The following is a 72,089-nucleotide window of genomic DNA, read 5'->3' on the forward strand; positions in this document are numbered from 1 at the left end:
AGTACTATGTTGAGTAACAGTGGTGATAGTGGATATCCCTGCTGTGTTCCTGACATTAGGGGAAAAACTCTCAGAAAAACTGAGAGTTTTCCCCCTTGAGACTGATATTTGCAGTGGGTTTTTCATAGATGGCTTTGATGATATTGAGATATGTATCCTCTATCCCTACACTTTGAAGAGTTTTGATTAAGAAAGGATGCTGTACTTCATCAAATGCTTTTTCAGCATCTACTGAGAGTATCATATGGTTCTTGTTCTTTCTTTTATTAATGTATTGTATCACATTGATTGATTTGTGGATGTTGAACCAACCTTGCAGCCCTGGAATAAATCCCACTTGGTCATGGTGAATAATCCTTTTAATGTACTGTTGGATCCTATTGGCTAGTATTTTGGTGAGAATTTTCGCATCTGTGTTCATCAAGGATATTGGTCTGCAATTCTCCTTTTTGATGGGGTCTTTGTCTGGTTTTGGGATCAAGATAATGCTGGCCTCATAAATGAGTTTGGAAGTTTTCCTTCTATTTTTTGGAACAGTTTCAGAAGAATAGGTATTAATTCTTCTTTAAATGTTTGGTAGAATTCCCCTGGGAAGCTCTCTGGCCCTGGGCTCTTGTTTTTTGGGAGATTTTTTGATGACTGCTTCAATATCCTTACTGGTTATGGGTCTGTTCAGGTTTTCTGTCTTCCTAGTTCAGTTTAGGTAGTTTATACATCTCTATGAGTGCATCCATTTCTTCCAGGTTGTCAAATTTGCTGGTGTATAGTTGCTCATAATATGTTCTTATGATTGTTTGTATTTCTTTGGTGTTGGTTGTGATCTCTCCTCTTTCATTCATGATTGTATTAATTTGGGTCCTTTCTCTTTTCTTTTTGATAAGTCTGGCCAGGGGTTTATCAACCTGATTAATTCTTTCAAAGAAACAGCCCCTAGTTTTGTTGATTTGTTCTACCATTCTTTTGGTTTCTATTTCATTGGTTTCTGCTCTGATCTTTATTATTCTCTTCTCCTGCTGGTTTTAGGGTTTCTTGCTGTTCTTTCTCCAGAAGCTTTAGGTATAGGGTTAGGTTGTGTACTTGAGACCTTCCTTGTTTCTTGAGAAAGGCTTGTATCGCTATATACTTTCTTCTCAGGAGCACTTTTGCTTTGTCCCACAGATTTTGAACAGTTGTATTTTCATTTTCATTTGTTTCCATGAATTTTTTCAATTCTTCTTTAATTTCCTGGTTGACCCATTCATTCTTTAGCAGGATGCTCTTTAGCCTCCATGTATTTGAGTTCTTTCCAACTTTCCTCTTGTGATTGAGTTCTAACTTCAGAGCATTGTGGTCTGAAAATATCCAGGGAATGATCCCAATCTTTTGGTACCAGTTGAGACCTGATTTGAGACTCAGGATGTGATCTATTCTGGACAATGTTCCACGTACACTAGAGAAGAATGTGTATTCAGTTGCTTAGGGATGGAATGTTCTGAATATATCTGTGATGTCCATCTTGTCCAGTGTGTTATTTAAAGCCTTTATTTCCTTGTTGATCTTTTGCTTGGATGATCTTTCCATTTCGGTGAAGGGGGTGTCAAAGTCCCCTATTATTATTATTGAATTATTGTTAATGTGTTTCTTTAATTTTGGTATTAATTGGTTTGTATAGTTGGCTGCTCCTATGTTAGGGGCATAAATATTTAAAATTGTTAGATCTTCTTGTGGGACAGACCCTTTGAGTATGATATAGTGTCCTTCCTCATCTCTCATTATAGTCTTTGGCTTACAATCTCATTTATCTGATATAAGGATGGCCACCCCAGCTTTCTTTTGATGGCCATTAGCATGGTAGATTGTTTTCCACCCTCTCACTTTAAATCTGGAGGTGTCTTTGGGTCTAAAATGAGTTTCTTGTATACAGCATGTGTTTTGTTTGTTTGTTTGTTTGTTTTTGTTTTTAATCCATTCTGATACCCTGTGTCTTTTGATTGGGACATTTAGCTCATTTACATTCAGGGTAACTAACTATGGAGAGAAATGAATTTAGTGCCACTGTATTGCCTGTAAGGTGACTGTTACTGTATATTGTCTCTGTTACTTTCTGGTCTACTACTTCCAGACTCTCTCTTTGCTTAGAGGACCCCTTTCAATATTTTCTGTAGGGCTGGTTTGGTCTTCGCAAATTCTTTTAATTTTTGTTTGTCCTGGAAGCTTTTTATCTCTCCTTCTATTTTCAATGATAGCCTAGCTGGGTAGAGTATTCTTGGCTGCATATTTTTCTCATTTAGTGCTCTGAATAGATCATGCCCATTATCTCTGGCCTGCCAGGTCTCTGTGGATAAGTCTGCTGCCAGTCTAATATTTTTACCATTGTATGTTACAGACCTCTTGTCCTGAGCTGCTTTCAGGATTTTTTGTTTGTCACTAAGACTTGTAAGTTTTACTATTAGATGATGGGGTGTGGACTTATTTTTGCTGATTTTGAGGGGAGTTCTCTGTGCCTCCTGGATTTTGATGTTTGTTCCCTTTGCCATATTAGGAAAATTCTCTACTATAATTTGCTACAAAATACCTTCTGTCCCCCTCTCTCTTTCTTCTTCTTCTGGAATCCCAAATATTCTAATATTGTTTCATCTTATGGTATCACTTATCTCGCGAATTCTCCCTTCATGGTCTAGTAGTTGTCTCTCTTTTGCTCAGCTTCTTTATTGTCCATCATTTGGTCTTCTGTCACTAATTCTCTCTTCTGCTTCATTTATCCTAGCAATAAGAGCCTCCATTTTTGTTTGCCCCTCATTAATAGCTTTTTAAAATTTCAGCTTGTTTAGATTTTAGTTCTTTTATTTCTCCAAAAAGGGCTTTTATAGCTCCCGAGAGGGTTTCTCTAATATCTTCCATGCCTTTTTTGACCCCAGCTAGCACCTTGAGAATCGTCATTACGGACTCTAGTTCTGACATATTAGCAATGTCTGTATTGATTAGGTCCCTAGCCATCGGTACTGCATCTTGTTCTTTTTTTTGTGGTGAGCTTTTCTGCCTTGTCATTTTATCCAGATAAGAATATATGAATGAGGGGTGCCCGGGTGACTCAGTGGGTTAAGCCTCTGCCTTTGGCTCAGGTCATTATCCCAGGGGCCTGGGATTGAGTCCCACATAGGGCTCTCTGCTCAGCAGGGAGCCTGCTTCTCCTCATCTCTCTCTGTCTGTCTCTCTGCCTACTTGTGATTTCTCTCTCTGTCAAATAAATAAATAAAATCTTAAAAAAAAAGAATATATGAATGAGAGAATAAAATACTAAAAGGGTGGCAAAGACCCCAGAAAAATGTATGCTAACCAAATCAGAAGAGATCTAAAACCAGAGGGAGAAGAAAGGGGGAAAAATAAATAAAAAGTAAAAATAAAAATTTATATGTATATATATATATATATATATATATATATATGCATATATATATATTAGAGAGGTGAATAGAACAGAACCCCCCACTTGATTTTGGATGTATTTTTGTCTCTTAGAAGAAACTACCTCCAAAGTTTTAAAGAAAGAAAATTTTATATATATACAAAAATAGGGGTAAACATGATGAAGGGATGGAATATGACTGTAATGATGAAAATTAAAAAAAAATTTCTAAAAAAGGAATTGATAAGTTGGTTAGAAACAGGAAAAAAAAAAAGAGGAGGGAATGTGCTCAGGCTGGAGACTAGAACAAAGCCATGTGCTAGATTAGGGTATATTTTGATCTATTAAAGAAATTGTTTGAAATTTTTGAAAAAAGGACACCTTTATGTATACAAAAAATAAGGTTAAATACAATGAAGGGATAAAATATGACTCTAACAAGGAAGGTTTAAAAGATCTTTTTTTTTTTTTTCCAGAAAGGTATTGTTAAGATAAACTAGTTAAAAAACATTAAAAGAGGAAAGAAGAAAAGTTAAAAAAGAATAAGAAAAAGAATAAAATAAGAAAAAAAATTAACTTTGCAAGACTAAAGGATCGTGGGGAAAAGGCCATGACTTCTATGCATTGCTTTGCCCTAGCTCTGGAGTTCTGCTGTTCTCCTTGATCAGTGAGCTTGGTCTTGACTGGAGGTTCTTGCTGATCTTCTGTTGAAGTAATCCTCAAATGTCTTTGCCTGAGGTGGAGTTGCATCACCCTTGCCAGGGACTGTGCTAAGTAATCTGCTCGGGTTTATTCTTGGAGCTTTTGTTCCCTGAACCATTTCTGTAGAGCTCTCGAGGATGGGAATGAAAATGGCGGCCTCCCAATCTCCAGCCTGGAGGAGCCAAGACCTCGGGGCCCCACTCAGTGTGCCTTCAGAGATAAGCAGTCAATGACTATTGTTTCCCTGGTCTCCGGTTGCACTCCGAGCTCACCTGGCCTGTGACTGAGTGTTTCTATCCCTGGTGCTCAGCTCTGTTTGGAGTCTCCAAACCCAGCAGATTCCTACCTCACTACTCCTCCCAGAGGAGGAAGGGGAGTCTCCCTAGATCTGCCACTTGTGGGGTCCCTGCTCCAAGAGTAGTGTTCCGACTGTGCCTTGGATCACAGTTTAAGGTAACTCCAAGCTGAGAGCCCCCACCTTGGCTCTGTCTCTGTAGCTGGCTTCCCTGCTCTGATACCTGGCAGCTCTGTCACACTCAGACACATCTTTCTGTGACCTCGCGGGACATGAGACTACACTGTCTCCCTGAGGGCTGCACCTCTGCTTAACCTCTGGAGTGATGTCCCTCAGTGGAGCAGACTTCTAAAAGTTCTGACTTTGTGCTCCACTGCTCTGCTGCTTGCCGGGAGCCAGCCCCTCTCCCCATGGTCTATCTTCCTGTTGCTTCGGATTCATTTCTCCGCACGTCCTACCTTTCAGAAAGTGGTCAATTTTCTGTTCCTAGAATTGCTGCTCTTCTATCTCCTGTTGAGTTTGTAGGTGTTTGGAATGGTTTGATACCTATCTAGATGAACTCCTGAGATCTGATGTCATTTCAGTCCACTACTCCTCGGCCATCTTGCTTCTCACTCTTACTTTGAACAATTTTGAGTGAAAGACACCACAGTTGCCTCTCAAACTCTTCTTAGAAGAGTAGACTAGAATTCTGTAAATTTATTCTGCTCTACTTGAAGTTGTATATTAAATGGTATGTGGTGGTAAAATAATGAATTGTTTTGAATTCTTAACAAAAGCCAGAGGTTATTTTTCTAGTCATTTGAAATTATCTTTCTTTCTCTAGGGCAACAGTAAGGATTTGTTTTTCATTTAATGGTCTTTTTCAAGGAACTTCGGAGAAATGGGTAACTCTTTTCTCCCAAGGTGAGGAAATCATTAAAAGGGACATTCATCAAAATTCAAGATAAACAGGTATATTTGTTCTATATTTGTAAGGTTATAGAACATTACATCAAAAACTAATGAAGTACACTATGGTGACTAAGATAACATAATAAAAAAATTAAAAAATAAATAAAACAACAATAGCAAGTATGAAAAAAGAAGTTATAGAAAGTTGAAATTTCTATCCTAAGGAATTTTTGATTACTTTAAATGGCAATTACATAGGGTGCCTGAGTGGCTCAGTGGGTTAAGCCTCTGCCTTCGGCTCAGGTCATGGTCTCAGGGTCCTGGGATTGAGCCCCGTGTCGGGCTCTCTGCTTAGGGGGGAGCCTGCTTCCCCCTCTCTCTCTGCCTGCCTCTCTGCCTACTTGTGATCTCTCTCTCTGTCAAATAAATTTTAAAAAATATTTAAAAAAATGGCAATTACAAAAGGAAAAAAAAAACAAAATATTTTGGAACAAGGGTCAGATAAAACTAGGTTTAAAAACATTTCAAGGAAAGTCTTTAAGAAGGAAAATTAATAATAAAAAGTGCATTTTGAGGACCCTGTGTGGAAAATGAGGAAGGGCAGCATGGCCCCCCTCCCCCTGCCCATTCTCTGTCTTCCTGAAGTGAGTGGTCAGATTGGCTGTCTTTTCCTGTACAACTGAGGAGTCTTCAAGGCATGGGATGATCTTGGTGAGGCTGCTTCTCCTCAGTTTTGAGGAACCACAGGATGCACTGATCACAAAAGGGAAAATCTGTTATTCTTACAGTAAGAAAATTGCAGTGATGGGACAGTTCAATTAGCCCTATGAATAGATGTCCTAATCTTTAATTTTAACTTTGATAAGGCTCTGTGACACTCATTGGTGCAACCATATATTTTATTGCAGCTTACTCATGAGAATAGTTTACATAATTTATGTATAGAACACCACCATAAATTTTATTAGTCTTAGCACTCTTACCTTTCTACTGCTCAGTGTTTATGCTAATAAACCGTTGCTAAAGAGATGAGTCAACTGTTGAATAGTAAATATAATAACTTCAACATTCTGCCAGCTACATTTAACCCAACACCCTTATTTTATAGATGATAAAACTGGAACTCTAGAGACATAAGGAATTTATTCAAAGTCACCCAGATAATTAGAGCCAGAATTAGCCTACAACCCAGACCTCTTACCTGAAGCTCTTCATATGGCCTTCATACTGCGATGGGGTCAATCTTCTGACAGATTAGTTCTTATCTTTAGTGGTGATGGAGGTTACTCTATGGAGATGGCAAGTTATTTTCATCTTATATATTACTACTAATAAGACTGGATCCTAGAATCAGGTGTATTACATCCATCTGGATGTGTTGTTTGTGGTCATTTTTTAAAAAAATGGTGGGTGGTTTTGAGGCATTTTATTTCCCTGGAGTGTTGGAGATATATGAAAATAGCAGCATGTAGTGGAAAGAAACTTGGATTAAAGTTCTGTCTTAATCATTGACCCTGGTAAAGGCACTTCACCTCATGGCATCTCAGTTTTTCAAGCTGTCAAATAAAGACCATAGTTCCTACTCACATGACAAAGGTGGGGAATTTTCAAAAAGATCCTCTAAACTCATGGTAAGATGTTTAAGCTGACTGAATGAAACACCTGTAAAGAGATCTTCATATCCTTTGCTTTGGGAATTGCTTACTGGCAGTCCTATACCATAGATGACTCTGAAGGCGTGGTGATGAAAATAAACATCCGATTTATCTGGTAATGCACTTGTGATGAAACACAACAGTGTGAGTCTTCAAGAGCACTGATGGCTGCTAGTTAACATTATGCCACATTTTATAACATCCCAAGGAAGGTTGGACGGAGCTGACTCATTCCCATTGCACATGGTGTACTCATTTAGCAAACACCTGAAAGTTGAGATGTAAATATTTTCTACTAATTTCAAGGAACTTGTATGTCGTGTGCATAGCTGTCCTGTCATATTCCTCATGTGGGAGGCAGAAATGACTTTAAAGTCCCTCAGTAATAGTAATAAAAAAAGGCTATAATTTATTAATTTCTTATTTTATGTCAGTCACTGTACAGGAGTTTTAGAGGTATTATTTCTAATTCTCAAAGTTATCCCATGAGAAGTATTATTATACTTGTTTTCTTAATAATATTTTTATAGAAAGAAAAGGAAATATAATTTGAATGTCTTTGTTCCCATTCCTACTACGGCAGGTATGCTTCTCATTTTTTCCTATGACTCTTGGCTAAGCAGAGGCAAGCATTATTAATTCCCACCAGCAGATAAACTAGGACAAGAGGGAGTTAAATAACTTGCTTGAATACTAGAGTCAGACCAGGCCCCTAATTTCTCCTGGGCTATTTTTTTCATTAGACCAGTGGTTTTTGAATTAATACTTTCGACAATTCAGTGTTGGCATTATGGTGGAATCTGGGGAGAGACAGCTCCTGCCCTATTTGAATGCGGATGAGTCAAAATCAGAACCCTCTAAATAGGCCTAACTTTGGGGCCTCATCTTTTCCCTTCTCTCTTCCTCACAATACATTTAGGCCACTTGACGCAGGTTTAAACAGTGAAAATTAACTCATCATCACTACCATTTATTGAGCACAGTCTAGAAGGGTTTAAAGCGCTCTACTTATATTATCTTCCTTAATCTCTTCAGTGCACTGGAGGAAGGATGATGCTGGTTTTTTATTTTGTTTTTGTTTTCTTTGCCAGGGAAGAAACACAGAGAGGAGGCCAAGCAAACGAGAGGCAGAGGTTGAACGTCAAGCCTGCCCTGAAGTCAGCTGTTCTGTCTCCCACCCCATAAGGCTTCTTGGTTAATGGACCTCAGTTTCTTGTAAGTAGCCACTGGTGAATCCACTTTCTGTCTTGCTCTACCTTCTGCAGGCTACAAGGGCAAGGAGAAGTGGAAGCTCAGGTGGTTTGGAGAAGGGAAAAAACCCAGGTCTTCTGGTTACACTGGGATTATTGCAGGAAAGTTATAAATAGGCTTGGACTTGGCAGGCTGGAGCTGTGGGCTCTATGGATGGGGAGATTGGACTTTTGAGACCACTCTATGAAGGAGCTTAGTTGTGATACTGAGAAGGCAAACACCAAACTTGGACTACATGGCAATAGGGAAAAGAAATGTTAAGGAAACTCTTGGAGAGATTACTGGAGGAAAAGATTCAAAGCACTTAGCTAGGATCTTCTCTGGTGTTCAGTGTGTGTGTATGTGTGTGTGTTTTAAAGGTAGTCTCTTACAGTTTTGTTTTTTGTTTGTTTGTTTTTGGTAAGATTTGTTTATTTTAGAGAGAGAGCAAGAGCATAGGGATGGAGAGGGACAGACAGAAAGGGAGAGACTTTTTTTTTAAGATTTTTGTTTATTCATTAGAGCACAAGATGGAGGGGTAGGTGGGAGAAGCAGGCTCCCCATTGAGCAGAGAGCCTGATGCAGGGCTCCATCCCAGGACCCCGGGATCATGATCTGAGCTGAAGATAGACGCTTCACTGACTGACCCCCCAGGTATCACCCAGTGTGTTTTTGTAACAAACTAATCTCTATTCCTGATCAACTTTAGCCTTGTCTATGCGATTTCTTTCACATCATTTCCTGCTAATGTCTTGTCTTTAATCCTATATCCCCAGGTCTACACTGCGCCGTGTTTGTGAGGCAAGGGGATCTTGGCACTGCTTGCTGAGTGCAGCTCCACGTCTGGCATGGGCCCCCTTTGCATGCAAGAGCTTCAAAAATATGTGAATAGTGAGTAAAAGTAAAGATAAAAAAAGATTTTTTGGACACAATCATTATTTTCAACTTGATAGGATAAATCGCTTCACCTTGCTGATTATAGAACTCCAAGTAAATTCTAAAGAAGTGTGCTCCATCAATCCTATTTTATTACACAAATAACTCTCTCTGCTTTGTGTCCGGAACAACTGATATCAGTCAGCTCCTTATTTCTAGCAAGCGGCTTATTTTCTTCATACATTGATCTAATTTGCCTATTGAATCACTAATAACCAGTTTCTGATCCCTGCTTCTCCACCTCAAGAATAATTTAACAGATAGATGGTACTTTGTTTCAAATCCGTTAGAAGATCAGAAGAATGCTTCATTGTTAATGACTGAAAGCATGTGATAAAATAAAATTTAACTATATAATTAATCATTGGCAGAGAAGTAGATAATTTGGTTTTACCCTTACTCTAATCATACCTCTATTCTCTGTTTTTTAAATAGATAAACTGTTTATCTTTATTTGATAGTCTACTAGCCACTTGAAACATATTAATGGACTACTATAATTTTGTCCTAAAATTCATTTAAAATTTTGAGTCTTATAAATACTTTTTGTTTTATTGATTCACTTATATATTAAAAATGTATTAGAAGAATGCTATTTGTCAATCTTGGGCTACATTATTTAGAGGTTTAAAAATACATTTAGAATCAGGCTCCAGGGAATTATGATATAAAATTTTATAGTGCATTATTTATAGATTACCTTGGTTATTTTATCTCTCAATATGCAAGGCAGTATTGAACATGTTTGTGTGCCTTACAAATGTTTAAAGGTCATGTGGGGTGTTAATAAATGACTACCTTCTGGTTCACTCTATTGGCAAGCTATTCAGAAAAAAATTACTATATTTGAAAACAAAACTAATGGTATACTTTTTCTTGGATCAAGAAAGTGGAAAAGCGCTCAGGAAAAAAAAAACTAAAGCTAAAACCAGACATTTCTCAGTGTTTAAACTTTCTTTTATTGATTAATATAGTTGAGTTCCTTTAATAATTTTAAATGAAGTAACTTCATTCTATAAACTGACCAAACCTGGTGATTAGTTGTGTAAGCTGAAGTTTTCTCACACTCTTAAATTCCCCTTACCTTCTCCAAATTCCCCACCTACCCTTAAGCTATAATGAGTTTAAATGACTTTCAAAGAGATTTATAAAGCCCTGAAGTCCAACCATACCCCCGCTTCATTTGATTAGGTTCTAGGCCATGATATCCCCACCCCCATCCCCCAAGGGATCCCATGTGCAGATGAAAGTGAGAACCGGGGGTAGAAACCATCTCTTAGTTCTCAGGGGAGATAATTTTCAGGCATCTTCTGAGATTCTCCTCTGCTCAGCTTTCTTTCACAACCAATTCCCTTGAAGAGTCATTATTGTCTAAAGTCAATTTAGCCCATTTGCTTTAAGATATCTGTGAATGTAGGGTATGTGCTATGGTGAGTGCTGTGAAGTGTGTAAACCTGGAGATTCACAGACCTGTACCCCTTGGGGGGAAAAAATATATGTTTATAAAAAATAAAATTAAAAAAAAATGATTAAAAAAAATAAATAAATACCCATGGGAAAAAAGTGGGTGGAAAAATAAATTTAAAAGTAAATAAACAATATTTATGTATCAAGTGGAAAAAAAAAAGATATCTGTGAATGGGGTCACCTGGGTGGCTCAGTGGGTTAAAGCCTCTGCCTTCGGCTCAGGTCATGATCCCAGGGTCCTGGGATAGAGCCCCGCATCGGGCTCTCTGCTCAGCGGAGAGCCTGCTTCCTCCTGTCTCTCTCTCTCTCTCTGCTTGCCTGTCTGCCTACTTGTGATCTCTGTCTGTCAAAATAAATAAATAAAATCTTAAAAAAAAAAAAAGATATCTGTGAATGTATCTGCTTGTTATTTCCTAAAGGGGAAAAAAAAAAATCTTGCTCTATTTTGTTGCGTTAGCTTGGGTTTTTCCATGTTCTCTTTTTTGTGGTCTCTACTCCATAAATGACAATTGACTTCTTAGAGCAACCATAATTCTAAAATGTGTGCAAAAACTTGTGAGTTAGTAATATTTCATACAAGCTACAAATTCTACATTAACAATATTACATTAAGCTCAAACTGTCTATGAGATAAGTTTTAACATCCTGGTTCATAGCTCCATAAATTTATAATCTCTCATCTCTACAGCATTAAAAGGCTATTTGATTACAAATTTCAAAATTCTCCAACATTTTCCATGATTTTGGAAAATCAAGTTTATTTGATAGGTATGAATCATAATGTAGACCTTAATTGTAATTGCATTCATTACAATTTTTTTTTTTTAAAGATTTTATTTATTTATTTGAGAGAGAGACAGTGAGAGAGAGCATAAGCGAGGAGGTCAGAGAGAGAAGCAGATTGCCCGTGGCGCTGGGAGCCCGATGCAGGACTTGATCCTGGGACTCTGGGATCATGACCTGAGCCGAAGACAGTCATCCAACCGAGCCACCCAGGCGTCCCTCATTTACAATTCTTAAATAGACAGTTTGAATGGGTTAACTACTAAAAGACACTAGGCTTGTAAACAACTTTTATGTTATGACACTTTCAACTGGAGCTCCCCATGAAGCTCAGTTCAGGACCACTTTATCTTAAACTGAACTGTTAAAGAAAGCAATGTTGGGTCATAAACCATTTAGATACAAGTTCTCTCACAAGAAGAAACCTGGATAGGTTGATTTGTTTGGTTTGACTTGGCATTTATCTTTACCTCTCAAGGATTTTTGTTTTTGTTTTTCTCCTCTCTAGTTTTCAATCAGAAGTCACTGCTCCTCTTCCATCGTCCATGATTTTCTTCTCTAACCTTTTTTTCCACAAGTTGCTCACTTGGGCAACAATCATCCACTTCCATGTACATCATCATTTCTACTTGTGTTAGCCCTCCATAAACCCCCCTCTTTGTATTTACTCTTGTGATGGATTTACTCTATAAAATACTTTTGCTTATTTGGGGATAGAAGTGGTGCTAGGATGCTCTGATGAGATTCTGATGGGACAGAAAACCAGGCAGAGCCCTCAGTGGCTGCTCTGGAACTTGTCCTCTACTTTGAAGGTCAGAGACACACTCCTGTTGGAGTCCAGGTCTAAACAGATCCTGGGAGAATGGATAGCAACAACTAAAATCCAATCAAGACTTAGACCCCGGACTGCCAATTTAATAATTTTCTGTAAAAAATAACCATTAGGAAAATGGAGAAACTACAACCTGTGTGGTTAGGTTGTGCTCTTGTTATAGTCAGCTTACGTGGGAAATAGCGTTTCTTTGAAGAGGTTAAAATCGAAATAAAAAAGATTTGCATCAGTTTAGGAAAACACCTTCTATAATAGTCAGAAAAATAAATGCTGGGTTAAGTAATATAAATGAGTCAAATCACCCAGGAGGGGGAATCTAAAAATTAGAGAAGGCAGACATGCTTAGATTTTGTTCAGCTACCCTGATTCATGGAATTATTGCTGTACTTTCCCCCAGAGCACTGATATCCCAGTAAAAGCCAGAAATCCGAATTTTTAAAGAATCCTTCGTTTGTGGCTAAATCTGTCTCAATTTGAACATCAAAATAAATAACAATAGCAAAAAGTTAGAATCCATTGTATATACATCATGACCTATTGTACGAGTTACTAGTACTATCATACTAGTGCTAAATAAATGCTATGTTAAAAAAAAATCACAGGGAAAGTTCTTCCTAAGCCACCTGATAAATGATGATGGAATGATGGAATAATTAACATTACTTATTATTCTAAAAGGAAAAATGATAACTTTGCAGTGGAGAAACCTCGCAGAAAATACCTTAATGCAGTGATTAAAGTTAATATCTCCAATAACAGGGCAAATTCATAAGTGCCTCCTGATACAATCACTAAGAAGATAAAAATATCACTGTGCTGTTCCTGCCAAAAATGCATAAAGTTAATCTAATCATAAGGGAACATCAGACTAACCCAAATTGAGGTGCATTTTATTAAATAAGTGATGTATTCTACTTAAATGTCACTGTCATGAAAGACTGAGGCTCATTTCCAGATAAGAGGAAGCTAAAGTGATGTGGCAACAAAACTGATGCTTGATTTGTGATTTTTGTGGTTGTTTTACAGGACTTTACTGGGATGAGATAATTGGGTAAAATCTGAATAAGGTCTATAGGACAGGTGATAATATTGAACCAATATTCATTTCCTGATTTTGAGAACTGTACCACAGCTAGATAAGAAATACACATGTATCATGGATTTAGGGGCAAATGGGCATTATGTCTGCAACCTATAATCAAATAATTCACAAAAAAATTCACAGAGACACAAAGAGAGGGGATGGAGAGAAAGAAAGAGAGAGAGGATAAAGCAAAAAGAATCGTAACATAGGGGGTGCCTGGGTGGCTCAGTGAGTTAAAGCTTCTGCCTTTGGCTCAGGGGCTCAGGTCATGATCTCAGGGTCCTGGGACCGAGCCCCGCATCAGGCTCTTTGCTAAGCGGGGAGCCTGCTTCCTCCTCTCTCCCTGCCTGGCCCTCTGACTACTTGTGATCTCTGTCAGATAAATAAATAAAATCTTTGAAAAAAAAAAAAAAGAATCCTAACATAGCATGTGAGTAAAAATATACAGGAATTCTTTGGGGTATTTTTATGGATTTTCAGTCAATCGGATGTTATAGCAAAACATAAATTTAAAGTCAGTCACCAGTTTGAATCGATGATCTATCGAGAGAGTTTGCAGCTGGAAGCCGGAGGCTTGAATTTCTTTCTTTCTTTTTTTTTTTTTTTACACTATTTTTTTAAATTTATTTTCAGCATAACAGTATTCATTGTTTTTGGATGAGCCTTGGCAGTCAGAGTGTGGCAGGATGAACAAGGACTCAATACGTCTATCGTCTCCTCTTTTCTTATTCTTTTCTTTGGATCGAGGGGCACAGTTATCAATGCCACAGTGGTCGGTGCTGTGAGAGTCCCAAGCAGGTCTCCCCCTTGTTCGTGTAATTAGAGAATCTTCAGCCTCCTCCTTACACGCTGTTATTTAGGAGTGTTGTGGTGCTACCTTTTGGAAAAACTTCCACTTTTAAGGGTTAATTAACCTTACGGTGTACATGTTTTCAGGGGGCAAGCCTTCATTTCAACTTTTGGGGTATCATTTATAAAAATTTGCCATATCTTTACTCTCCCTTTCTCCAGGTGGACTGAATACATAGCAGCCCCAGCCCTAATTAAGCTGATTTAATATCAGAGACTCAGAGAGTTCCCTACAGGTCTTAATTTTTTTTTTTTTTTTTTAAATTTCCAGATCTCTTTGTTCTGGGTCTCGTTCTGGACACAGGCAAGGCTTCTCCTTCAATAGCATTTATTATAGTCACGTTACCCTAGAAGTGAACACTCTGAGTGAACAAACTAGTACAATTCAGCAAGTGCTCTTGAATGATAATGAACATTTCCATTTTAATGAGATCCGATTAAAGCGCAGCAGTCCCTGTAAATTATCTAAAATGACACAGTACTTGTATTAGAAATTCAGTCATGCCTATGTTAGGGATCAACAGAGGAGAGCTTATTTCCACCCTCATTTCTCTTCCATAAAAGGAAAGAATGGCTGCATCAGCCACTTTAATAGCGGAGGAAGCAGCAAATTGATTTTTTGACAGGATCGCTGTGGAGAATGATGGGGAGTGGGCGGACCGGACTGAGCAAAACGAGAGATGAGAGATAGGAGCCCGGGATGCGCCGGGAGTCCTGCGAGGGAGGGCTGGGTGTAAACCGGAAGATAAAAATGTCATTCCTGACATTGTTTGGAGGGAGGGAAACCATATTTATGTGGAGTTGCAAGCGGAATTCAGTCGAGCAGTTAGAATTTTAATTTAAAGCTTTTCTGTGACCGCAATAGAAACCACTCTGGAAAAGAGTGTGGCATCTGCCATCCCTTGGGACTCAGGACCCTGACTGAGGCCTGTGGTAAGGAGGGTACTTCTTGACTAGAAAGGGTAGAGAAGGCGGGTAGCAAAGAGAAGGGATGAAAACAGGGGTAAGACAAAAGATTGGATGGCTTGGCAGGAACGGTGAGGACCAGGCAAGAAAAAGAGTACAGAAAGGAGGAGAGAACTAAGACAGAAAGGTCAAGGGAGGGAAGACGGCTCTGTGACTGGTCTTTTGGAAAGGTTGTTGTCCGACACAGTTTTTCGGTTTGATATGAGCAACAGTCACTGGTATGAGGTTGAAAGCCAGAATCGTCAAATACTTAGATGTTGAATGATTCACAGGATGGAGGTAAGAAAAAGTGACCCCAATGGAACAGATCCTACTCCCACTCTCAGCAGGAGAGGAATCTGCCTGTTTGACATTTTGCTCAGAATGAGGAAAGTCATTTTTCTCCTTTTGGCCCTTCACTAAAATATCTGAGCCATGATCCTGTTAGGAGAGATACAGGCAGGATGTCCCTAGCAAGGCAGAGTGTGGCTGCAACCTTGCTCAGAACCGAAAGCAGTTTTTTTTTTTTTTTTAAATTTTATTTATTTATTTATTTATTTGACAGACAGAGATCACAAGTAGGTAGCGAGGCAGGCAGAGAGAGTGAGACAGGCTCCCCACTGAGCAGAGAGCCCAATGTGGGGCTTGATCCCAGGACCCTAGGATCATGACCTGAGCTGAAGGCAGAGGCTTTAACCCACTGAGGCACCCAGGTGCCCCCTGCAAGCAGTTTTTAAAAGAGGCTCTTTTGTCAATGGCTTTAGTGTTGATAGGCCTGGGCTCAGGCTTTGGCTTTGTTTTCAATCAGCAAATGTCTTCGTTCCCATCATCAAATTAACAAACCAGCCCACACTTGGACTTGTTTTCTACTTCCCCTTATAATGAAGAGGTAGTGTCCCTCTTAAATTAATGGCTATCATCGCCATTTGGAGTATGGTGCCCATTTTCCCTTGCTTTCTCCAGGAATTCTCACACTGTTCTCCTCTGAATATTATCTATGATACTCCTCTCTACAGGATCATTTCTATCAGCATACTAATAGACTTTTGTGACTCTTCTTAAATTAATCTTTTTCTCATCCCTTCTCTTCTCTGCCTCTCTCACTCCCCTATACTCCCCCTAGGTAATTTCATCCATACCCATAACTTTATTTTATTTTATTTTAAAGATTTTATTTATTTATTTATTTGACAGACAGAGATCACAAGTAGGCAGAGAGGCAGGCAGAGAGAGGGGAAGGGAAGCAGGCTCCCTGCTGAGCAGAGAGCCCCAAGTGGGGCTTGATCCCAGGACTCTGGGATCACGACCTGAGCTGAAGACAGAGGCTTTATCCCACTGAGCCACCTAGACGCCCCCATACCTGTAACTTTAAATATCATCTTCACACTATTGTCTCCCCAGTTTGTGTATAGCCCAGAGTTCTCCACTCAACCCCAACATTCAGTAGTCTAATATTTCTAGCAGAATTTACCCAAAAGACATTTCTTGATTCTTCCCAAACATGTCCCCTGCCCTAGCCCTTAAGTTTCCCCATCTCAACCAATGGAAACCCAGTAAGTCTCACCATCTACCCAGCTGCTTAAGCCAAAGACCCAGGAGTCATTCCTCCTCCTCATCGCATCCATCTCATCACTGAGTTCTATAAATGCCATCACCGAGCTGTTTCCCAGATCCTGCTACTTTCCTCCATGTCCATTCTTCACCATTCTCTCGCTTCTGGGTCACTACTACCCAGTCTGCCAACCGGTCTCCCTGCTTCCACAGCTGCACCTCGTCCCTCCTCACCAGTATTTCTCATTCATCTGCTACATGGCACAAGAGTTACACTTAAATATAGATCTGGTATGTCCTCTCCTGCTTAAAAAGTTTCAGTGACCTCTCAAACTTAGAATGCAATTTAAACTCCTATTTTGGGCCTTCAAGACCCTGCGTAATCAGAGAATCAGAGCCCGTCCATTCATTTCAAGTTACTCTTACATTCTTCCATTTTGCTCCAGTCACATTGATTTTATTTTGGTTCCTTGAGTGTGTAAAAACTTCCCTGCCTCAGGGCCTTTGCCCTCGTGACTTGTCCCTCAAACTAGAAGATTCTCTGCACCCTCATCCAGTATTTCTTATCCCTGCAGTTTCAGCTGAAATGTGACTTCCTGGGTGAGCAGCTTTTCCTGGCAACTCCTTTTTATAGATTTTTTCCAACCCCGTTACTCCGTTATTCTCTGATCCAGTACCCCATTTTCTTGTAGCGGGCACATTGCAATTCTTTTTGTATTGTTTTTTCTTTCTTCCCATAATTTTTGTCTAGTTTAGTAATGCACATGTAAAGGAGCATCGAGTATAGCATGGGGCAGGGAACATGCCGGTGGCATCGCGCAGTCACACAGTCTGAGTATGCATGGCAGATGTGTTCTCTTAGAGGTTATTTAATGTCTAAACTTCAGTCTATTCAATGTGGACAATAATACCAACCTCCGACTGTTGGTGAGAGAAGTAAATGAGATGATAGATGGAGTTATTAGCAAAAAGCTTGGTATATCATGAATAGGTCACAACTGTTACCTGATGATTTTATTGTTCACTTTTTATTCTCCAACAGCTAGTGTAATGCTTGGAAGCAGTGTCTTATTAAATATTTGTTCAATGATTAAGTAAATGAATACATTGTGGGGTCAATTTCATAGAGCTGTTTTGAGGATGAGACACAGCATATGTCAAGTGATTAAAACAGTGCTGGTACACTGTAAATACTCAATAAAACTTTATCATCAGTACTCAAAGAGCTGGCTAATTTGATCAATTAATACAATTACGAACTACACCCAGGCTTCTTATCTAAAGCTATTACCATCTTTAATTGCCCACTGGGTCTCACCCCTCCCATACTCTAAAGGACACAGCTCCTACAATTGTCTCACTTTCTAACCCCCCCCCATTGGATCCCTACCAAGAAAAAAAAATTGCTGGAACAATTTTCAGTTTAGTAAACCCTTTGTTGAATCCCCATATCATCCTCCAATTAAATCATCTCATTTCTCCTCAGCTTTTGTCAGTTAAACTCTAACAGGAGTTGTTCACAATCTCTGTCTCTGATTCTTCTCCTCCAATTCTCCTTGACCTATTCTAATCATATTTTCTCCACCTCTCTGCAGAAACTTCCTTTTTCAAGTTTATTAATAATGTACCGGACAAATCAAACCTTACATTCTTGGTTCTCAACTTCCTGACCAGTCAGCAGGATTGACAGCTGCTCCTTCCTTTTTTGAAATACTTTATTTGGCTTCCAGGATACCATGCAATCTTGTTTATCCTTCTGCTTGACTAGCCCACCGTTTCTTAGTTTTCCTTTGTCGGTTCCTCCTTCTGTCCCAAACTCTTGATCTTGTCTCAGGATGAGAACCTCACCTCTGTATACATTTTCCATGTTAACCTTATCCAATCCCGTAGCTTTACATATCACCAGGTAACTGATGATTTCCAAGTTTATATGTTCATCTTTGACCTCCCTCTGGAACCCCGTACATGCAACTGGCTCCTTGATTTTTCCATTCTGGTGTTTAACAGGCATCTCAAATGTGACTTGTTCAAAACTGCTCTTAATTCCACCCTTCTCTCACGATCCCAACACTATCTGCTCCCAGGTTTTCCCACGGGACTGGCAGCTCGTTTCAGTTGCTCAGACAAAAAAAAACTGCATTCATCCTTGATTTTTCCACACTCCCTAAACAAATCTATGTGACTATTTGGAAAATATATCCTAAATACAACTGTTTATCACCTCAACTGCTCTCTCTTTACTCCAAAGCCAGGATCATGCCTCCCTTTGACTATTGTTATGTCCCTTCAGTCACCTGCTTCCGCCCACTCCATCTCTTTGCCACACAGCTGCCATAGTGACAATTTTAAAAAGGCATTGCATTCCTCTGCTCAAACCATTGAATGGCTTTCCATTGCAGGTAAATGCTAAAATACTTTTTGTGGCCTTAAAAGTTCTTTTTTTTTTTTTTTCCTCTTAAAGATTTATTTATTTATTTATTTGACAGACAGAGATCCCAAGTAGGCAGATAGGCAGGCAGGGAGAGAAAGGAGGAAGCAGGCTCCCTGCTGAGCAGAGCCCGATGCCGGGCTTGATCCCAGGACCCTGGGATCATGACCTGAGCCGAAGGCAGAGGCTTTAACCCATTGAGCCACCCAGGTGCCCCAAGGCCTTAAAAGTTCTATATCATCTTTCTGATCTCCCTCTAGACCTCCCAACACCTTTATGATCCATCTTTCCCCCTCTACTCCCCATGCCCAGTGCCTCCACACCAAGCAACTTACTGTATATAGAACATGCCAAGCACTGTCCTGCCTTGCGGGCTTGGCCTTTGTTGTCCCCTTGTCTGGATAGCTCTCTCCCCAGATGTGTTTGTATGCCTCACTCCCTCACCTCCTTCAGATCTCCAAGGTTCCCTTTTCTGAGAGGCCCTCCTTAACCAGGCAATATAAAATGAGGTTCTCCCTCATAGCCACCATGATCACACTTATTCTATTTGTTTTTTTTTTCACTTATGCATATCAACCACTGACATTTGTTATACTTGATTGTTGTCTCTTGCCTCAATAGTATAGAAGTTCCATGAGAGCAGGGACTTTATTCTCCTCTTTACTCCCTGAACCTAGAATGGTGTGCATTAAAAATATTTGGCAATTCAATAAATGGATTAATAAATGTTTTAGGAGTCTAAGGACTTCTCTGTTTTTCTATTTAACTGAAGCTTCTGCTTATTAGTAATAAGCTGGTGAAAATATGAAAGCTCCCTTTGCAGGTGTGATCTGTATTGTAGAGAGGAGTTAGTGGAATTTTTTGGTGTTTCTCAAGGGGATTAAGTAGATGACTGTTCCCTTCTTCTATACATACAGCTAGCTCTATCTAGGGCCAAAAACCAAACTTTATTTCTGAGAAATTTGTGCTCAACTTTCAATCATTCTGCACATTGCAAGGGACCCAAGTCACCATGGGGTGAGTCATTATGCAGCTCCCAGCGCTCCCAGCTCCTCCCAGTCACTTATTAATTGACTACTTAAAATGGTCACGAAGAAGAAAATCTTGTTTCAAAGCAGGACTTCTCTGTGATTCAGAGGTGATAAATGTGCCTTTTGGCTCCTTGTCCTCCTGGAGACACCGGGTAGCTTGTTTAATCTCCTAGTTGGTTGGTGAGTAAGTACAGTCTATTTTCCATCTGGAGCTCAGTTGTGCTTATGATGCGGTGATTAGGGTATCTGCTGAAGAACCACGGCATCCTCCCTAGGAATAGAATTACTATAAAACACCAGACCTCTCAGGTATCTTTTAGTCTGAAGCCAAACTTACAGATGAAACTTATTCATACAATTGATGATGAACAACAGCAATAAAAACCCACTTTAACCTCAAATATTTCTTCTTTTTTGTCGACTTTCTCCTCATGAACCAGATATCTGGCACCAAATTATCATGTTTGCAATGTTTTCCATGTCTCCTTGCATGTTAGATTCAGCCTAAATTCCCATTGGAATGTTTTTAAAACAGTTTCAGCATTTTATGATGAATCAACTGTAATCATTTAAAATTTAAAAGTTCCTTCCACAGAAAGCTTGAAAGTAGTTTTTCTTCTCTTCTTCCAGGAGAATCTTGTCATTGGGAGCCAGTGAGTATATTCCCTCACACTTTCTAAATTGAGTAGGAATGTTTGGCTGCAACTTAGATGCTACTTCAGATAATAATACAAGCATCATAATTACAAGTTTTGTTTAGTACAACTTGTGTTCACATAGTCATGTGGTAGGTTAATTAATATGTGAACATATTTGTGAATGCCATCTTTAACTACCATCTTCCCTTCAAAAATAAACCTGTAAGATGTGCTTAACTTCTACCAAAAACAAATTTAAAGTAGGTCTAACGTTCCTAATTCATAAGTGGTCTCCATATGATCAGCCTTTCCTTTATCTGGACCATCTAGCTTAGCTATGTAAATGTTTTTAAGAAATTGTTTTCTCATGTCAAGGCATCTGGGTGGCTCAGTTGCTTATGCATCTGACTTAGGCTCAGGTCGTGATATCGGGGTCCCGGGACTGAGCCCAGTGTGAGGCTCCTAGCTCAGTGGGGAGTCTGCTTCTCCCTTTCCCTCTGCCCTACCTCTCTGCTCATGCTGTCTCTCTCAAATAAATAAATAAGTAAAATAAAATAAATTTTTTTTTCTCATGTCTTGTCACTATTATAAGACTTTGCTTATATTTCCAATGGAAGCCAACTCAGTTGTACACGGACATACACACACACACACACACACACACACACACACAGTATCTACTCTATAAGAGGTGGCAGGCTAGGCTAGCAGGGAAGTACAAAAATAAATAAACAATCACACTGTAGAGTGGATTCTTTTTGCACTTGTCTTCAGAAGACAGCTAATCCACTCTACTGGTTGAAAAGTTTTATTATCCTTACCCTCCTCTAATTTCAGAAATATATTCTACTTTTATTCCAAGCTATTGACTAGAGAGAACATTATCCTAAAAATGACTTGTGCATATTTATTGGTAAGAAACACCATCTTTTACAAGAAGTGAACTTAAGTCTTTAAAAAAGCTAATAACTTGGGGGCGCCTGGGTGGCTCAGTGGGTTAAAGCCTCTGCCTTCGGCTCAGGTCATGATCCCAGGGTCCTGGGATCGAGCCCCGCATTGGGCTCTCCGCTCAGCGGGGAGTCTGCTTCCTCCTCTCTCCCTGCCTGCCTCTCGGCCTACTTGTGATCTCTGTCTGTCAAACAAATAAATAAAATCCTTAAAAAAAAAAAAGCTAATAACTTGGTTTGCATCCTTGCTTCTTAATAGTTATTGGGATTAAATACCATGCTTTGTAAAAAAAAAAACAAAAAAACAAAACAAACAAACAAACACGAGCCAAGACTTATAATCTCTAAAGATGGGTAATAATAAGTTCAAACATGTGACTCTAACAATCAATGAAAATAGTTGCAAAGTTGAGGGATGAGAGTAACTCTCATCGGTGTTAAAACTAGTTGGTCGTTCTAGTAATGTTCAATAGTTGATCAGTTTCTTTCTCTAGCAACAGTATTTATCACATCAAAAGAAATCTCTGCTCTTTAATACAGGAGGAAAAATTATTGATTGCTTTGTTTCAGTTGGATATTGTGTTATATCTAAAGCCAGTTTTAGAATAACTGAGTCTGAAACTCCTTCTAAATATGGGTGATTGGCAAATGAAACAAAATAAATAAAATTAATCTTTGAGGAGTTGAAGTAAAAGAAAATTTCCTCTAAATATAAATAAATAAGACAGAAATGTGCACATTAAATAAAAATAAATAACTGGCCACAATTGTTCAAAGCTAACTGGAGTATTTCATTTCATGTTGCTGTAGGATTTATATTCTTTTGTATGTATAAGGTATTTAAGAGTATAAGTAGGGGTGCCTGGGTGGCTCAGTGGGTTAAAGCCTCTGCTTTCGGCTCAGGTCATGATCCCAGGATCCTGGGATCGAGCCCCACATCGGGCTCTCTGCTTAGCAGGGAGCCTGCTTCCCTCTCTCTCTCTCTCTCTCTCTGCCTGCCTCTCTGCCTACTTGTGATCTCTGTCTGTCAAATAAATAAATAAAATCTTTAAAAAAAAGAGTATAAGTAATGAAATCTTGTGGAAATAGGTACTGGTAATAAATCAAGAGGCCCTTCCTATAAATGTTGTACTGGTATTAACTGGTCAAACATATAGAACTACAATTAACAAATGGTGTCTCCTTGAGATTATTTGACCAAAAGAAGGAATCATTCATATGAAGAGATCTGAAAAAAATATGAGATGATGATGCCAAAATAATCTTGATATTAGTTGTCATTATTCAGCTGTCACTGTAAAACATCTTACCGAACTTTTAATTTTATCTTCATGAATATCTTATTGCATTAAATAGCTCATAATCTCATTGAAAGCTTTCTAAAATTTTACTTCTTTGTATTTCTCTTATGTATAGACAAGCAATTTGTATGAGTTCTTTGCTTAATAGATAGGTTTTGGATTTTTGATTGAGAAAGGAGATGTGTGGTTAAAAATATGACTTCTATACTACTTGAATTAGCAATTTATAGAGAATAAGAACATAATTAGGTTCACTTTAAGTCAATTTGAATATCGTCCAGTGGATACCTAGTGCCTAATCTAGGATGGTACAGAGTGATATCACTTTATTTTCTAAATGCAAAAGTACTGGCTAACAAAAGGCTCTAATTAACAGTGTGGCAAATAATAGGATTGATTTTATCATGTACATAAATTGATGACTAATACATAGGAATTTGTTATATAGTCACATTCTTCACAGTTCAAGATGTGATAATCACATAAACATTAAATTAGGCAAGCATGTAGTAAACAAGTTAGAAAAAAGCATATCAATAAAGTCATCTATAAAGTTTTTTGTAAAAACAAGGTGATTTTAGTTACGATTTAATGATTTTTATGAATTTTTCTAGTCTACAAGTTTTTGAAAAGACATCATTGTAGTGGGACGCCTGGGTGGCTCAGTGGGTTAAAGCCTCTGCCTTCAGCTCAGGTCATGATCCCAGGGTTCTCGGACCGAGCCCCGCATCGGGCTCTCTGCTTAGCGGGGAGCCTGCATCCTCCTCTCTCTCTGCCTTCCTCTCTGCCTGCTTGTGATCTCTGTCAAAAAAAAAAAAAAAAAAAAAAAAGTCAGCATTGTAGTAAGAAGAGGTTAAAGAAAATATCCTATTTTCAAAAAACTAAGGAACGAGTCCAATTCCGTGGCTGTTTCTATCTTAGAGCACATTTAAATTATGGGAAACAAGAAGCTTTGAATGATGCGTGTGATAATCTGTTGCCGCACACTTAATAATTTAACACTGATAAACTATTTAGAAAGCAACAACTATATTTCTAAGACCCATAGAAGGAATAAAAATTAACTGAAAATCCCCACTAGTATAAATTTATCAATTGACCAATAATGAAGATGGTGACTTATCAATTACTATCAATACATACAGGCATCGTTCACTGTACTTGTAGTATATGTCATATGACTCTCCACTGATGAATTAGAAGGAAAAAATGTAAGGAACTGAATAAGACATACTTAAGTTTCTCTTTTCTTAAATGCCATATGCCTTATTTCATATCCCCCCTTTATTCTGAATTTGCCAAAAGTTTATAATAAGAATAGTGTGTGTGTGTGTGTGTGTGTGTGTGTGTATGTGTGTGTATAAACCTATAAACTGAAAAATTTTTTAGAGACCTCAGAACCCTCTCGGCAAAACTCTTTCCCACAAAAGCAATTAACCCCAACCTGCTTCACATAACCCCTCAGCTGTTTCTTGTACATTTGGAGCAGCAAGCTTGGTATTTTACAGATGATTCTTAATTTTGGGGAAAAAATCCTATGTTTGGGCAAACTATGTGCAATCCCACAACTGGTCTTCATTCTGCCTTGTAGGTTGCCCTTGGAAATCTATCTCCCTCCCCACTTTCCTTTCTCTTGTTAAATTTACTTTTTTTCTAAAAAAAAAAAAAAAAACCTCACATGTGTTTTTCAGGTCTTTCATCATCCTAGTTGTTTTATATCTGTTCAGCTTATCAAGAATATCCTTCTTACGGCTCAAGGGGATACACTCTTGGGTGGTATAAGCAACACACAGTCTCATATATTTCTTCTTCTGAACATTAATTTTCTGATAACACCACCAAGCAGGATATTTACTTTTAGCAGCTCCAAAACACTAAGCTTACATAAGTATCAAAATTAATTAACTGTCATAGATTTATTTCTTATGAACTATCAATTCAGTTCTTTTTTTTAAAATAAAGATTTTATTTATTCATTTGACAGAGAGAGATCACAAGTAGGCAGAGCAGCAGGCAGAGAGAGAGGAAAGGAAGTAGGCTCCCTGCTGAGCAAGGAGCCTGCTGCGGGGCTCGATCCCAGGACCCTGGGACCATGACCTGAGCCAAAGGCAGAGGCTTTAACCCACTGAGCCACCCAGGTGCCCCTATTAATTCAATTCTTATGCAACCTGAACTTACAAAGTGTATATTCTGAAACTTAAATATATATGGCTTTATCACCATGTTTGCTTAGGTTTCATCTTGTTGATTTTTTCCTTCATATTCTAGATCTAGCCTCAGCAACTCTTCTCTCCAGTGCATCCTTAGGTACTGCTACCAGAGTGCAAACTCCTGTTGTGTTTATTTAAAGCTTCTGCCTGAAAAACCAATCTTGCAGACATTGCAACCTGACATTCAAAGTCCTGTGTCTCCCAAGTGCCTACGGAAAGAGCATGGCCTTGTGGAAGGAATATTGGCCAGTCAACAAGTCTACTTTCTAGTCTGACTCTGGTATTTGTTGGTTGGTAATGTAGGAGTCACTCAGACTTAGTTCCTTTGTTGGTATTAAAGTGGGGACAAATTAGGCCATCTACCTTCTTTAAAGGTTTGGGGGACTTCATTTTTATTATTTTATAAAAATTTTTAAATTTATTTATTTAAGTAGGTGCCATGCCCAATGTGGGGCTTGAACTCACAACACTGAGATCAAGACCTGAGCTGAGATCAAGAGTTGGATGCTCAACCGACTGAGCCACCCAAGCACCCTAAAGATTTGGGGAGGACTTTAATTTAAAAAGATGATGGATGTGGAAATGAAGGCCTATAAAAATGTAAGTTCTTGATAATACAGAGAATTATCAAGCCACTTTGTTTTGCAGTCAAATGCTCTACCACTGAGCTATACCCCCACCACTTTGTTTTGCTGTTGGAAGTCCTTTAATATCTGACCCTGACCTGCCTTCCAGTCTTGTTTTCTGCTACTGGCCACTGACTTCTTTCCTGAACATCTAAGCATATTTTATTTCTCATTAGTCCCTAAATGTTCAGATATTCATCTTTTGTCTTTGCTAAAACTGCCTGGAATATTCTCCCCCACCCTCAGCTCACTCAATCTCTTTTTCTCTCCCCCTCACTTCCTACCTCAAACTCAAGACCAAACACAACTGCCATTTCCTTTCCTTTCCTTTCCTTTCCCTTCCTTCCTTCCTCCTTTCCCCCTATTCCTTCCTTCCTTCCTTCCTTCCTTCCTTCCTTCCTTCCTTCTTTAGAGAGACAGGGAGGAAGGGGCAGGGGGAGAGAGAGAGAGAGAGGAGAGAGAGAGAGAGAATATTTTTTAAAAAAATTTTAATAACATATAATGTATTTTTAGCCCCAGGGGTACAGGTCTGTGAATCACCAGGTTTACACACTTCACAGCATACCCCCCCACCAATGTTCATCACCCCCCCACCCTCTCCCGACTCCCCTCCCCCCAGCAACCCTGTTTGTTCTGCGAGATTAAGAGTCTCTTATGGTTTGTCTCCCTCCTGATCCCATCTTGTTTCATTTATTCTTTTCCTACCCCCCAAGCCCCCCACGTTGCATCTCTACTTCCTCATATCAGGGAGATCATTTGATAGTTGTCTTAGAGAGAGAGAATATTAAGCAGGCTCCACACTCAGCGTGGAGCCCAATGATGAGGGGTTCGACCCATGACCCTGAGATCATGACCTGAACCCAAATCAAGAGTCTGACATTTAATGGACTGAGCCACCCAGGCACCGCTGCTATCTCTTTCCTAAGGCTCTGATTTCCCTAATCAGAATTGATTTCTTCCTTCACAAGATTCCTGTAGAAAGAGTATTTCATTGTCCTATTTTGTCCTATAGTGTTGGTAGTCTTATTCCTATCTGTTTGCCGAACATGAGGAGCAGGGACCACATGTCTTTACATTCCTACAGTACTGAGAACTGGGCTTTATTACCATTATTCCCATTTTTAGAGGTGCCTCAATCAAGGCAGAGAGGTCAAGGCATTTACTTAGCTCATGCTATCTTTCAAAGTGGCAGGAAGATCCTGGTCTGCCTGATTTCCAATCTTGGGGCTCTTTCTACAGTGTTGTATGGCATCCAGACTTCTGTACGTCTGTCTTGAGGATTCTTTTGTTTGTTTGTGAATTAACATGAATCCCTTTGTCTCAATCAAATTCATTTGTCACTTTAGTGTCCTTTATATGAAATTATATTTGTCATTGCTCTGGGATTTTGAAATATACTTTCATGTCACTTGGAGTGCATATCTCCCTGTGCCCATGTTGGTTAATTTTGCTATTAAGAATGTTAAAGTGATCCTTTATTTTTTTCCTCCCCTAAGATTTTTTTTTATTCCTACCTCACCAATTAGATGGTTTTTGCTGGTCAGAATAGGTCTACAGCATCAACTCCTCAGTATTTCCCTAACTTCTGAAATATAACCTTTAGTATCACATGTTCTGCTCTGATCAAAATTATGTGAAGAGTCTGATGATATTGAAGCAATGCTTTGTTCACGCTTGGAATTCCTGGGCACTCTCCTCTACCTTGCTTGCTGTCTTAGGTTGGTTCTGCTGAGTTAGACATTTTCCGAATTATTTTTGCTTCTGGCCTTCTATTAATCTCTTGCCATTAGGTAGCCAGATGCAGAATTCAGTTCAGTTTTAGGGTGTTTACCACCTTAACTTTTGTCAACCAGCTTCTAGTTCTTAGATCTGTGCTTAATAGATCTAATGTATACTTTGGCTCTTCAACTTGCTGATAATAATGCTTGAAATTGACATTTATTAGTGCTTGCTCTGTGTCAGGTGCTGGGCTAATGGCCTTATAGGTATTTCTTTTTTCTTCCTCAAAGTGTTGAAAGTATTCCCGTTTAACAATGAGAAAAATGAGGTTTATAATTTGCTTAAAGAGAGAAAGGACTTGATTCTAAGCCTGTGTGCTACCCTGACCTATGGTCTTAATCAGAACCCAGTTATTGCTGGGTTATAGCAACTAAAAGAGAGCTGCCATTTCTTCTTACATTATTGAAAATCAGTTATTCACATTCAATTAATATATGCATGTGTATGTGAAATGTTTTTGTGCTTTTGTGTTTCTTCTCATTGCAATAACTTATCCTAACAATATGCAAAGTATCCAACAACCATGAAATATATCAGCAGTTAGTAACCAAAATCTATAAAGAGCTTAGCAAACTCAACACCCAAAGAACAAATAATCTAATCAAGAAATGGACAGAGGACATGAACAGACATTTCTGCAAAGAAGACATCCAGATGGCCAAGAGACACATGAAAAAGTGCTCCACATCACTCGGCATCAGGGAAATACAAATCAAAACCACAATGAGATATCACCTCACACCAATCAGAATAGCTAAAATTAACAAGTCAGGAAATGACAGATGCTGGTGAGGGTGCGGAGAAAGGGGAACCCTCCTATACTGTTGGTGGGAATGCAAGCTGGTGCAACCCCTCTGGAAAACAGCATGGAGGTTCCTCAAAAAGTTGAAAATAGAACTACCCTATGACCCAGCAATTGCACTACTGGGTATTTACCCTAAACATACAAATGTAGTGATCTGAAGGGACATGTGCACCCGAATGTTTATGGCAGCAATGTCTACAATAGCCAAACTATGGAAAGAACCTAGATGTCCATCAACAGATGAATGGTTAAAGAAGAGGTGGCATATATATACAATGGATACTATACTATAGTATACTATACTATGCATAGTATACTATGCAGCCACCAAAAGAAATGAAATCTTGCCATTTGCGATGACGTGGATGGAACTAGAGGGTATTATGCTTAGCAAAATAAGTCAATCGGAGAAAGACAACTATCATATGATTTCTCTGTTATAAGGAAGTAGAGCTGCAACATGGGGGGCTTGGGGAGTAGGAAAAAATAAATGAAACAAGATGGGATAGGGAGGGAGACAAACCATAAGAGACTCTTTTTTTTTTAAGTTTTTTTCTTTTCTTTTTAAAGATTTTATTTATTTGAGAGAGAGACAGTGAGAGAGAACATGAGAGGGGAGAAGGTCAGAGGGAGAAGCAAACTCCCCTTGGAGCTGGGAGCCTGATGTGGGACTTGATCCTGGGACTGCGGGATCATGACTTGAGCCGAAGGCAGTTGCTTAACCAACTGAGCCACCCAGGTGGCCCCCATAAGAGACTCTTAATCTCACAAAACAAACTGAGGGTTGATGGGGGGAGGGGGGTTGGGAGAGGGGACGTGGGGTTATGGATATTGGGGAGGGTATGTGCTATGGTGAGTGCTGTGAAGTGTGTAAACCTGGTGATTCACATACCTGTACCCCTGGGGCTAATAATGCGTTATATGTTTATAAAAAAACAAAAAAATTAAAAAAAAAGAATATAAACTCGCAACTAACATATTAAAAAGCCCTAGATATATATATGTATAGATATATCTATATATATCTATATATATATATCAGCAGTTATTTGTATCCCTAGATTTAATATACATAAAAGCATCAGTATTAACTGTAAATTTTATAACAATAATAGCTAACATGGCTAATACTTTCTAGTTCAAAGTTCATGTATTATTTCATTTATCTTCTCAATACCCATTGAAGTAGGGTTATTACTATTATCCCCCCCCCCCCTTTTTTTTTAAAGTTGAGGAAAATAGAGACACAGAGAAGTCCCTTGTCTTAGACCTTTGCTACTCAAGCAACTGCATCTGGTTCCTCTGGGAGCTTGTTAGAAATGCAGAACTTCAAGCCTCACCTTAGAAACCTACAGAATTAGAATGTGCATTCAGTAAGAATCAGGTATTCACACTCACATTAAGGTCAGAGACACATGTCTCTTAAATCACACCGCTGGTACAGAGGAAGCTAGGATTCAATCCCATGCAGTTAGACTCTGTGCTGGGACTCTCACATTAGGTCGTCTTAATTGTTATAGAAATGAATGGGAAGCACTTAATTATTATGAAATAAATATTGCCACATGCTTAATGTGCCTATGGATTATGTGACACGTGGATAGGATTTTACTTGTATGAATTATACTTTTTAAGAAAAGATTCTATTTATTTATTTGACAGAGAGAGATGCAGTGAGAGAGGGAACACAAGCAGGGGGAGTGGGAGAGGGAGAAGCAGACTTCCTGCTGAGCGGGGAGCCCTATGCAGGGCTCAATCCCATGACTCTGGGATCATGACCTGATTGGAAGTTAGATGCTTAACGACTGAGACAGCCAGGTGCCCCTGAATTATTCTTTTTTTAAAAAAGATTTTACTTACTTGTTAGAAAGAGAGAGGGAGAGTGGAAGAGAGCAAGAGAGGGGAGAGGGGCAGAGGGAGAAGCAGATTCTCTGCTGAGCAGGCAGCCCCATGCAGGACTTGATCCCCAGATTCCAGGATCATGACTTGAGCCGAAGGCAGTCGCTAAATCAACTGAGCCACTCAGGCACCCTGAGCTATACTTTTTAATAATAAATAAAAATACTGACTTCTCATCAATCACTTTTATATTTGACTGTTTATCATGATCCAACCTTATTCTTCTACTCTCGCCTCCATCTCTTCTTTTTATTCATTCTTTAAAAAACTTACTTATTTATTCCATAAGCATGTGAAGAGTGACTAATATTTTTTAAGCATTTTTCTTTTTTTAGGTGTGAGAAGACAAAGACAAATTAGACCCAATTCTTGACCTCAAGACATTTAGTGGCATTGAAGACAGATCATTACAAGTTTAAATGACTGTTGTAATGGAATTATTTACTAAGTGCAGTGGGAACATAAGCAGAAAGCATGTCTTAGTTTGAGGTGCCCCCAAAGCAGACCCAAGACAAAAATCCAAATGGCAAGTAGTGTTTTTGATAAGCAAAAACAATGCTGATAGAGGAGTGATCAAGGATGATAGGAAAGAGAAAATGGACAATGAGGCCAGCTCTCCCTGAGGATGATTAGACTTTAAAACTCTGGGGGGCTAGTATACCAACCATGGCCCTGAGTTGTTTTTCATTCAAGGGGCAGGGAGTTGGAATATTTATACCCCGTCTTTGGTAGAAGCTGCCCCTGTGGACATTCATCCAGGTCAATGCAGGCTTGCTGCTTAGGCAGACGACATGTCCTTTGGCAGAGAAATACAGACATAGGTAGCTGGAAAGCAGGCTCGAGTGCACTGAGTGGTTAGGGCTAAGGGATGTGGACTAGACATCCACAGCCTCTGCTTTGGCCTGTCTGAGGACTCAGGGAAAGTTCCACTGAGAAAGTGATTCTTGGATCTACTCTTGATGGCAAAATATTTTTTTTTTTTTTCTAGGAAGAGAAAAGGGCATGTTCAAAGACAGGCAGGAGAGAACATGGAGTATTCGAGAAACTAAACATTGTCTAATGCTCCTCAAATCTAGGGGATAGCACCAACAGGGGCTCTGCATTTCATACCATGTTCAGTTTTTCTCTTATGGGAAATAGGAAACCACTGAAGACTTTTGAGTAGAATTGTGACATGGTTGAATTTATAGATTTAAAGAGACCGTTTTGGCTAGGGTAGTGGGGATTGATTAAAGGAGGTGGGGATGAGGGCAAGGGGATTTTGAAATGGTCTGCAGCAAGGTAAAATGAGGTTGGCCCATACTGGTGGAGGGAAAAGGACAAGTTTGAGACAGTTTATATGGTAAAATGGAGGTACTTAGTGACTACTTTACTGAAGGAGATGGGAGAGGAGGGAGAGACTGTAAGACTCTGGTGTGGGTGACTGTGGGCAAAAGGATTAATGACTCTGGTGTCTCAAAGTGTTATTAAATGGTTTTGTATAGTCTCTCTGCCCAGCAGGAAATGGAATTGAACATTCCCAGAGTGTACAGCTGGGGTAACCCCTAAAAATAGGAGAAAAAGAGATGGAATGAAGAAATGCACATATTATGTCATTTTCTAAGAATCCATATCTCTAATAACCGATACTTTGAAAGCTGAGGTAACTTGGAAGCACTGGTTCAAATAAAATTTCCCCTTCATTCTGCTTAGAGTCATGATCCCTCATGTAAAGAGGCAGTGGTGCTAAAAATGATTTCCCTAAACAATAATTTTAAAAAAGAGAATCTCATAGTCTAAAGGGAGTTGAGTCATCCAGGATGAAAAATTTGGGCCACATGTTATTTATTTTTCCTCTTATCTGTCAGAAAAATTTGTGTTGAGATATCAGTCCCTACAGCTCTTGCCTGGGATTGTCAGGACAATGCATTCCTCATCATCCCAGACCTGGAGCGATCTCATGGGACACACCCAGTGATCCTGATCATGGTGTGAAAAATATTGGGATGCATTTTCATAAGGTATCCTTAAAGTCAACATTCATTCACTAACACCTATTTATTAAAGTACTACTATATTCCAAGTACATGGTATTGGGCTCCTTTCTATCGAGTTTAATAGCAAAGGAAAACCTTAAACTAACAATAGTCAGCTAAAGACTTTGAGAGTGAATAAAGAAACACTTATTAAGGGATAATATTTTGTTTTTTCGGTTAGGTGGATTTCGATCATCTTTTCATTTAAAGACAAATCATGGAGGGGGGAACAAGATATTGAATGTTCAACTTTTTCTGTAGTTTCTCAAACAGTTCTGTAAGAAGCGTTGATTCAAATGTTTAGTGAATGAAGTAATGAGAACCCCAGAATCATTCATCATTAATCCACCCATTAAATAAATACTAATGAGCTTTAACTCTGAGATAGGTACTAGCATCTTTGTTGGGTGCAGTGATTTAAAAAGCACATCTCCAGTGCACCAGCGTGGCTCACTTGGTTAAGCAGCTGGCTCCTGATTTTGCCTCAGGTCATGATCTCCGTGTCCTGGGACCAACTCCACATCGGGCTCCACACTCATCGAGGAGTCTGCTTGAGGATTCTCTATCTCCCTCTGCCCTTCTCCCACTCATGCACTCTCTCTCTCTCTCTTTCTAAGATAGACAAATCTTTTTAAAAAAAGCACCTCTCCGGGTGCCTGGGTGGCTGGCTCAGTGGGTTGGGGCCTCTGCCTTCGGCTCGGGTCATGATCCCAGGGCCCTGGGATCGAGCCCCAAATCAGGCTCTCTGCTCAGCAGGGAGCCCGCTTCCCTTACTCTTTCTCTGGCTGCCTCTCTGCCTACCTGTGATCTCTGTCAAATAAATAAATAAACTCTTAAAAAAAAAAAAAAGCACCTCTCCAATTCTAAGAGAATGCTGCTGGCTTCTCAAGGAACACACATGGAGTTAATTTTGAAAATGCAGTCAGGTGTGCTAATAGGCACTGGTACAAAGTGTTTCTGAAACACAGATGCTCAGAAGGATCTCAGCCAAGCAATGGGGAAGAAAAGGAGCTTTCTTTTGCCCCTCCTTTTAAATCCCAGGTTTGATAGTTTGCTTCTTTGTATATACATTTGCAACTTTAGAATGAAATTTAGGAGCACCTGGGTGGCTCAGTGGGTTAAGCTTCTGCCTTTGGCTCAGGTCATGATCTCAGGGTCAGGGGATTGAGCCCTGCATCAGGCTCTCTGCTCAGTGGGGAGCCTGCTTCCCCTACCACCACCACCTGCCTCTCAGCCTCTCTCTCTGTCAAATAAATAAATAAAAATCTTGAGAACAAAATTTATACTCTAAATGTTTCATGTGGCCAATATCATGCAAATGTGCTGTAGTAGGTATATACCAGGAACCTACACAATGGTCTCCTCAGCTTTCCCTTCTTTGGGAAGTCACAAAAGTGGACCTTTGGGAGTCCCATCATAAAATGTAACTCTGCTTTCTGACTAGGGAGAGTCACTTGATTCAAATGGTATTGGACTTCCTTTCCTAGAATTCCAGAACTGAGACCCAGAGGATGAGATTCATTTTCTCTATGAACTGGACTTTATGCTTAGTCCAGAGATACTGGAAGTCTTACTTCTCATGTGGATTTAAGAACAAAGGAAACCAGCCTAAACACAGAGAAGAAACCTTAAAGAGAAAATTCCAATGGCTTTGTACTCTTGGTTCTAGACCCTTCCAGAAGTCTAATAGCATTCATGCCTTTAAACATAAGGGATTTTCCATTTTCTGTCTAAAGTTCCATTTTCCATCTAAGCTAGTTAGAATGGGTTTCTGCAACTTAAAAAAATCCTAAATAATTGTAGCAGGCATCTTTATTCACTTCCTCAGAATTCTTCATTGATCCCTGTCTACCTGCCTTCTTTTCTATCAGCATCTAGGTACTACCTTGGGAGAACTTTTTTTTTTTTTTTTTTTTTAAGTTTTTAGCTACTGTGGAGGGTGAAGTGAATGGAATTGACTTCACCTTCAGGCCCAGGGAAGGACCTTCTGCAAAGCTCATACTCTTGCTTACAATGATTCATTTCAGAGTAGGTCCCACTTAAGTGGATGGCCTGAAGAGATGCTAAGTGAGATAATCTGGGAGAAATACCCCTGATGTTATTTGACTAGAGATGTTCCTACTTTTTTGGGAACATCTTCCCAAACAATGTGGCAGGAGAATGTGAAGTCTAGAGGGGCTGTAGATCTTCCTGTTGTGGAGGAAGCCAGATAGAGGACAAAGCTGATCCAAAGGAGTTGCTGAGAACACCGAGAAACAGATACATGGTGGCTTCACGGATCAAGTCATGACTGAAGTCAACACTGAGTCTGTACGTTTATTTTTCCTCTTTATTTTATTTATTTATTTTGATTTGAGTCATTTGAGTCAGATTTCCTACTGTGAAACAAAAGCCTCATAACCAACAGTAATGCATTCAGAATATTTTTTCCCCAGGTCCTTGATTTTTTTTTTTTTTTTCGCCTACCATCTTGGCCTGAAAAACCTTCTGATTTATAGACTGTGGGTTTAAAAAATCAGTCACTTCTGTTGTCCTTTTGAAATGTCGGTCTGATAGTATTGCTGTTACTTACATGTTACAATGAGACTACATTTGGACAGTCTACAGTACCAAATGAGGAACAGAATGTAAGAGATTAGACAAGAGAATGAGATGTACTCTTTTGATCAGGAATATCTTAAAACAATACTTAATAAATAGTATGTATTTAGAAATTGAGTAACCTCAGAAGCTTTAGTTTCCAGGACACCATTTTTTGTGGGGGGGTGGTGGTGGTGAATATTTTCAAGTAATAGTTTTAGGTTTTTAGGCTTAAAAATTGAAAAGATTTCTGACAAGGCATGTTCTAGATAAAATTGTACCTCCTGAAGCAGGATAACCTGCTCCACAAAATGTTAAATTATGTTTTTAACTTAGCCATTTGTCATAGAAAGGGGTGGTAAATGTTTTTGATAATTTTATTTTTTTTAAGATTTTATTTGTTTGAGAGAGAGAGAGAGGAGCAGGAGGGAGGGAGAAGAAGATGCAGAGACTCTCCAGTAGACTTCGCACTGAGCACAGAGCCATGCAGGGCTTGATCTCACAAACCTGAGATCATGACCTGAGCTGAAGCCAAGGCGGGTGCTCAACCAACTGAGCCAACCAGGTGGCCCAAGAGCATTGCTTCTTATATTCTTTTCCAAATTTGAGATTTCAGTCACAAGTCTTATAAACCACAACATCTTAAAAAATTACTATGTAGATTGACTTCTCAATGTCACTATATGAATATGTGTTCTTTCAAAACACAGATGGTGTCTGAACAAGAACTGTTTCTTAAATCTATTCTTTTATCTAGTAATACTACCAACATGTCTTGTCAGGTATTTGAGTTACCAGAATACCAGAAGGATCCTGTGACAAAGGAACAGTCAAAACAATACACAAAACATCTTTGTCCAAATTTACTCATTTTCCAAGGAAAGATGAGTTAGCTAACACTTGTGATCATGTAGCTCAGAAATCTAAAATAACTTTTTCATAGAAGGCCAGATCTCCAAAACTTGAAATAGAGAAGCTGGTAAACAGATCACTTAGGCTTACTGTTTTATTATTGTTTTAATTTAATTTGATGATTCAAATTAAGCATAAATAAAGATTTGATTGGATAGGTCTGTAGTCTATTTATTGGTTTTGTTATGGGAAGTTTAAAGATAGAAGGGTATTTCCAGTAAAAAATATTCTCTGGGTTTGTTAAAATGAGAAAGAAAAGAAGAAAGAGAAAGAGGAAGGCAAGTCATGATCTCGGGGTCCTAAGCCCTATGTCAGTCTCCGTGCTCAGCAGGGAGTCTACTTCTCCCTCTCCTTCTGCCTCTCCCCTCCGCCGCTCATGCTCTCTCTATCTCTCAAATAAAGAAATAAAATCTTAAAAATGAAATAAAAGAAGCAGTGTTCTTTCTTGTAACATGAAATGCAGAAGGCAGCTGTTGAAGATGTGAAAACAGGGTTACTAGACAGATTAGTGACTTGTCTAAAGTTACACAGACAGTAAATGGCTGACCCTAATGTCTAGGCCTTTAGCCACAGAATAATAATTCTCAATTCTTGGGCACTTCCTTGAGCCAGGCAAGGCTTCACATGCAGTAACTTGACAGTAACTTCTCTTACTTTACTTATTTACTTCTGTATGTCTTGTGCCCATACAATGTGCTATCTTCATAACTATTAGTTTAAGTAGCCCCCCACCGATGGGTCTAGATGACAGACTAGATTTTGATGGAAAGAAGGCCAAGGATAAGTGCTGGGGAGAGGACAAGCTCTTGTGATGAAGTGAAGTGGAGATTTCTTTTTTAATTGTGGTGAGAACATTTAACATGAGGTCTACCCTTCTTTACAACATTTTAAGTGTGTAATACAATATGGTTAACTACAGGCACTCTGTTGTACAGAGGATCTCTAGAACTTACTCATCTTGCATGACTGAAACTTTATACTCATTGAAAAGCAACTTTCCATTTCCACATTCCCCCAGCCACTGGCATCTAACATTCTATCCTCCACTTTTATGAGTTTAACTATGTTAGGTATCTCCTATAAGTTGAATCATACAGTATTTGTCTTTGTGAGATTGGTTTATTTCACTTAGCATAGTGTCCTCTAGCTTCATCCATGTTGCATATAGCAAGATTTCAAGAAGTACAGATTTTTTAATAAGAGTAACTGCCATCCACTGATGCTGGTGCTCATACTTCACAGGTTGTGGTAGAGGTTGGATGCTTTCCCCCCTTCATTTATAACAAATCCTCTGGCTTTTAGCTGGGCACACCTGCAGAAGTGGTGTGTGCAACTTCCAGAAAATGTCCTTAAAGACTAGAAGCATGCTCTTCTTTTTTGCTTTTTTGCCTCCTGCCTGGGATGGGACCTGAATGACTGGAGCTCCAGGAACCATCATATATCATGAGGGAAGCTTGGGGATTAGGCAACAAAGTAGAAGTAGCCTGACTTTCTGATATTACAAAGGGCCACCTGTGTTCTGGAATGAATCTCTTTGGACACTTGCATGTGAGAGGAGTGAAGGAAACTTTCCTTGTTTAAACCACAGTTATTTTTGAAATGCTATTCATAGCTGAAATAAATCCCAACTAATTTACATATATAATTTCATTTTATCCTGACAATAACTCTCTGAGGTAGGTACCATGATTATCTCTATTTGTAAGTGAAGAAATCAAGGCCCAGAGAACCTTAGTAACTTTCTCATGGTCACCCAACTAGTAGAGGATAAAGCTGGGATTCTAATATCCCCTCTTAGACATGAGAATGTATTCACCATTAACCATTAGATTAATGGGACAAAAGGACTTCCACTGGTCTTACGTCTCTAGTTAGGGTCTCTTTCTGATAAGACTACATGAGAGGCCTGACCCTTCAGTGGTCCTCAGCACAGGCGGGTAGGTCATTGCAAAGGTCTCATTACAGCAGATACCTAGTAGAGACCACAAGATGTTTGGTTAGGATGTATTGGTCTTTCTTACTGAATACTTAATTCAAACTGATTTGAACAATTAAGAAATTTGTTAGCTTACATAAAAGGAGAACCAGAGAACAGTCTTCAGGGTTAGTCAATGAAGGAGATAAGTGAAGGTAACAAGAACACAGGCTCTTTCCCCGCTCTGCTCTGTGGTTCACAGCATCAGCTTCATTCAGAATTTGGTGCTTTCTGTGGTAACAAGAAGGCTGCTTATAGCAATCAGGATTATCTGTTTTCTTATTCACATGCGGCAGAAAGAGAGAAGGCATTTCTTTGTTTTTCCTTTAAAATCGAGATAGAACTTTCTTATGAGCTTCCTGCTAACATTCGCCTGTCATCAATAGCAATTGGTTCTAGATGTAGTCTGAAGGGAAATGTCGACATATAAATGATAACTGAGGCCATGGGAGTGGAGGAGGTGCAGGGTTGCCTGCTGGCAAACAAATCATGTAAGCTTCAGAAAAGAAACTCCCTCTGGGCCAAATAATTAGAAATCTGCATGGCATCCCCAAAGGCCAAAGCTGCTCCTGCCTAAGGACTTCACCACCAACTAAATCCCCCTCCTCCTGGACCAGGTGCCTCGGTACAGGACAGCCCCTCTCCATCAGATGTAGCAACAGAGATAAAATGGTCCAGGGGAGTGGTAGTCTGAGCAAAGGAGAGGTCTTTGCTCAAAAGCAAGGAAGATATTTTTTTTTCCTTCCGCTGACTGGAGTCCAGAACTATAGTGCTTCCCCTGCTATGACAGGTCCACAGCAGAGCAGCTCTGTCACCCGAACCATCCTAAATACTGCCCCTCGGTGAACACCGCCCTCTCGCTGCGTGCCACAATAAATGGTCCACTCCCATCCACCTGAATCCTAGGTCTTTCTCCTCTGAACCCTTTCTCAGATACATCCTTATCAGACAAAGAGACTTGGAAAAAGAGCCTGTACGTGAGAAACAGAGACCAAGAAGATGAAACCGCAGCGTTAGGAGAGTGGCCGAGAGAATCGAATGCTTGTCTTGGAGTTTGCTAATGGTGTGTGGCTTGTCCCAGCCCTGTCTAATCTCCTTCCTCTCACATATGTTATATATAATATATATATATATATTTGCTTTTACTCCTTCCAAAATATTGGTTGCATCTTCTGACAGAGTTCACCAAATGGCCCAGTTGCCGGCATCTCGAAGGTGTTCTCCAAACATGACTTTGCTGTGTGGAGGGGGGCTGTTGACCCCTACCACCTGGTGCGTCTCTCTCTGGAACAGCAGAATGCATGCATGGGATGCTATCACTTCCCCCACGCACTGCTCCAAGCGCTCCCTCTGCCTCCTCCACCCAGCTTCACTTCATCTCTCCTCCCAAGATGCAGTGCTCCTCACTAGCCCCCACAAATTCTTTCTTGTCTTCCTTTTTTGGCAAAAGAGGGAGGATGTGGGGTAGAGGAGGTTGCAGTCTCCACCTGTGTCTATAAAGGGAGGTCGCTGGCGGGAGTACTGGGAGAATAGTGCTCTGGTAGCCCCAACAAACGGCCTTCTGGTTTTGTGCCCAAAGGCAGGTACTGGGGAGAGAATTAAAATCTCATTCTTCTCAGATAGTTTTGTTCTTTCTCAGGTTGTAAACCATGTGCCATCAAAAGACTGTGATTCCTAAATTAGCTTCATGGCATGCTCGGGCAGCTGAATTTCCACTTAGAATCTGGCAATGGATTGCCTGTCAATCATAGGTCTTGGTGTCATGCATTTTTCCTTTTACTCTCTTCACAAACACCCTAGGGGACATTGTGAGACATTGCTTCTGAGAATGCTCGCCGAAGTTCAATTAAAACTGGTCTTTGCCACAGTGTTTTGATAAGTGCATCTGTAAAGCCATACAATTTTTTTTCTGTTTAGAAATGAAAAGAAGTCTCATTACTGGTTTGACGAGATGCCTACTTAAATGACTAATGCCACTTCAGCTTAATTACTGATCTCCCTATTTGAAGTTAATACGCAATTTTTAAACCAACACTTTCTCTTCAGAACTAAAAACACTGATGCCTGGCTTTTATTAAAATTAAAATTAATTAAAATTAAAATTAAAATTAAAATTAAAAATATCTCAAGTGACTTGCCTCTAGCCATACCTCTTTAACAAAGCTTCCATGGTATCAGCACTTACTGTACCAGAAGGCCTTGTATCATCGACTCATATTTTAAATGTGTAAGAATTCATCTTCCCCTCAAACAAAGATTCCTCAAAGGCTAGAATTGTAATATATATAATACACATATATGTATTGTACATATATAAATGTATATGACATGTAAAACATGTGTATATATGTATATAACATACATGTATTTAATACATATGTTATATATAATATATATATATATATATTTGCTTTTACTCCTTCCAAAATATTGGTTGCATCTTCTGTCACATTTCTGTCCCTACTGATATCACTTTAGTTTCAGTTTTTATTTCTTCTTATCTGTACAATTGTGATTGTCTTTGCTGTAATTTCTTCTCATCTCAATTTACACTACATGAAGTAGCTAGATCAGATTTTTGGGGAATAATTCTCGTCTTGCTAGTCTCTTGGGCAAAAATGGTTTAAAAAATTCCCTATATTTCTTTAACAATAAAGCTAAAGTTAATCTTTAGCAACGTCTTTTTGGATATGCTAGGTCCTATGGCCTCCTAACTCTTATTTGATATTTTTCTAGCATTTTGAATTTTATGGCCTGAACTACTTTTCCAAAACTTTCTTCTCCCTTAGCTTCTAGAACAGCATTTTCTCTTGACTCCAGTGGTATCTCTGTTAATTACTCCTCAGTGTCTTTTGCTGAACCTCAACATGTCTCTCAAATCTTGATATACTCTAATAGATGCTTCGTCTCTTCTGTTATCTTTCCACGTGACAGGCTCTTCCTGGGGAAGCTAACTTATTCTCCATATACATGGATGTACACAGTGAGGACTCCAGAGTTTTAGTCTTCAGGCCTGACATATCTACCTGGTTCCAAACATGTGTTTTCAAATGTCTGGTGAAAAAATCATATGCTTATGTCCTCCATTAAAATGATTCTTTCAATGGCTGAAGGTCGTTTCATTATTAAATTTTGGGGGAAAATCCATTCTTCTTGTATATGAATAACCTTTAATTATAAATCAGATTTCCATAATGGATGAAGAAGGAAGAGAAATAGTGGCAAGTGGGCTTTCCTTTTGATTTTGATACTTATTTACCATACAACCTTAAAAATGTCACTTAAATTCATGCGTCCTCAGTTTGATGTCTTAAAAAAATGGACTAATCAAAAAAAAAAAAAAGGACTAATCTAGTTGAGGCAACTCACGTGGTGGGAAATGGGCTGGTCTGAAGTCTTGTCTTGGTTCTGTCCCAAGTGAGCAAAGTGATATTAGTGAGTCATTTTCCTTTCTAGTTCTTTGTTCCTCATGAAATAAGAAGACTGGATTAGTTATTAAAAGACCTGTTCTATGTACTGCTATCCTAGTATAAGTTATGTATGATTGTGAAAACACCTTGCACACTGTTAGGCATTATATGGTTCTAAGGTATCACTAAGAGTACAAACATTCGGGGCACCTGGGTAGCACAGTTGGTTAAGCGATCAACTTTTGGTTTTGCTCAGCTCTGATCTCAGGATCATGAGACTGAGCCCCCTGTTGGGCTCCTTGCTCAGTCTGGAGTCTGCTTGAGTTCTCTCTCCCTCTCCCTCTGCCCCCCGCCCCAGCTCTCTCTCAAATAAATAAACCTTGAAAAAAAAAAAAAAAAGCATAAACAATCAAGTTGACACTGAAGATGAGGGACTAAATCATTAAGAACTGATAAAATTCTGGGTCCTATTAGCAACTATAATGATGGAATCATTTGTGTTCATGCGCAAGTTTTAAGTTAGAATCACTGAATTACTATTTACCATCAGTATAATTACCAATATTTGTTGTTTATAATAATTTAGTATTGGTTGCATAATTATTAACAGTAGACTTCTAATACCACATATTGTATTATATACTACATCTACTAAGAATATAGATGCCATTTTTTATTATTTCTCTTCTAGTAGGTTGACTCTTAATGGATGTCAGTAAGCTTTTTTGTTTTAAGGAAATGAGATTATATACTACAAATTGAGCACAAAAATAGGAAAGTGTAAAAATCTAGTAAGAGATAAAGGGAACTATATCCTTTAGATACCTTACAATACCATAAAAAGTTCAGTTACTATATGACACAGAATTCTCAAAGGTTTTAAAGGGGAAAACAGATTCTAACCCTTCTGGATTTATGTGACTTTCCTGTTCATATTTCCTGTTCCATTTAGACACCAGTGGAATGGTCAACAAAAGTTTTTGTCTTTTTTCTAGATAATGGTTGTAGAAAAGATTTGACTAATCACCCTTCCTCCCCCCAGTTTCTAGTCTGGCCTGGAATGAACAGAGCTGTACACATGCACACATGCTCAACCTACTTGGAAATGAAACTAGTCCCTTTGGAAGTTTAACCACTTTAGGAAACTTATTTGACACTATATCTCTCATGATTTTATGCAATTTGGCACTTACATTATCTATAATGCTAATTTTATAATAAAGCAAGACAACTTTAAAACATCCTTATAAAAATCTGTGTTTCGTATGCATGATATTTACAATATACCTAAAATCTGTTTTTGTCTCATCAAAACTTTTTATTTACTTCATATGCTTGTTTTGTTTTTAATTCAAATTGCACATCCTTTCTGTTTTATCATAGGAATGAAATTATCTGCCTTAAAAAATACACTCTTTTAATTTCCTTATCTATCTGGGCTATGCAGAAGGTGTTCCCTCTGAGACCTGAGTCTATGAATTCCTCAATAATTCCTATCTCACTGATGAAGAATTCCAGGCAGGTTATTCATTAATTGTTGTCGTCAGTAACCTCACTCACAGTATTAGCTGTCAGATTCACTGCCAAGCTTCCTTTGTTACTGGCCTTAGTAAGACAAACCTTTGTTTATCTTTCATGACAGCTCATAGGCTGTCTTGGATGCCCTGCCTAGCGAGGAGGCGTGGAATGCCACCCTTCTTTACACGTTGTCATTCCTGATGCCGTGAACCATTTCTCAACTCTTACTTAGTCACTTCCTTTCAACTCCTGGGTAATGTTCATTGCATTTCTTGGGCTTGTTTGGGTAGCTAGGTAACACTGAGATGTACAAGTGGTTTCTTTACATTGTGATTTGCTTTCAATCAGAGTTTGCTGTTGAGAAGGGCTACCTGGGTTAAAGATTTATGAGACTGCTTTCAAGATCATTATCTTTTTGTGTTCCAGACTCTAGCTAACAAAAGATATTACCATCAGTCATTGGCAGATCACTGGGACTTAGCTAAAATTTGTTTAGGGTGATAGTCCCAGACTCTTGTCCTAGGACATGTTCAGGATCCAGGTAAAGAAACAGAGGAGGGGAATGGTGTTGTTATGACTAGACCTGGAAACCTTGTGCCATCTTTAGCATATTTGTGAGGTAGCAGTATGCATGACATCCGTGCAAGATGGTCTTTGAAATGGAGAAATTATGCATACATTTTTTCATCCAAGTTTGGGTGAGTAATAATGGATGGATAAGAAGAAATTAGGAATGAGGGATGCCTGGTTCAGTCAGTTAAGTGTCTGATTCTTGATTTTGGCCCAGGTCATGATATCAGGATCATGAAATTGAGCCCTGCATTGGGCTCCATGCTGGTTGTGGAATCTGCTTGATATTCTCTCTCCCTCTTCCTCTGCCCCTCCCCCTACTCACATGCTCTTTCTAGAAATAAGTAAATAAATACATAAATCAATAAATAAAATCTTTAAAAAAAAAGAAGAAATTAGGAATGGAAGTCCAAGGAATGAGTAATATTTGTCTTAAATGACCTAAGAATGTTTTTTAAGCTAAATTAGAAATAAACAAGTGTGCGGTCTTTTGGTAAAGTCTAATATATACCATTTTTCTCTGGGATAGATTTGCTTATTTATTCATTTAACAACATTTATTAGGCATCTTTCATGTGTCTCAACCTGTGTTAAATTCGAGAATAAAAGGGAATGTAAAACAGTTTATTTCCTCTGAGGAGTTCATAGTCTCATGAAAGGGCAGATATACATTTAAATGTGATGTGATAGTGGTTGGACAGTCCTTCTTTAGTCTTGGTGTGTGGTCTTTCCCTTCTACTTCATCTGCCATCAGGGTGACGAAAGACTTTCATTCCTTTCAGGGTATGAGGCACACATATGAGTATTCTGGGCCATTGAAAAGGTAATTTCCAATGTAGCACAATTAAGAAGGGGCTACTCTGGGGAGTGGAAAACCACACCCAAAGTGATGAGAAGAATACTAACTACTTCTCAGTTAGGGTGAGAGGTGTTATTCTCTGGAGTTTTGAGGAAGTTCTGAAGACTTGGGTCACTTTGTAAGCCACAGCCTTGCCTGGTAATGGATGGCTCCCTAGAACTCTCCATATAATTGTCCTAACCCTGGGTGGGGCTGGAGAGGATGCATGGAATTAGAAAGCCAATGAATGCATACTCTAAAGAAGGCAGTTGGGCCAATTGTGTCATCTTGGAATATAATTCTGTGCTACTTCTTTTGGGTCTCCATTTTGAATTTTTCTTTAAAGTGGTGGTTCTGTGGAAACTCTATGGCTGTCTGATGTTTCTCAGATAAATAAATGCATAAATAAAATATATAGGATTGCAAAAAACCACAATTAGGTTGAAATATCGTAATCAAAATATTTTAAAAAGGAAAAAACCAGTGACAGAGGAGACTTAAACTTTCGGAAAGGTGGAATACATTTTCTTTTCCTTATTCCTCCCACTAAAAATAACTAAAAGCCCTGGACATTACATATGAAACAAACAAAAAAAGACTCTGAAAGGTGGAGAGAAATAAAAGACCAGCTAGAGACTTTAGAGACCAAGGAATGATATGGTTGTGATTTCCCTAGATTGTCTTTTTGCCTTATGTACTCTAGACCTAAAGCTAAAAAGCTGGTAACTCAGAAATGTCAACACATACAGACAAAAAAGTCCCAACAGACGCTTTCTTTCTTTATAGCCAAAGGGTAAGGAAAGGGAAAGTCTAGCAAGACAGAAAACTTTAAACAGTAAGCATTCCACTCCAGCCAAACACCAAAGAAAAAAAAAAATCTGTGGCCCCACCCACACCTATGTCAGCAAAGGCTGAATGGCGAGTGTAGTGGAGTTCTAGTGGAGAGTTGTGACTCCTACCCCTGCCCAGTATAATGATAAACTTCTCTTCCCCTCAAGTAGCAACAGAGGCCAAGTGGGAAATTTGGACTTCTAGTCCACCTGAAATAATAAGGCAGCATCTCCCTTCTCCTCCTGGAACAGTGTCAGATGAAATCAGCTAAAACAGAAAGTTTCAGTAGAACCCAGAGTCTCATAACATAATATTCAGAATGTCCAGATTATTATACAAAATCAATTGTCACACCAAGAAATAGGCTAATCTCAGCTCAAATGAAAAAAAAAAAAAAAAAAAGAGAGACAATCAGTACATGCCAACAAAGAGATGAAAGTAATGTTAAAGTTATCTGGCAAAGATATCAAAACAACCTTTATAAAAATATTTCAGTAAGCAATTATGAACATACTTAAAACATAAGAAAAGTAGAAAGTTTCAGCAGAGAAATAGAAGATATCAAGAAGAACTGAATGGAAAAATTAGAAATGAAAAATACAAGAACCTAAATAAAAACATTCAATGGATGGGCCCAAAATTAGAATGGATGAGACAGAGGCAATAATCAGTGACCTTAAAGATAAAATAGAATTTATCCAGTTTAAAAGAGTAGAGAAAATGGAGGGAAAAAAAAATGAACAGTGCCTCATGTACTTGTGGGATTACAACAACAACAACAACAACAAAAAGGAAGGCTGAGAACTTCCCAATTCAACAAGAACACTAAACCTATATAATCAAGAAGGCGAGTGGATCACAAAAAGGAAAAACCCACAGAAATCCACATCAAAATGTGTCATACACAAACTTCTAAAACTAAAAAGCAAAATCTTGTAAGGAGTGAGAGAGAATGACCTTACTCATAGGGAGAAAGCAATTTGAATGATATGAGATTTATCAGAAATCATGGAAGCTGGAGAAAGTGGCATGTCATTTTTATGTGCTGGAAGAAAAGAACGGTCAACCCCAAATTCTGTATCTAGGGCAAATGTCCTTTAGGAATGAAGGAGAAATCAAGACATTCTCTGATAAATGAAAACTAAGACCATTTGTCAGCATTAGAACTGCTCATAGTTCTTATCTCATGAAAGGAAGGGGAAGATAGGCATACTGATAACCAATTCAAAACATTAGCAAAAGAGATGGTGTTAGACTCACACTATGGAATACTACTCAGTAATAAAAGGAAAAGCCACTGATACATGCAGTATCTTGAAGAATCTCCATAGTATTATGTTGAGTAGAAAATCCAGTCCCCAAAGGTTATACACTGTAGGATTCCATTTATATGACATTCTAGAAATAACAAAGTTATAGAAATGGAGAGATTAGTGATTGCTAGGGTTTAAGGATGGAGTAGGGTGGCAGGGAAGTTTGCATGACTATAAAAGGGCAGCACAAGGGATCCTTGTGAAGATAGAAATGTTCTGTATCTTGACTTTATCAATGTCAGTATCCCCATTATGATATTTTACTATAATTTTGCAGGATGTCACCATTGGGGAAACTGGGAAACTGAGAATACACAGGATCTCTCTGTATTGTTTCTTGCAATTGTATGTGAGTCAACAATTTCTCAAAACATTCACTTAAAAAACTGTAATAGAATAATATATGTGCTTCTTTATTCACACTTTAAACTTTTTTAAAGTTTCTAGCAGTAAGTCTAATTGCTATTGGAACTTGGAAGTAATGATGAATGCAAACAATGTTTCAAAATATCTTCAACAACTCTAACGTGACATAAAAATATCTGTACTTTGTGACAGTCACATGTCTTGCTACTTGTTGATTGTTGCTTAGATTCATAATGGAAGGAAATGCTAAATTTACATGGAAGTTAGTGAAAATAAAGATGTAATTCTTTCCTATCCAAGGATACAGACCCCCAAAAGGTCTAAAAACAGGTTTTGAACATCTGCTCAATGAGAATGCTTCTGATTGACAAGAGAAATAAGATTAATATTCGGGGATAGATTTCTCAGTGAGAAGGCTATATTCTCTGAGCTTGGACCTAGTTTGTGGGGATATGGCTAAGATGGACCCAAAAGGTCAGAATCATTGGCAAATATGGGACACCTTATGGTGCCTCCCTCAGGAAAATGGTGGAGAAAATTGAAATAAGCCATCATGCCAAGTACACTTGCTTCTTCTGTGGCAAAACCAAGATGGGAAGAAAAGCCATGGGCATCCAGCAGTGTGGTTCCTCTATAAAACAGTTGCTGATGGTCCCTGGACCTATACCACCACCTCTGCCCTCATAGTAAAGTCTACTACGAGAAGACTGGAAACATCGAAAGACCAGTGAAATCTTCACCATTTGAAACATTCCTAGCTTATAATAAATGGGTTAATTTATGGAACAACAACAACAAAGCTATTATGGAGGTGTGGACAAATAACTTGGGAGATCAGAAGTATTTGCTCTGCCTCAGGTTTGTCTGTGAAGTTTTAAAGAGATCAAAGTTTTGACAAGAATTTGAAGAGGGAATAAGGAAATCTCAGAGGAAAGAAGGGCATTTCAGACAAGAAAACAATGTGTGCCAAGACCCGGGGTGTGGAGCCACCTGAGAAGCTCATGCTGTCAAGGAGTATTGAGATGTCTGCTTTGACGCAGGCCAGGGTGCCTTAGTAGAGACTAAAGGGGATAATTTAAGAAACTATCAAAGAAAACTGGAAAAGTAATTGAACGAGAATGAAAAGAGCCTGCTAATAGATCTGAAGCTGATTGTATAAATGATACAGGGTTGCTGAACAGGCTTTCCTCGATGGAGAAATGAAGGTGGAGATCAGATTTAATTTGAAAAAGGGAAGGGGAGTTAAATTTGGATGCCTCCGTGTGCCAGCCCAGTGTTAAGCACAATGCATACAATGCTTCTTAGATTTCTTAGCACGGTTTCTAACATTGACATAACTTACAAGTAAACAATCTGCTAGAGCTTCAGTATCATCCCAGAGGCTGAACAACTAATTAAAATGGTGAATCAAGATGACAACTGGATCTGATCCATCTTTCAGCTCCATGTTCTTTCCACCCCTTTCCTCAAGTAGGATGAACGGGAGTGAGGCCGGTCTGAAGGTGAGAACTTTCAGCAGAATGCAGTCAGGAATCCAGCTGCGAGGTGGTGAGAGCCTGCCCAAAGGCAGACTGTCTTCAGGAAATTGTTTGTTTTTTAAGAAAAATGGTATTACCCTGAATTACTTAAATGCTATTGTTACTGGGTTCTTTGTGGAAATTTAAGGAGTAGAGCTTTGAGGGGAAATCTCTGAGGTTTAGTGACTCAGTAATGTGAGTGGGTGAGGTTTCTAACCCTCATAAAAAGGTATATAGTGGCAGGTTTTCAACCCAGGGGATGGAGTGGGTGGTGATAATGTCATCGACATGATAGGGCATTAGGGAGAGAAGCAAGATGCCACCTGAGGAAATAAACCATTAAGAAATAATCAGGAGGACAGTAGCCTGGAGTATGAAAATGACATTAGCAAAAAAAATGTGGGTACCCTAGTATCCTTAGTGATTTGAGAAATGCCTCAAGGGATTCTTAATTTTTAGAACTTAAAAAATACTGAATGCAATATGTTATTGGTTCAGAAATGATCCTTTCTATGGATAAAACTTATTTTGGAATTAATAAGAAGTTATGGCTTAGCTAATACAAGTTTTAAGGCTCTTATTTAAAGAGAAGTTGTTGTTGTAAAGCAGAGCTGGGCTTTGGTTTAATCGGTCAGTCAACACAAGTTCAGGGAGCATATAACAACACTACACAGCTAAAATATGCCTTCCCAGACCATCCTGTCCCTTCCCTATCTGACCATTTAGTTTATTTCTTTCTTAGGCATTTTTCATAATCTGGAATTATCTCGTTTATTCACTTGTTCAGTAATTATTGACTGCAGTGGAATGTCCATTCCAAGGGGCCGGAAACCTCTCTCTTTTATTCAGCATGGTGTCCCCAGTGCCTTGCACACAGTAGGTATGCAGCAAGTTTTTGTTGAAAAGGATTGGAGGCAAAGATTGATAAACTGGTGTGCCTGGGGAATGTGAGTTCGGTCTTGAAAAATATGTAGGATACAGGTAGAATAAATGGAGTAGGAGGCCTGTCCAGACAGAAGGCCAATATGAGTGAAATGATGTTGGCTTTGCTTTTGGGGATAGGGAGGAGAGCAGATGGATGAAAGCAGTGATTTTTATGTTAGATTGTTTGGGAAAAAATTAAAATTATAAGGATAGGGATAGATTTCAGGAATACCCAAAGCCAAGCAGGATTTTAGAGCCAGAAGAGATTTTAGAGACCCAGTCAAGTGTTTACAGATGAAGGAGTTGAGCGGGGACAATGCCCAGGTTAACCAGGCAGTTAATGCTGTTATGACCAGATTCTCATTCTGTTGACTTCTAATCTAGTGCTCTTTCTATGCTACTCAGGAAATACGGAGGCGATGAAACTTTTTGAATGAAACACGATATATAGTTAAATTGGCATTTTTGAGGAATAATCTGCTTCCATATGTAGGATGAGTTGGAAAAAGGAAATTCTAATTCTTTTTTAAAATATTTTATTTATTTATTTGACAGAGATCACAAGTAGGCAGAGAGGCAGGCAGAGAGAGAGGAGGAAGCAGGCTCCCTGCTGAGCAGAGAGCCCGATGCAGGGCTTGATCCCAGGACCCTGGGATCATGACCTGAGCCGAAGGCAGAGGCTTTAACCCACTGAGCCACCCAGGCACCCCAGGAAATTCTGATTTTAAGAGAACAGGCAACAGCCCAAGAAGTAATATCGGCCTGACACAAAGAAGGCCTAGATAATGATGGTAGAGGAGTAGAAGGAGAATGGCAGTAATCACTGAAGGACAAACAGACAGAACTAAAGCAGCAGATTAAATTTTGTTACTCTAAAAGGCCTTTTGTGATAAAATATTTAATACTTAGAATATTTTTGTTCAGGGTACCTGGCTGGCTCAGTCAGTAGAGCATGTGACTCTTGATCTTGGGATAGTGAGTTTGAGCCCAATGCTGGGTGTAGATTGCTTAAAAATAAAATCCTAAAAAAAAAAAAAAAGAATATTTTTGTTCAGTCCCACCTAGAATATTTACATGTTTTGCTTTTAACTTTTGCAGAATGCATGTTGAGAGAGGAACTATTTATTTTTGTAACAGGTTGCACAAATTCAGAAGAAATGCATGTTGTTGTCTAAGTTGTTGGAACACAAAAATCATATGTTAACATAAGGCCTATATTAAATCATATCAGCAATAACTAAAGACTCATGAAATGAAAGATACAGCATTGAGAACTGTTTTTCCCCAAACTTGACAGCTTTGATTTCCCTGTTAATGATAATAAATGATTTCTATTTTGCATTAAATGCTTACAAATGTCTTCCACATGAATTATATCTTTTGATCCCCCACCATCAGAACTTGAGGCTAAGAGATGAGCTGAATGAGAAAACTGTGACTCCTAGAAGTGACATTTCCACACACAAAATTTAGGAAGCGGAGCTACAAATCAAATTTCTATAGCTATTCCTTATATTAGACTTATTTTATCTTTTAATACTTTCCAGCCATATTTAAACTGATAAAGACAATTCATGCAGTCAGGATAAAAATCTTGTGTGTTCTGGGTTTTATTTAGCAGTGACCTATTTTGTCACATCCCCAAGTGCTTACTGAATCCTAGACTGTCTCTTCTGTCACTTCGGAACAATATACCAAAACAAGTTCCTCTCAGCGTTGTGTAATGGACATTGCCAATTGACCACACAGCTTCAGCTCCTCCTTTCTAACAAAACCCCAAGTTGTTTCAGCTACCTGTTGCTTCCTTAGGCACGATTTCACTTCTAGACTACAGAGTTGTATTGGGTCCTGGTGATTCCATACCCTTGACCCATGATCATTCAAAAACCCAGCGTTAAGCCAATCCGTTTATGATTTCTTCTATGGACTGTGACAAGTTGATCTAATTAGATTTAAGAAATAAACATTTTTCCCTATCGTTGGAGGAGCAATCTTTTGGTGTCCATTGCTACCCTTGTTAATGGCAACCATTTTGTGACCATGATGGAAGCCACTGTGTTGACACAACTGAAGTATAGAGGAGGACTGAGTGAGGGGGAGTGCCGAATAACAGCAGGAGCTCAGGGTGCACCAGGATTGGTATCTACCCTAGCTTTGAATTTGTGTATTTTCATGCCGGTTTGATTAGGGTTTTCTAATACCTGCAGACAACATCATCCCAGTGCTAGATGTAAGCAAGGATAACATAACATATGTTAACATAAGGCCTATATTAAATCATATCAATAATAACTGAAGACTCATGAAATGAAAGATACAGGGTTGAGAACAATCTATCGAAGCTTAAGTTCCCCTAATGGCAGAGACCATAGATCTTGTCCATCGCTCTGTTGGGTACCTGGATGAATATTGCTGAATGCATGAAAACACTATTCTAATTCTAATAATTCTAGGGGAACCTGAGTGGCTCAGTCTGTTGAGCATCTGACTCCTGATTTTGGCTCATGATCTCAGGGTTGTGGGGTCGAGCCCCACATCGGACTTGGAGCTCAGCACAGAGTCTGCTTGAGATTCTCTCTCCCTCTACCCCTCCCTCCACTTGTGCTCTCTTTAAAACAAAACAAAACATAAATAAAATTTAAAAAATTTATAATGAGCACGGGAGTCGGTTATTTTGAGAAACTGACTCACTCAAGTCAGGGTTTTCATATTAACTGAGTTAGTGGTCTTCCAGTCAACAATAGCTTTTGATCTAGACAATACTTTTGTCTAGAAAATAATGCAAGGCAGTGTTATTAGATAACTCTTAAATAAATAATATTATTACTAAACATTGTTTGCTAGCACTTCTGTAAGTATTTTGCATGTATCAATCCATTTATTTTAAAAAAAATTAAAAGAACAAAAAAACCTGTAAGGCAGTCTGATATTCCTCTGCTTTCGACTTGAGAGACAGTGAAGTTCGTGCCTGGCTGGCTGAGTAGGAAAAGCATGTGACTTTTGATCTCAGGGTTATGAGTTCAAGCCCCATGCTGGGGGTAGAGATTACTTAAATAGGTAAAACTTCACAAAAGAAAGTTCCATAATATGTCCATGTTTGGTCACACAGCAAGTAAGAGAGGTGGTATTTGAATTGTGGTAATCTAGCTTCATTGCCTTCATACGGGAAATAGAAGATACTTTTCCCAATTAAAGGCAACATGGTGGTGAAGAATTTTGAGAACCGCTGGCTATGAAATGTATTTGGGCATTGGAAAAAAAATAAGAAAGTATAAATTCATTCTAGTTTGTGATCTATCATCTAGATTCAACCTTTATTGCTATGAGGTCCAATAAGGTGGACACATGTGTCTACTGAACCCTTGAACTGTGACTAGTGGACATTTGAATATGCTGTAAGTATAAACACACATCAGATGTAATAAAACTTAATTTGAAGACTTAATTTTGAGGACTTAATAAGAGAAAAATATATAACATACCTCTTTAATAATTTACTATATGAATCACATGCCACAATGATAGTACTATTCTGAGTATACTGGGTTACATAAAATACACTGTTAAAATTAACTTCATTTGTTTCTTTTTGCATCTTTTAAAGATTTTACTTATTTATTTGACAGACGGAGATCACAAGTGGGCAGAGAGGCAGGCAGAGGGAGAGGAGGAAGCAGGATCCCTGCTGAGCAGAGAGCCTGATGCGGGGCTTGATCCTAGGACCCTGGGATCATGACCTGAGCCAAAGGCAGAGGCTTTAATCCACCGAGCCACCCAGGTGTCCCATCTTTTTGCATCTTTTAATGCGGCTTTAAAACTAAAAATTTTGTATCTTTCAATGAGGCTATAAAATATAAACTAAAAATTATATATGTGGCATATTATTTTTTTACTGGATAGCACTACTTTCCTGATTTTATCTTTGATGTTGTTTCTGGGCTCTTTCTACATTCTCTAGATTTAAAACAAATGACTCAAAGTTCAGAGATACTTCATCAACATTAACATTTTCAGTAGTAGATGGATTATTGACTTTTTTTCTAAAAATAGTTGTATGAAGACCAAAATTATTTTTGAAATTATTGTTACTAGCTGTCCTACAACGTTAATCGCCTTACTCTCACTTTTGTGGAATGTTACAGGGTTTACAAAGTTCTGGAATCTGAAACATAAGTAGAAGAACTAACAAAGGGGTAGAACTTTAAGTCCTGAAACTGAGGTTACCATGCTCAATGGCCACTTCTGTGAAATCACTCTGTATGAGAATGCACTGGTTTGTGCCAAATGGAGATTTAACGTCATAAACTTCAGTGCTAGAGGGCAAAGTTCAACCAAGCACCACCTGCTTGTGAAAGCAAAGCTTTATATCTGGTTTTTCTCAGACTCTAGCACAGGTCATGTAAACTGCACATTTTCTTGGTGTTTCAGCATTGCAGTTTCAAAATGCACTTATTATAGAAAATTTGTGGTTGTGTTCTGAGGCTAAAGACTGAGAGAATCGTTTGCGACGGACATGGAATGGGCCTCTGAGATTGTAAGTTGCAAATGCATTAAAAAAGAAAAAAAGGCAAAACAACAACCAAGAAAACCAAGTTACTTTTTACCCCATAGCAGACGGCAGCAAATAGTTTCTTCTCACTTTCCTATTTGGGTCTTCTCTCTTTTTCATTATTTTGACTTTGATATGACGTCTGTACATGTCTAAGTTACACACCAGCTAAATAAACACACAAGTCTCACTCCTAAGGGAAGTTTCCATATAGGTCAGTGCAGTTTTTAAACCATATAAATATCAGATTAACTTGGGATTCCAGAAAATCTAATGTTAGGATCTTATCCAAGATCCACATAGTTTAGTTGTTTTCCCCCTCTAAATTTGCAAGGCAAAATGTAGAGACAAAATAAAAAGCTTTGCAGACTCCTTAAAAAAGTTTTTTTACGAATGAGCTTAGCAAATTCAAATGGAATCATTTATATCACTGCTTGTAATTTTTTTTTCACCACATGCATTTTTATGGAAGAGTTTGAGAATCAATCAATGAGCTGATCAGTTAATCAATGATCAATGGATACTGAGAATCCTTCATGTTTGGAACCTTACTATTACTCTGAAAGTTAAGTAAAATAAGCCAAAATGGTACCGTGATTGACCATTTAGTTGGAAGACAAGACTGACACACCCTTGACAACCTTTCATAGAGGCGAAACTTGATCTGAGCCTTGAGAAAAGAGTTAAATTTAGAGGAAGGCAGAGCAGTTCTAAACATGGGGGATAATTTGATCTAATAATGAGAGAAAAATAGTGTATCTCAGGAACAATAAGAGAATCCAGCATTGATTGCTTCTGGAGTGTGAAACTAAGACTGGATAGGCAGAAAAAAACAAAGAATTTTTATCTGTAGGTATTGGAGTTTCCTCTGATTTGGGAGATACCAGAGAGTTTGCATATTTTCTGGTCGGAAGAGTGATGTGAAGACATCGATGTTCAAATGGCCATCTAGTGAATGAATTAGAAGCTGGACACGGAACCTGAGGTCTACCCAGGTCCAGGGGAGGGAATGACAACCATGGTGTGTAAGCTTGGCTGTAGGAGAAGGGAAAGATGCCTGGGATAAACTGAAGGAAGATTCCATAGAGCCTGATGACTAGGCTGGTTGATCATCTTACTTAAATCCATTTTTAAGAAAAATAAAGCGTAGCTTTTAGGTTTGAGCTTGAGCTCCCAGCCTTTCTTTTCCTGTCCTTCTCGGTAGCTGACCATTTCTTCTGCTCCTTCACATCTTTCTTGCCCAGAGAAACCTTGGTAAATGTTTGCCAAAAAACTGAATCAACAAAACAGCTTTCAAATATACATCCTCACAGAATCTATCTGCCTACAAAAATGTCATAGTACTATACAAGACCTAATCTTACTTTCCCCTTAAGTTAACCCATTTCTCCACCCTGAGTACTTTCCCCTCCATCCTTATTAAATCGACTTATTCTTTAAATCTCATCAAAAAATGCCACTTTACTTTGTTCCTCGACGGATTCTAACTAAAAGTATTTGCATTTTTCTTTTGGTACTTAATCACCAATCATAGCCCCCCTGATGTTTTAACTTTTGTACATTATTCCGTAAGCCATATATATTTTTTAAGTCGGTTCCCTTCCCAGGACAGAGCCGAATGTGAGGCTTGAACTCCCCACCCTGAGATCTAGCCCTGAGCGGAGATCAAGGGTCAGACACTGAACAGAGCCACCAGGTGCCCCTTATTTTGTGAGATACTTAATGAGCACCTCTTGGAGGACAAGCTGTATATCTTACATGTCTTGATATTTATTTCCTCCATGGCATAGACTTGTGTTCTGCGTAGCGTAGGCGATGTCTAATCTACTATTGTCACATTGGATTATTTATTGGGTGGCATTGTCCTGGTTTAGGTGCGTGACATTTCTTGTCTGGGCTATTAGTGCGGTCTCCTGGCTCATCGCCCTGCCTCCAATTTATCCTCCAAATTTGCTGCCCAAGTTATTTTTATACATTTTAGTTGAGATTCGTGTCTGTTTCCTCAGAATAAAATCCTAACCTTTAATATTCAAAAACCTTCTATCACCTGATCCTGGGCTTCACTTCTACACCCATCCTGGGTCCTATTCTCCACACAGAGTGCGGTCTGGTCATGCTGGACCATGGGCCCAAAACGGCTAATATCAGTACTTTGTTGAATCCTGTCACCTTGAGCTAGAAGGGACCTCTTACCCTACACGTGATTCCTTTTATTATTTAGATTTTTTTTGCCCTTCAGGTCATAGGAGACACTCTTGGGCTGTTATTGTCACTTCAGGCAACTCCGTGCTACTCTTTAGCTAGAATGCCAAAAATAAACCTCATCTCCTTGCTATTGACAACAACAGGAAAACTTGTTTTCCAGAGTTGTCAAAAGGCATCTAAGCCAGTACACAGAAATCTCCATGAAGGTCAAAACTCACTGTTTAATAGTGGTGAAGTCCCTTAAGTCAGACTAACTCCTTTTTTTAATCTGTGATGGGACTAACACAGGAAAACAAAGTTAGAAACAGGCTAGTGCCTGGTATAGGGTGGGGCTTTCTTAAAGTCCAAATGCACAATGCACCCCAGCTGTAAGAGACTCCCTGCCGGCCCTGACCAAATATTGTGGTAAAACAGACAAACGCACCAACAAACCCTCTACCAAAGACCCATTTCCTCTGAAATTTTGAGTGATCACTCTAAGCCATGTCATTGAAACTCATCTGTTGCCTCCCTATGTTCACATGGCAGACAATACACAATTATTCTATTTCTTCAGTGGGACTGCATGAGATTGCTGTATTTTGAAATGCTCCTGAGCTTAAAATCTTTGAAAAAATGAAATACTATCAAAATGAATAGACTGTGGATCTTAAATGTATGAACTCGGAGAATCTGGAGCATTAAGTGATATTTATTTGTGGAGGTATGTGGCTTCTAATCTTCAATCTATTTCTGTTTGTTCCACACCAGAGAACATTGGAAAATACCACCTGAATAAAGCCTGTGCTTTTAGCGGCCCTGAAAAAGTTAAAACTCTTGTTTTTTGTTACTATAATCTGGCCTCTTTTTCGATTAAAGACCAAAAGTTATAGAGAACATGCTGAATAAGAGGTATTTTTTTGCCAAAGGAAAAACTCTGCAGATATTTTCAGACATTTGAGCCAATGTGCCTTTTAAAACCTTGTACTATTTCCTTGTGCATCTGTAGATACTTGTTTCATCAAAATTTATTTATAAGACCTTTTAATACTCGTTCATTTATTCAGCAATGATTTATGTTGCTTCCACTGTGTGTCAGGCAAGGTGCTAGGTGTTGGGATTCAGCAATGAATAGCAAAAGATACTGCCCTCAAATTGTGCTATCCACAGTCTGGGGGAGGAGTCATAGGATTATCAAATAATCGTACCAATTAATAAGAATTCTATTAGCGCTCTAAATTAGAGAATCTGGTGTTATGAGAATGTCTAAAAAGGGATCTGACCTAGATAAGGAGGTCAGGGAAAGCTCCCCTAGGGAAGTGACTATTGCACTGATCTATGAATGATGAGTGAGAGCTAAAATTGCATTCCCTGCAGAGAGACTATTACGTGCAAAGGCTCTGTGGACCAGTGGGCATGCTACCTCCAGTGGGAACGGAAGTGGGTCAGTGCAGCCAGCAGAGCTGGGGAAATGTGGCGAAGATGAGGTTGGAGTGGAAGGAGGGTTCAAACTGTGCAGGTGCTAGGCCATAGTAGGGATAATGCCTTTATCCTAATTGTTTGGAAGACCTGTCAAGGGTTTATAAGCAACAAGAGACAAGATCAAGCTTATGTTTGAAAAGGATTCCCAGAATTAAAAAGCAGGGAACACGTGGAGTGTAGGGGTAAGAATGAGGGGAGTCTTGACATGCATCTTTGATGGCATCTTTGATGAGGGTGGCCATGGAAAGCGGGCTAGAAATATATTTGAGCTAAAATAAATAGGACTTGGTAATGATTTGAAACGTATGACATGACTCTTTGAGTTTCTCTGTTGGCCAAAACCTTTCCAAATTAAGGCATAGGGAGACCCGACATATTTATTCTCTTAAGAAATGTCTCTGTCAATAACCCTTCAGAATTCATTGATTCAACCACTATTTACAGAGCCCTAGTGGGGATATCCTGGTTGCTGGCAATGCAGGAGTGCAGGTGGCAGTCTTTCATGGAGCTTTTGCCTGTCGGTACCAGACACTTTTGCTAAAATGAAAATTAGTGGAAAAACAATGAAAACAGTATTTAAACTATGGGGGTAGTGGTATCAATTTTTTTTTAAAGATTTTATTTACTTAAGAGAGAGAGAGGGCACAAGCAGGAGGAGAGGTAGAGGGAGAGGCAGACTACCTGCTGAGCAGGGAGCCCCATATGGGACTTAATCCCGGGACCTCAGGATCATGACCTGAGCCAAACACAGATGTTTGACCCACTGAGCTACCCAGGCACCTGTCCACTTCTTTTGGCAAATCAGGATGCTTTTTTTTTTTTTTTTTAAGTCATTTACAATTTCTAAAGCTCTTTACTACCTCATAGGCAGTGGGATAGATGGGAAGGTGTACATTGAGGAACTAGGGAAGATGGACTTCCGAGGTCAGAAAGCTATGAGAAATTATTACCTCAGCTCAGGTCTTGCAAATCTGAGACGAGGGCTCTCATTCCTTTTTGAGACTGTAATCAAGGAGGGTGGGAAAGAAGCCTCCTGGAGAAGAGTATTCCTTTTCTAAATAACCAGTTTGAAAAATAACAGATTCGAGGCCTCTCACTCTCAACTAGGAAAAAAAGCACATTCCTAAATTAAGTTTAAGAAACAAAAGTGTGCTTCTTTTGCCTTCATCATTAGCTAAAGTAACATAACCAGATTCTTTATTGGCCAAATGAAGGCAGGAGAAATCAGGAAAATTCTGATTTTTGTATTGATCATGGAGATGACCAATTTTGGGTATGCATCTTGGAAGTTCATGTCTGTACCCTGTGGGGGAAGTAGGAACCAAGGGAAATATAAAAGGCAGTCCTACATTCACCTTATTTGGCTTCCTTTTTCATTTGCAAAGCAGAGCTATATGAATTACTCTGGTGCTTTGCCTACATTATATTATTTTACTTTTTTTTTTAAGATTTTATTCATTTATTTGACAGAGAGAGATCAGAAGTAGGCAGAGAGGCAGTCAGAGCGAGAGGGGGAAGCAGGCTCCCTGCAGAAAGGGAGCAGAAAGCCCGATGGGAGGCTTAATCCCAGGACCCTGAGACCATGACCTGAGCCGAAGGCAGAGGCTTAACCCATTGAGCCACCCAGGTGCCCCTATTATTTTACTTCCTATACTTAGCTAGTCTTTAGTAGATATCCAGGAAGGGCTTTAAGGTCATTTTTTGTTTGTTTTTATTAACAATAAGCTTGATTTTCTTTTTTTTTTTGTAAGGTTATATTAGAAAGTTTGACCCTAGAGTGGTTTTAAGGAGGTGGTCTGACTTCTCTTGGCCTTCATAATGTTTATTAGGTTTAAAAAAGAGGTAACTGCAGAGAAGGCATATTCCTATCACTTCTCATTTCTGAGCACTGTCCGTTTTTATAGAACGGGCACATCACCTAGGATACTCTTGATTACTGGAAAGAGGTTTCCCTTCTATATGCCATATTTCCAGTTTAACAGTACCCTCTCCAACAACGCACAAAAGCCCCCAATATCTGAACCAAATATTCAACATTATTTATCAAAATAAATTTATTAAATGTATTCAAAGACCACGTCAAAGTTTAGCTGCCTTCAGGACAGTTTTGGCACTCATCATGGACAATGTAGTTTCCTACATGACAGCACTCATTCTATTATACCACATAACAATTCCAAATACAGACCATTTCAGTTTTAGTGTTACATGAGACAACAGTACTGATGATCTGTAGTCATAAGAACTTCAACATCCTTGCACACAGTAAACATTTTAACATTACTTACTCCTAAATAACTAAAACTAGAACCACTATGTGGTAACATGGACTGATTTAGGGAAAGATATACAGCCAGCTAGCTAAGGCCACATTAATCCCAGACCTATTGATTTTTAAATGCTTTTGGACCAACAGTATCACATCATACCTTGGGGTCTCACATTCCTATTTCTGCCTTCCCAGTATGAGACACACCACATGTAGACCACTTTCTCCCTGTGTCCTGGACACAGCTATGGAAGCTGTCCCAATACAAGCTTCTCCTAGTCAGTTACCACCTTCCTGATGCACTAACTCCGAATCAATAGTTCTGAGTGATGTTTCCTGAACACCCAGGCTAAATTCAAGGTCAGTCTTTTTGGCAGGTCATAGCCTTTCCCCTTAGGAAAAAAATGAAATGTCCTCCACTTTTGGGCTCCCTTTCTCATCTCATGTGGCATGGGGCTCAGTGGTGATCTGAGGCTTTTTACACAAGTCCTGGTAAAATTCTGACTCCAAGAAACGGGGATAAGAGTTGTTCTCCATCAAGCTGTAGACCCTCTTCTGGGCAGTTGTAAAGCAGCCACTTGTTGCTTCTTGTATATTTTGAGCAATCAGAGTTTTGGTTTGAAAATCTATGTTTATCTGAAATTAAAAAAAAAAAAAGTGGTTTATTCCATATTCAGAATTAGAGATTGATACCTGTATGATATTTGAAAACAAGAAGCAAAAACTATAGTGTGTGATAAGGTTCATTAGCCAGGTCATTTAAGAAATGAAATCAATCTAATTAAAAACTAGAATTAGTTTCTAAAAACCATTTTACTCCCCACCCCCCTAGTCCCCTGACTTTTAATTTAATTTGATGTCTTTTGTTTCGTGTTGGTGCTAAGAGTGTTCAAAATATGCTATCATGAAGAACGTTGTTTCCCCCTTACCTCTTTTGGAGCTTCTTTTTCTATGAAATCAGTATATATTTTCCTTGCTTTGGAGGACAGTTTTTGGGGTGACTTGGTTTTTTTGAAGTCTTCACAGGCCAGCCAGAATTCAATATTTTCTTCACAAAACTCAGATTTTAAAAAAGCCCTGAATGCAGCAAGACCATCTAGGGAAAGAGGAGGAAAAAGAAAGCATACAGAATGTGAACTGGGTGACCAATTAATCCCTTCAATTTTTTCCAGAACTACCATTTTCCCACTCCTGTATTTTATTATTTCTAGATGATAGCAATTTTCTTGATTTCACTCAAACTTGTAATCCTCGCAATTTAGCTCTTTAAAGGCTAAGATGCTAATAGGCAAAATGCTTAAGTTGGTGCACTGCTACAAAAATATAAAGAGTTAACTTTGCTATTAATGCAAATATTTATATGGGAACCTAAATTCTCTGGGAACTAAACCTCCTGGAAACATTGTATGCAATGGAAAAGCTGATTCAACCCTAAGGAAGAGGAACTGCCACTATAATTTTGGCTAGTTTTTCTTCCCTGTCTACAGTGAATAAACCATGCATTTCCACGGTTAAATACTAGGAAATAAAGGAGAAAAATAGGCATTATATTTTTAGCGATTATAAAGCTGAACTCCCCTTGGGCAATCTGCTCTTCTGCTGTGTGAACAGCTTTTTCTAGACGTGTGATACTTGAAATGGATCAAATTCAACAGGTTAACTTACATTTACTGGCTAGCAGCTCATCAAATGCTTCTGACCACAGTTGTGCTTCCTCAGGGGAAGGCCTGCAACAGAAAGTCTGCACGTTAGCTTGTGCACATCACAGTTCCTCTTTCCAGCACAGCAGCAAGCGATTCACATTTCTAAGTACAAGATTTTCAACTTACTTGATGAACGTTTGCTGTTTGCTTTTCTTGCCATTTTTGGGCTTCCCAGGAGAGGATGAATTTTGCAAGAAGTAGCTCAAACGGGTCTTCCAATCTTTTAATCTAAAAAAAAAAAAGAGAGAGAGAGAGAGAGATACTCACTAAGTGGGAACATTTTACATTGCTACTGCAGTTGGAGGCATTTTTACCAAATAAAGTCACCCAGTAGCTACAAACCAAATAAGACAAAACAAGAACTCTTCAAGTCAGTCTTACGCATTTTACATTTAAACCTTGCACCTACGTGCCAAACACAATTAGTTTCATCCATTCATCTGAACAGAAGTACTACTTTTATAACCAAGAGTAAGACTACTTAAAATGACTAGGGTAGTTAAATGAATTTAGTTGGCATACTTCAAAAGGCAGATGCTATTTCTGGCCCACAAAAGGCAGCAGTTTTTCTGCAGCCTTAATTATAATTCTGAGACATTTCACACTTGAAACCTCCAGTGGAACTGCCTGGAGCCGGTCAGCATTCATTTCCCCTAGAGCAGGAGGCTCTGGACCACACTAGAAGCCATGAGGGAGGTAGGTGTGTAGGGGTGTGTGTGTGTGTGTGTGTGTGTGTTACTGACCCCCCACCCCCACTCCCAACTACAACACTCATTTTAAGCAGATGATGTACAACAAGGATTCGTTTCAGTCTTTGGTGGGTCAGATATGCAGTTCCATTTTTTAAAACGAATATAATCAGAACCCACCAAAATACTCCTTCCAGAAGCTGTGTAAGCTGATCAAAACTTAAAATGCAAGGTACCATTTCTGGGGATGCTCTTTGGCCGCAGGATTCTCGGATGTTATCGTAAATGCAGGGGACAAAAAGCCAACCCGCAATTTCTCAGGCGCATCTACCACCGCCTCCAGTCCAAAAATTTTCTCAATTCCTAAACTACCGAGACTCCTTTGCTCACGTAACGAAATCAGTACATACCACACGGATTTAACCTTACTTAGCGAACTGACCTTTTCCACATTTTTTCCCCCTGCAGAAGCGCAGGTTACAGTTTCCTAATGTCAATCAAAACCGAGCCGGAATGTATCGCGTTTGCAGCAACCCGGAGAGCCAGGTCCGCAGCGAGTGGCGGGAGAGAAGCCATACTCACAGGGTCCGCTTCATTTTTTCCCGCTTCTCCTCGCTCTTGGGGCTGTTGCCGGAGCTCTTGTCCATGGATCCGCAGTCGTGCTGGACAGCCAGGAACATGGCACTTTGCATTATCTTCCGCCGGCTAGGGCCGCAGATGTTTGCGAGACAATGTGAGCGGCCACATTTATTAGAGGGGGTGGGGCGGGGCCTCAGGCCTCCGGTCCCGCCCCCAGAGGGCGCCGATTGGTCGGTTGTAGACGGGCACGGGGCGGAGTCAGCCCCCAGCCTGCGGCAGTCACGGGCGCTGCGGAAGGGTCTCGAAGCGAGGCCCGCTGACGTCGGTGGCTCCTGCTTCGTGCGCACTCGTGCCAGACCCGGCGGCTTGTGGGGTTTGGTGTGGGATCAGACAGAGAAGCCCAGCAGCGAGCTGCGGCCAGCGACCTTTCTCAAGGAGTGGCGAAGGGAGGGAGCCAAAGTTGGCCGCGGGCCGGAGGCGGGAGGGAAGAGAGTGGGGAGAGGGGTCCCCCCACGCTCGCTCTCCGCTCCCTTCCCCCAGGCTTACGTGCCCCTAACCGCGGCGTGGAGTGCTGCTTCCCCGCCGGGCCAAACTTGCTTGAACCAGAGAAGAGTTGCCTTGTGTTGAAGTAAGGTGTCCCTCCTTCCCACCCATTTTGAGAGCTCGCTCTCTTCCCACCCCTCATTTCTCGCTTTGCAAACTAAGGCGGTTGGGAGACCCTCACCTGTTCCGCTCTGCGACTCCATTTAGTTTGCGGGGAAGGAAAAGATGAAAAGCAGGAATCCTGACAATTCAGGGGCAGGTGGTGTGACCTACTCTGCAGCTTGCCGGGGCCTCTTGAACACGTTTGGGGATGAATGATAAATAGGGAAGGAACAGGAGAAAGTGACTTCATCAGACCATAGTGTTTTTAACTGTGTGTGCCTTTTTGATCACCAAAGGATGCGTGATTTATTTGACCGTGGGCTTGCAAGCTGTTTCTCCGGAGTCCTTGGCTGCTTTTCCTTCCAGAACAGAGATCACAGATCGCCCTGTACTGAGACAGAGGGAAACACCAAGACCTCGCAACTGTAATACGCCAGAGCCATTCTTGTTTAAGAATGCAAGGATGCAGGATTTCCTCCTGAGTCATTCCTGGTTGCCTTAGAATTTACCAGAACACTTAACTTGAAAAGAGGGGAGAGGTGGGGAGGGTAGAGAGGAGGAGGAGACGTTAGTGGTTTACTTGAATAAGTTTAATTTGTTATTTCTTCAAAAATCATCTCTACTGTAGCCAGCTTTAAATATTTTGATTGGAAGGACAGAGAACCTCCACAATAGATAACCTCAACACAATTACTTGATTTCAGGTAACAGAACTGTACAGTGGAATATTCAAATGGTTTCACCACCGAGAATTTAAGTAGAAAATAAGATTAACAGCAAGGTAGTGATTAGGCTGCAAAATTCTCCCCGATTTGCATTAGAATTGCTTAAAGAAAATCAGAACTAGTTTAGCGTCTTAAAGTGAGCTGCCAGTAATTGGGAGCTCTAAGTTTGACTTGTAGGTAAAATGGGCAATTATTACTAAAGAGAATAACCATACTTTATTATGGAAAGGAAAGCCATTTTAGATCTCAGTAGTAAGTACTTCAAAACATGTTTGTGAAATGTAAGAATGCTATTTTTCTCATGCATATACTCTTTTATCTGCACAAGAATGTCACATATTTCCATCTATTTTCACTTCTTGATTATTCAATAATTATTTATTAAATATGTGTGATAAATAGGCACTTTTTTTTTTTTTTTTTTTGCCAGTGTAAACCTTAATACATTATTCACTTAGAACCTTAGATGGTAGAATTCACTCATAGTGGAAGGTCCAGGAGTTGTGACAAAGAGACAGCAAGGAGAGAGAGCTGGACCTCTGTCTGGAGACCTAATTAGAGTCTCAGCTTAACCAGTAAGTGCTAAGTAACTGTTGAGACTGTCTCATCACACCTCCTGGAGCCCCAGTTTCTCATTTGTACTAAGAGTAATGTACCGTTATTGCCAATCTCATGAGATGTTATGTGACTCATGTGAGGGGCACACACAAATTTGGCATTATTAATTTGCATATGTGTGAAAAAGGAATGATAGCTATTCAAGGTAGAAAAACCATTAAAGAATTAACTCAGTTAATTAGGTTATAAAAGTGTAAATGCTAGTAAAATATCAAAATAATGCCCCAGAGATTTGTAAAGTTTGAAGCTCATAATAGATTTTTAATATGTACTCTCTGGATAATAAACAAATAAGGAAAACAAATAATTTGCCATTTAAACCTTTTAAGGGATCACCGAGCCAGGGAAGTTAAATCAAAAATATATGCATCCGTGTAAGCAACTGGTTTAAATACAGACTATTCTAGATGTTTCTGTTTATTTTTTTCATAAACTGTTTTGGATTGACAGCTAATGTCAAGTGGCAACAAATTATTTTTTTTTCCTGAAAATTATGAGGTCAATTGATAAATCTGAATGTGTAACAATTTATTATTTCTGTAGGAGTTATTTTAAGATTTTAAGGCAAGACCTATTTCAGGCTTCTGAGAAAACTTTCAGTCAAACAGTTGCCATGTAATCTCTTTTATAAAGGCAGCAGACAGATTTAAAGCAAAAGCTACAGTGTTTAATGACTTCCCTTTGTCTTTTTGCTGCAAGTGGCTTTTAGGTAAATGGCATTGCTCAATATTAAGATGACACATATTTTCCATTCTGTGGTGGAGGGAGAGACAATGCAATAGTTGTAAATATTGCACAGCAAAACCACAGTTTGGTTTGCTTGAGAATATACATTTTCAATGTTGAATCTACCATGCCCTCTACTGGAGAGGTTCTCTGAACACATTAGTGGTAGAGGTTCTCCGTGTGGTTCTTCAACTTTTTGTATTAAAAAAAATAAATTACAGAAGAAAGCAAACAAAAAATACAAGTTTTTAGCAATAGTAAAAGTAGAATATGGAAGGCAAAAGTCTCCCCTGCCACAATTCTTCCCCCAGATGCTCTTACCACAGTATGCTATTATTAGTAAGAGTTATGAATTATTATTAGCTAAACATGTTTATACAGAATAACTTTCATACTTAGGCTTTAGAAATTTAAGAAACTAGAGAAATGCTTAAAAAACATAAAAAGATCATTCTGTGTATTATTCCATGCTTTGTTTTTTTTCAGTCAATAGACATCTTAGTTCTTAAATTTACAAAAGCTGTAAACCTGTTGCTTACCTCCCAAAAATCTTAAGTTGGTGGTGAGTTTAAAAGAAAGGAGGGAACCCTAAGAAGTTAATCGCTATGTGGCTAAGGGTGTGATGAATAATTGGAAAAAAATGAAAATATTCATACTGTCATTGTTGATAATATTTGAAGATGTATGACACCTGTCCCTCCTTCTCTCCCTCCCTTCCTCCTTCCCTACCTCCTTCCTTTCCCTCCTTTTTTCCTTTTCTTTCTTTCTTTTGGGGGAGGGGAGTCTCATTTAACTTTAGTTGGTGAAATAATTTTTTTTAACAGAATGAGCACATGACCCCACAAGATTCCATACTTTTCTTCACTTCTAATATGATCTGAGTTTTTAAAATCATGATTAATGTCTTTCTTAGAATGTAATTTGTATACCCAGAAGCTGATAAGAGAGAAAGTTAGTGTTTTTGTCAGGAATGAATCAGAGTTCCAACCTAGTACTTGACATGGTTTATAGAATTTTAGTCATTTTACCAATCTTTGTGTTGATAATTCCAGTTAGAGTATTTCCATGGTTCTGCCTTAAATTCATCCGTGGTATAAAGTATGTCCTACTTCAAATGCAGGCAGGGCCTAATAAATTTGATAACCCCCTTTCTTGCTTTAGTTGAAAACCAGCATCAGGAGCATCACGAAGTTATTTTCTTCCCTCACCCCATATAAAAAATTCTAACATTTATTGAAATGCCTCTAATAGGTTTCTGTAGTTATTAGGCCTATAGTTTAAAGGAGCAATTGTATGAAGTCTACATTAAGGAATTATTTCTAGTGTATGCCCATTGCTGCTGCTGTCTTCTGGGACTGTGGACTACACAGAATCTCAAGGGGGAGCAGTGATTATAAATCCCTTGTTATAAAATAAGTTACACAGGTAGCATACTGTCTATAAATTAGAGAGGTAGAGCTGAGAATTTATTTCCTGGCATTTCTTCTGCCTGCGATTGTAATTTCTGTGCATAGAATTTTGTCAAATCATTAGAGTGTCAAGTGTCCTTCCAATTTTTCTTTTTTTTTTTTTTAATTTTGGGATATTGGGTTCATAATATACATGAGTTCAAAGAGGACATGATACCAATCACAGAGTCAGAGAGAGAGAGGAGAAGGGCTAATAAATAATCTAATTCATCTAATAAATGATCTCTTTGCATTGGTATTTCCAGTTTATGGATTGTCCCTATGTAGCAAGTATTTACCCATTTTAGACTTTGGTTTTCAGCAATTTTTGAACCATGGACTACTTCATCATGAACTAAGATCTTGTGGATTTTCTCTACCAAACACATTTTTTGGAACAAAAATTCTCAAATCTTAATAAAATTCATTGCAAGGATAATGCTTTCAAGGAGATAGCAGTTTGAACTTGACACAATTGTCATAAATATTGAAGTCTTAAATGGTGAACCAATGACCCAGACCTCATAACAGTCTCAACGTCAAAAGACAAAATAATTTTGCTTTTCTTTTCATAAATTATCCTTAGGAGAACAGGATGGTTGGAGGGTTTGTCCATACCTGGGATATTTGCATTGAGCTGCCTGTTCTGGCACTGTCTTAGTTATGACCTCAGGCAAATTGCTTAGCTTTCTTGTGCCTAGGCTTCCTATCTTTAGGTGGAAGTGATTCTAGCAACCTTCCTTTGCAAGGAAGTTCAGACATAGTGGGGAATGTCCTGAGTGACGTGGTGCAAAGGGCTGGCCTTCAGCATCACTTTGTAGCAGGACTAGTTTTTCCTAGGTGACTCTTTCCCATCTTGTTGCTGCTTTATTAGCACCCACTATTTGGTGCTGCTCCTATGGTAGCATGCCCCTGTTAAGGTGGAAAGGGTTGAATCAAAAAAAAAAAAAAAAAGCCCTGAGCATCTCCCGGTTCAAGGAATACCAGGCCAAGTCCCATCTTGTTTCTAGGGAGGATCACCTGAGCTAAGAATGGGGGAGGCCTAATGGGGAATCCTGCCTCTGTGGTCTTCACCCTGGGAGAACTGCATCCTGGACCTGGTACTATCGTTTCTTGGGATCATCCATTAGGTTCCCTGGTGGTCCCCTTGGGCTCTTCCAAATGCTCCCCTGGGAACAACAGGGATATGAGGTTACTTTTTGAAATGTTTAACGTTCCTGCTCAAAAATGTTTTAGCTCTTCACAGGCTAAGTGTTTCATCTATTTTGGAAGAATTCTCCACTATCTTTATTGGGTGAATTCTATCTCGGATATTTGACAAAAATTCATTTCTTTTTCTCAGTACAGCTTAGGAGGGAGGAAAGGTGCCTCTGATTCTTTGTTCCTTTCTAACTGCATTTGCCCCTCTCTGGTTGTAGTGAAGCTATCTCATTCAAAGACTTAGAGTCTCCCAGGTATCAATTATTTTATCACCTTTGGTTAATTCAGTATACATTTGATTTCATGTTCTCAAGAGTTTCTAAGTAAGTCTCAAAATAAACCCAGCTAAGACCAGCAAAATCAACTGGTCTGGCCCAGCCTTGATCAGCTGTATCTATCTCAGGATCACCAGTTTCTTCAAAACTCCTTAAGATTCATCTCCTTGGATATTTCCATTTTCTGATGGGTTTGTTATATCCAGTTTCAAGGTTCTACCATCCACATTGTCTTCTTTATGAACAATAGGATCTCTACTCTTTAGCAATGATCTGGCTTTCTTAATCATTTAAAAATTGTCCTGTTTGTAGTAGAGTGTTGTTTTTAGAATCCCCCCTCACCCCGAGTAATAAGTTTGCTTACTCTTTCTATCTATCCTTTAACTTCTTGTGAAAGCCGTTTTGTCCCAAAGTTGAAGATGGGGATTTTCATCTAAAGCTTGTTTTTGGGTGCTGTCTGAAATTATTCTTCACTTTTCTGCTGTACTTTGAAGTGTACAGTTATTTGAAATTGGATATCTTTTGATGCATCTTTTAAGCACTGAGTATTTCTCATAATGTCAACTTGTTCTAAATGTTTGGATTTTTCATTGTTAAGTGCTTTATTAGAAGTCTGTATTCTAAACCCAAGCAAAGGGTTGGAGATTTCCAGCTCTTTTTTAATGACCTCCAGTTTTTCTGTTTCTGATAGTTTGTTCTTGACTCCAGTTTCCATTAAAGAGGATTGGAGGTCTTAAAATTCTTCTTGAATTAGGTTAAACTTGTAAAAATTTTGATATCTTTCCTCTAGAAGATACTTTAGTGGTTAGTTCTCTGTCTTTACTTCCATAGGGTAGGCTTTTAATTGTTAAAAATCTGACTATGACTGCAAATAACACCATCTTTCATAGTAATTGGTAGGGATCTGTGTTCAGTTTAAGGTTCTCTGCTAGGGCTGCCACAGTGTCTCTAGAACCAGGGCAACACAGCATCACAACCATGAGCAGACTCTTCAAGATCTAGGGGATTCTGAGCCACTTCAGGTTGGCAAAACTCTGATGGCCACATAAGCCGGAGAGAACATCAGTGACCCTTCTGCCTTGAACCACTCAGTGTCTGATAACTGGGCAGACCTCAGTGGAGGTGAAGGAGCAGGGACAAATACAGTAAATTACTGGCTAATGTTTCTTCTTCTCTTGACTAAACTTTTCATTCTGGGGCCGCTAGAAGCCTTGTTTACTCATACAGGCCACAGGAAGCTTCCTACTCTAAAGCCCCTCCACCTCTGGCTGGCTTTGAATGTTTATGGGAAGGGGTGGGGAGAGATTATGGGGGCCAATACAAAGGTGTCAACTTACTTTGCCAATATTACCTTTAAAAAATTAGGAAGAAAGAATGGAATTTAAGTTTTCGTATTTTAAGAATGTACAATCCAACTATAAGTGAATAAAATCTTTTATTTTTTTTTTTTTCCAAACTGTTCTTGCACATGGAAAAACATCTGATGATGCAGAGACTCTCCAGGGTGCTTCTGTTCAGGATAATCATCTGTGGAAGTATTAGAAACTGGATGCAGCTCCTCATAGGGTCACACGCACAGGGCATGGGGGTATCCAGATCTTGTCTGGTTCAATTAACAGCTCAATCTTATTTACAGTAAGACTGCAGATTGGGTGGGTGTCCAGTGATTTTGTCTGGGCTGGATATCTCCACTGACTTGGCTAAGCTTAGTCATGCATCTTGGAGTAGCCTAGAGATTAGCAAATCTGGGTTGGGCTAGGCTTCATGGCTCTGTGGATCTTGGCCAGGCTCCCTCCTGTGTCCTGAGGTCAGCTGGGGGTCAGCCGATATAGGCTGGTAGAGCTCAGTGTTTGGTTGTGCACCTCATATCTCTCATCCTTACCTTATAAACTTGTGGTAAACCCCAGTCTTCCCCCACAATGGTAATGGCAGAGCACAAGACAGCTGTTAAAAGGCAGTTATCCAATTTGCGCTTTTAAAAGCTGTGGGGACGCCTGGGTGGCTCAGTTGGTTAAGCAGCTGCCTTCGGCTCAGGTCATGATCCCAGCGTCCTGGGATCGAGTCCCACATCGGGCTCCTTGCTCGGCGGGGAGCCTGCTTCTCCCTCTGCCTCTGCTGCCACTCGGCCTGCGTGTGTGCTCTCTCTCTCTCTCTCTCCCTCTCTCTGGCAAATAAATAAATAAAAGCTAAAAAAAATAAAATAAAATAAAAATTCACTGTGACTATGAAATGTCAGCATCTCATTTCGTGGTCTTTTCTCTTCATGAAGTCATGATCCTGAGGGACACTCTAGATTTTCTGGAATTGGGATGTAGAGTGGACATCAATATAGTTTACCCATTTCTTCTGTTTCTATAGCTTGGTTCACCAGCCACTGCCTTGGTAAACATGAGTTGACAGAGATGAACTCCTACCACAGTGAACATCAATTCCTAGATGAACATCAATTCCTAGAAGAGTATTCCCAATTTATTGTGCTCTACTGACATTTCACAGCACTTGCTGTCCAATGGAATAACAATAGCTTAAATGTCCAAGATGCTGATTCAGCAGAACCAAATGCTGTGTTATTGCAATATTCCAGGAAAGTCTGTTCATATTTATAGGCTTTCATTTCCTTCTCTGAAGAGCAGGAAATGTGTGACTACAATTCATATCCTGAACCTGGTGGGGCTCAAGCCGGTATAAAAACTTTAATCTTTCGCAGGATGGAGATCATTTTTTTCTGAGAGAACTTTTTTTTTTTTTTTGTAGCCAGTCACAGTTTCCTTAAAAGAATAAATCGACATCAATGTCAGGGTGCAAGGAATGATGCAGTGAGCCATTCCTCCTGTTACCTTGCCAAAAGGCGATGAGCCTTTGATTCTTGTCCTGAAATACCCAGCAGAAACTAAGAGCTCCAGAATTTCAGTCAAGTTGACATTTTGGTTTTTTATCTTCTCTTTTCCACCTTCTGGAGACCCTGGCTAGCCTGTTTGTTGGGGGGACACCATGATTCACTGGGGTTGTGGACGACTGTAACGAAATTTAAGGAGCAACTGGAGGAAGTTGTCTCTGTTTTGGGAAATTGTTACCAGGGTAGAGTATGCCCTTTGCCTTTACACATGAAGTACTCAAGGTTTCTTTCTGTCGTATAACATATAAACAGACCTGCTTAACAGACTGCTTTTTGATTTGACAGAAAAGTGCTTAAGAACTTCAGGAAAGGAGAAAGTATGTTTGTGAGCATGTGTGTGTTGGGGGAGGGGCAGGGGATGGGTGATGAAAGCTATGAAAAGTGAGAAAGCTCCACAAGGATGTGAGTTTAAAGTGGTCAGGAGAACATTACCTGTAGGTCTCCCAGATCTAAGCCAGGAATCTTTTTGGGGATATCAGATTTACTTTCTGTGTGGGAAGAAGTTGTTTTTCTTGCTCCTTTGAAGCATCTGCTCATTTGTCCCTTAAATCTTGAAGTCCCTCAATTAGTTTCTCTTTGCTCTACACATTCACTGGGGGTACCCATTCCCATACATTCAAATGTGACCTCTGTGCTGATTAATCCCCGTACTGTTCTCTATCCTCATCTCAGAGCCTTATAGTTAATTGTTCATTAGCTTGATTCACTTAGATGACTCAAATAAATTTGTTCAAAAGGGTGTTTCCCATCTTTGCACTTAAACCTATTTCCTTGCCTTTGTTTTCTTTTTTCTTTTTCATTTTTCTTTCTTTATTTTTTGCCTTGAAGTTTTTTATTTTTTCTCTTAAGATTTTATTTATTTATTTGACAGACAGAGATCACAAGTAGGCAGAGAGGCAGGCAGGGAAAGAGAGGAGGAAGCAGGCTTCCCGCTGAGCAGAGAGCCCCACTCGGGCTTGATCTCAGGACCCTGGGATCATGACCTGAGCCGAAGGCAGAGGCTTTAACCCACTGAGCCACCCAGGTGCCCCTGCCTTGAAGTTTTTAAAATTTTACTTCT

At 39.2% G+C, this 72,089-nt stretch overlaps 1 protein-coding gene and 1 pseudogene across 2 annotated transcripts; one reads left to right on the forward strand and one right to left on the reverse strand.

Annotated features, from left to right (window-relative positions):
- Window positions 1-20,048: 20,048 nt before the first annotated feature.
- LOC116876617 lies at window positions 20,049-47,331 on the forward strand (annotated as a pseudogene).
- An 11,961-nt stretch (window positions 47,332-59,292) lies between these two features.
- On the reverse strand, window positions 59,293-62,664 carry RGS2 (regulator of G protein signaling 2). 2 transcript variants are annotated; one of them, XM_032872899.1, is made up of 5 exons: window positions 62,500-62,664; window positions 61,355-61,456; window positions 61,191-61,252; window positions 60,455-60,621; window positions 59,293-60,161 (listed from the first exon to the last, which is right to left on the reverse strand). In XM_032872899.1, the coding sequence occupies exons 1-5, from the start codon at window positions 62,607-62,609 to the stop codon at window positions 59,967-59,969; spliced, it is 636 nt and encodes a 211-aa protein (XP_032728790.1). In that variant the 5' UTR covers window positions 62,610-62,664; the 3' UTR covers window positions 59,293-59,966. The 2 variants fall into 2 exon arrangements, with proteins under 2 accessions (XP_032728790.1, XP_032728791.1); XM_032872900.1 differs by lacking the exon at window positions 62,500-62,664 and adding an exon at window positions 62,360-62,426.
- Window positions 62,665-72,089: the final 9,425 nt, after the last annotated feature.

The sequence above is a fragment of the Lontra canadensis genome, unplaced genomic scaffold (assembly GCF_010015895.1).
Source record: "Lontra canadensis isolate GAN:19392208 unplaced genomic scaffold, GSC_riverotter_1.0 scaffold46, whole genome shotgun sequence".
In the NCBI taxonomy this organism is placed as follows: domain Eukaryota; kingdom Metazoa; phylum Chordata; class Mammalia; order Carnivora; family Mustelidae; genus Lontra; species Lontra canadensis.

Coding starts and splice junctions, on each gene's coding strand:
- RGS2 (XM_032872899.1), bottom strand. CDS start 62,609: ATGCAAAGTGCCATGTTCCTGGCTGTCCAGCACGACTGCGGATCCATG. Junction 61,457..62,499: donor GAAAAAATGAAGCGGACCCT/GTGAGTATGGCT, acceptor TTTTTTTTTTAG/ATTAAAAGATTGGAAGACCC. Junction 61,253..61,354: donor AAACAGCAAACGTTCATCAA/GTAAGTTGAAAA, acceptor TTTCTGTTGCAG/GCCTTCCCCTGAGGAAGCAC.